At 34.1% G+C, this 72,089-nt stretch overlaps 1 protein-coding gene and 1 long non-coding RNA gene across 13 annotated transcripts; one reads left to right on the forward strand and one right to left on the reverse strand.

Moving 5' to 3' along the window:
- Positions 1–6,438: 6,438 nt before the first annotated feature.
- On the reverse strand, positions 6,439–11,370 carry LOC127844623 (uncharacterized). 2 transcript variants are annotated; one of them, XR_008032845.1, is made up of 3 exons: positions 11,269–11,370; positions 10,862–10,917; positions 6,439–7,090 (listed from the first exon to the last, which is right to left on the reverse strand). It is a non-coding gene; the product is annotated as an uncharacterized LOC127844623 (long non-coding RNA). The 2 variants fall into 2 exon arrangements; XR_008032846.1 differs by lacking the exon at positions 11,269–11,370 and adding an exon at positions 11,055–11,130.
- On the forward strand, positions 6,951–37,015 carry LOC127844621 (uncharacterized). Of its 11 annotated transcripts, none has more exons than XM_052375021.1 (11): positions 6,951–7,092; positions 12,451–12,528; positions 20,075–20,180; positions 22,800–22,945; positions 23,973–25,412; positions 27,023–27,130; positions 27,422–27,493; positions 28,591–28,665; positions 29,041–29,209; positions 33,714–33,766; positions 36,244–37,015. In XM_052375021.1, the coding sequence occupies exons 2-11, from the start codon at positions 12,487–12,489 to the stop codon at positions 36,292–36,294; spliced, it is 2,262 nt and encodes a 753-aa protein (XP_052230981.1). In that variant the 5' UTR covers positions 6,951–7,092; positions 12,451–12,486; the 3' UTR covers positions 36,295–37,015. The 11 variants fall into 11 exon arrangements, 9 of the variants coding, with proteins under 9 accessions (XP_052230981.1, XP_052230982.1, XP_052230980.1 ...); XR_008032843.1 differs by lacking the exons at positions 6,951–7,092; positions 12,451–12,528 and adding exons at positions 16,372–16,468; positions 29,772–29,831; XM_052375022.1 differs by lacking the exons at positions 6,951–7,092; positions 12,451–12,528; positions 33,714–33,766 and adding exons at positions 16,372–16,468; positions 29,772–29,831.
- Positions 37,016–72,089: the final 35,074 nt, after the last annotated feature.

Consider the following 72,089-nt stretch of genomic DNA (forward strand, 5'->3'; position numbering starts at 1 on the left):
TTTTGCACAATAGTTTGTATACTGTCTAAGTTACACGACATTTGTGCGTACGTATTTGTTCCAGGGCCACAATTCCGGGTTAAAATACAGAGCCATGCTTAACCTGTAGTTTTTATTTTGGACGTTTTGCAACAAAATTGCATCGTTTTGTGTCTGTCAACCAAATAATTTGCGTCAACGTTACAATCGATATCAAATCAATTAATTGAAACCACATGCTAAAATAGTCATATTTTAATCCCAAAGATGTATTTTAATTAAATATGCAATGAAAAACAAAATCATATTAATATTCCAAAGCGATTAGAACAAATAAGCACATTTTCTGTAATTAATTTTTAATTTACGTTAGTACAGAAATTGTTATTTGTTGCTCTCTTACTGTAACGGTATTCTTCAGGGATATTATTCTGCTTCCCTAAAAGAGATTGTTTTATATCTGTTAAAAAGTGTCGGGATATCGGGAACGGAAGTGTCATTGTCATTATTTCAATAATGGTTTAAGATAGGTTTAAGAAGTTTCCAAGTAAATGTGGCATCCGACTCTTATTACATTTGAATTTTCTCAAAAACGTTAATAAACTTCAAATTTAACATGTAACATTAATATAGATATTGATCTTTTACATCTAATAGTTAATTAGTTCTTTATTAATTTCTAAGTGTTTTATTGCATAAACTGATAATCCAGTACATGCTGATTTTCGATTACATTTTCTCGAGTGTTTTTCAATGAAATCTAGCGTTCTTCCGCGAATATATCATATATTTTTTCGCAGTACGAAGAGCTTTATCATTTACCCATGCCATTTATCGGTCAAACAAAGTTCCGCGTCAGAAAACCCAATGAACAGAGCATAAATGCAAAAATGGCAAGTAAAGAAGTCAACTCTCGTGCGTGCTTTGTTTTATCTGCACGTGCTATCCGTACATATCTAAATATCCAAATAACCGGCGTTTTTAATTTCAACCAATCTCTTGCACGACGGTTACATTCCACTGTGAGAGCAAGGAACCACAACTCTGCATGGGGATCGTCAATCAACTTTTTGCAATATACATACGGCAATTAAATTGCATATACCAATCACACAAAGACAGGTGTGGGTCGCCAAGTATCAAAATATGCAAATATCATTTAATGACAGTAAAAAAGAATTCAATTAGTTTTCACTAAGATGCAATATACACACCTCTATTAATTGTGTTGAGGTTTGTGACAAAAAGTGTCTTATGGACACTTGTCTAGGACAAAATTATTTTAATATACGGTAAATAGCAATACAATTACGTCAACTTACAAATAGAAAAATGATTTATTTAATTTCCTTGAGTTATGACGCGATATTTTCTAGCCTTTTAGCACTTAAAACAAATCGAATAATTCGCAGAACATGACTTAACTTTGTTGGACCAGTGTTGCCATCCATCTAAACTCTGTACACTTAGGTATGCGTTTCAGATAAAAGCGTTCTCAACTTCCGAAGGCTATAGACGACCGAAAATCATAATTTGTTTCTAAATGTCAGAACGTTCAAAGAAACCATAAATCTAATCAACAAGCTCTTTAGCTGATAGATGTAACCTCCATTGAATTTGAAATGATTGCATTTTTCCTCGGGATACGCATGGTAATTAGTTATAAGAATCATGCGCGGAAACAAGACGCCTCTTCGTGCTTGTCGTGAATTGAACATTCGTGATAGCGGATATTCAATTCCAATTGTGGAACGCCGCAGGTGTTCTTTTGTGAGGTGAACACGGCTTTTGATAATGGTTGGAATTTTCAGAATGAATTATTATATAAAGGACAGTCGAGTAATTAAGATTCGCAAAAATATGCACCAAAATGCCACACGTTTCATGACATTTCAAGATTTGTGTATTTATTCACAATATCAGAATAGTCAAAGTATGCTTTGCAACGAAAAAAAAAAATGTACGACTATGATTATTGAACATACACACCCTATACCTTTGGAGATACTTGAAAACTTACATAAAAGAAATTTGTTGATAAGGTAGATAATTATGTTCAATTAATGTGATATCTGAGCAATTAATACTTTATATTATGCTTGCTTTGATTTAAAACAAACCATCAAAGCTTTGAAATCGATAATTTTCTACAGCTACTGTTTCATGATTCCCGAATAAATACTGTTAATGACACGGGTTGATAATATTAATATCACTTAAAATGTAAATAAAATACAGTCCACTCTCGTTATCTCGAAGTCGGCGGGAACAAGAAAAAATATCGAGATAACGAGAGTTCGAGATATCCGATTCGGCGTTTTCAAAGAAAAAATGAGACGAAAATTTACCTTGTTTTTAGCATCTAAATACCTGCTAAGTGGTCTAACTAAAGCCGTCACCGTGTGGCATAATACTCTCTACCTGATATATACGCGTTTTTACGAGGTAAGATTACTTTTGCTATTTAATTGCTTAAAATGACGTTTTAAGTATTACAAAATTGCATGAACACATGCGGTTATAATTTTTCTAAACTGTCGAGTAAACATCCGGTAATGTTGCTATTTAAAGTAATGATGCAATTGACGTCCAATCAAGACGAGGGTTTTCCATCTGAACATGCGTAAATCACGTTCCGGAATACTGAACTGTACATGTACATTTTGTAGTTTGAAATATTCTTTCAAGTTAGCCATGATAATGAGTTTTGGAGAACAACATTCTGTAAATTTGCAACGGTTTATATACGCAAAAATATAACTCAATGCATTTTGGAATGTTGTTTGTAAATAAAATACATGTATTGCAAAGTCGCATGGACGCGAAAGAAATTCGTCCCGACGCAAATATACACGAAATAATGAAAACACACGTTTTCACACGCTAACAAACGTATTTACGCACTAATTAGAAACAAAGCGTACTGTAAGTTCCAAAATAAAAAGCAAACTTATGTAAAATAAACGCAAACTAGCGCGAAATGCAGATGCAACAACCCATATGGAAACGCGTAATGACGCGCATTGAAAAGTGTAATAATGCTTCAATAAAGACAATGCGATTTGGTGTATCTTTTAGGCGGTTTAATTTCTCTTAATTTGTTTATTTGTATTACGGATTTTCCTTATACCTTTTCATAATTTCCTCGACAAATTGCCCAAACTATAATAAATCGGATTTGATTGATTCTATCTTTATATGATACTGAACTAAACTGTAATACAACTCCGTGATTTGTAAAGATATCTAGGCATGTAAGTAATGCATACTTTAAAGGGGCCATTTAACAGATTTTGGCATGTATTGAAGCTTGTCATTAAATGCTTTATATTGATAAATTTAACATTTGACCTAAAAATCTCCAGTAAAAAAAAAAGAATACAATTTTAAAAAAGGAAAAAGTTAACCCTCAACAGGGCTCGAACCACTGACCCCTGGAGTCCTGGAGTAAAAAGTCTCCCGCCCACACCACTCGACCATCCGTGCTCATGCTAAGAGCGGATGTATTTTTTACCTACATAAGCAATCTTCGTAGTTTCCCAAAATATAAGGACAACAACAGAACTTTCCACATTATTCAATCGTTTCGCGTCGCACAACGCGTTATAATTTTCATGTTTTCAAATTGTCAAAATATGCATATAATGGATATTTAAGAGCATGGTAAATGGTCAGTATTACTATTTCCTAAAAAATATCATAACTAAAACGAAAATTTGCGAATCTGAAACAACTTTTTTTAATTTTGTCAATTTACCAAAACGTCAAACAGCCCCTTTAATAAATATGTTTATTATCATCCTGAAGATGCAGTTGAGCACTTTCGTGCATGGTAAAAGTTGGCGTTAATTATGTTGACCAAGTTTGGTAGAATATTGTATTTATATCGCGAAAGAGAATGCGTCTGTGTATAATAGTAGGAACAGAGTGTTTCAAAATGTTTTCATTCCTTTGATTGTTCAGTCCTGGTCTATTCATGTATTCCAGCCACGCTTATTACCCAATCAAAGACAGCAATATCATACTACAATTATCGATCGAGGATAATTAAATTGACCTGCTTCATACCACAGATGTTTTGCAAGTCACGTTCCACTATAATCAACCGATTATCACGCGATCGAAAATGTGGCATCGCTTATCATGTACTTGTAGCCTCATTGCTACATTGTTTGCATACAAACAGGCAACAGGTCATGGTCGCAGTGGTAATTACGCTCTCTTCTCGACGAGAAAGCGGGGTTACAGCTCCGGGTCCCGGCGCATGTGCGGTTGATTAGCGATCACTACATCTGCCAGGTGGGAAGTTCTTCTTGAATGCTCTGAGCTTTTATGAGTACATACGTACAGCTTAGCGTTATTCATGATTAGACTAAACTCAATGTCAAACTAGCCAGGTGGGCGGCTGAGGGTGGCCTTGTAAATTATCACCTAGACGACCAGAGGCAGAGGTGTAAGGCCCGATGCTTCAAGTGTGTGTGCGTTCAAAAAGCAGCCTACATTCCGGACATGTGCGCAGTTGAGCAGCTAGTACTGTGACTGGCTCATAAGCTTATCGCCTTCACGTCTGGTTTTCAGACCCAAGTTCCGGTGCATTATTTTACATTGTTTAGCCGCGCTCTGGGCAAAGCGGGCTTCATGCAAGTTCGTAAAAATCGTACGCAAAGTCTAATCCGGGATGACGCTTTCCGCTTTTAATTTATTTACCGTTAAATTGTAACGAAAATTAAGTCTAGGCGGAAAATATCATCCCTGATTAGCCTGTGCGGTCTGCATAGGCTCATATTGGATGACACTGTACGCACATGCATAAAGCCTCGTTTTAAGAGATCTAGGCTCAAATGAATATTTACAAACATCAGTTGCACTGGATGACACTTGATGTGTATTCATGTATATTATAATCGAGAACATCATCTTCAGATATAATATAACGTCACCAAAACACATAAACAACATTAATAAAAAGAACACCACTAACAAACGTTTAAGGCACTCATTCGATATAGGTGCAAGAAAAAACATCAATGCGTCTAATAATAGACGCAATGGAAGGTTCGTCCTTTCTCCCGGGAGCAATATCGGATTCTTATCTCAATTGACGCTGTAAGTAAGTACTTCATATTGCAACGCAAAAAGAACAATAATGATGCGCGTAAAACCTTTGCGATGACGATGTTATTTTGATTCGGAATGCGTATTGCTATGTTTAAAGACATGTTACCTGCAGATGGAGCTGCACTGTCTGCATAACAGACGTTGTTCGAGTGTTTTTACATAATATTAACTCAGCAGCCACCGGATTTTACAATTTTCTTATTATCAGTTACTCTGCATGCTATAGAAATGATGTATTTGTTTCTGTCACCGTTTGCAGGGTGCCATACGTATGTTAGCACTTTTAAAACGTATGAGAAACGATAACATATCTTTGTACTATGATCAAGTATCTTGACTTTCATGTCCGTAACAAAACGGTATTTTATATCCCAAACATATTTGGCTTTATTTAAAGACTATCGGAGAGTCTTTTGTTACATCTTGACTCTTCTGTTTTTCAAAACTGTCTTTCGGCAAACTCGTTTATTCGATATACACCAATTGAAATTTGTTGTTCGCTTCATTTTGCCCCCACCCACGGTTTTTGTAATATTGCTGCGAACTTAAAGGGGCCTTTTCACAGATTTTGGCATGTATCGAAGTTTGTCAGTAAATGCTTTATATTGATAAATTTAAACATTTGACATAAAAAGCTCTAGAAAAAAATCAAGAATAAAATTTCAAAAAAAAGAAAAGAAAGTAACCATAAAAAGGGCTCGAACCACTGACCCCTGAAATCCTGCAGTAAAAGTCTACAACTTAGGCCACTCGACCGTCAGTGCTCATACAATGACCGATGTATTTTTTTACTTTATATAAGCAACTCTCGTAGTTTCCCAAAATATAACGCCAACAACAGAACGCTTCTTCAATCGTTTCGCGTTGCAACGCTTTAAATCCGGTTTTTAAATCGTCAAAAGATGCATATAATTGCTAGTTTAGAGCATGGGAAATTTTCAGTATTACTGTTTCCTCAAAAATATCATAACTTAAACGAAAATTTGCGAATCTGAAACAACTTTTTTTAGTTTGTCAATTTACCAAAACGTGAAAAGACCCCTTTAATAACCATACAAAGACTGCATAGTGATTAAAACTTTGATTAATGTGTTTCCCTCTCTATCGTTATGTCACTTACATATACTTATGATCTTTTAAAGAGTTAGCAACTCACATTCAAATTTACGATTTACGTTACGGAATATTTTTAACTATCTGCGGAGCACAAAATCGTGGCGATACACTAATTAATTTCAGTTTATTCACTTCAATTATTATTTTCGATTTTTTTCAGACTTTTATTACTTTTGCAGATTATATTCATGTCAGAAATAATATGAATGTCTATAAAAAAAATAATTGTAAGTACAAACCATCGTTTATTTCTGAAAATAGTACACATATCACTTCACCGGGTTTTATGTGCTTAACAATGCCTACAAAATTAGGCTGGTCTCATGGCGTTGTAATTCATAACCACATATCTGCGGTCGTGTACATGACGTTATGACGTCCCAGATCTCGATGTAAAGCAGTCGTAGATTACTTTACCTGTATTCCACACAGCAATTTGTTGTGTTCAGGTAACGTTCGCGAAATCGCGAAAAGCAAACTCCGCGTTTCTCTTGCCAAATACCCATTTTAGGCACATGGTTTCGGAGTATCCGAAAGGTCGAGTCTACTTCAACTTACGGGTAACACAGGGAAGGTCAAAGTAGTCTAAATTTTCCAAAACGAAGTTTCTCTTGTTCGGATTCGCTGGTCTTCATTTTCGATTGCACTACTCGCATGTCTTATTATTAATGGTAAAGATATTCAACATTCAGCAGTTTAGGTCGATTTTCCTACTGACTCTAGGCTGTGATTGATCTCCCGCGGGATAATAAACGTACCCGTTTTGCAACTCTCGAAATCTCGGAGCTTAGAAGCGAGAGTTGAGAGGAAGTGCTTATCGTCTGCTGTGATTTTCTCCATGCTGGATTAGTGTCTGAACTTTTCGCATTTTCGATTCCTGTAAGTATTATTATTTCTTCTTAATACTCATATTTAATGCATTTTATTTACATGATTGTCAGTGAATATTTTATTTTTTGGTTTTAGGAATTAAATGTTAATTGCCATTATTCTTTGAAACATTTACATCAATTGAGGCTGTAAAACTATTGCCATTGAATTGCTAAATCATCTTTGCAAATTTTGAAACATTGAATCATTAGGTGGAAATTCGATCAAACTCAGGTTGCACACTGAAAAAAATCTATTGCCATTTTAATTGAAAAATCGAACGCATAAAAAGAATTTAATTTCGTTAAAGTGTTCACTATGTTTAAAGCGTATATTTATAATAATCACAGTGTTTTAAGCGAACATTATTATTATCTTAATTTGGTTTTAAGATAATCAACGAAATTTGAAGATATGTGTACTATGTTTGTAATGATCAAAACATTTATACGAATTTCACACTACAAAAGTGTGGATATGCGTACGTATCTTTCATATACAATATTATTCCTCTGTCATGTATTTCTATTGTCTGTTTGAATGTATTGCAGTAATTGTTAATGATCAAATGCTTTGAAAACAACAATCAATATATGTTAAGTGGAGTTATATTCAATTCTTTTCCGTCAAAGCAAGGAAACCATCGAATGCATATACTTATGACGCAAACAGTAATATAAAGCATTAGATGGAGCTGAAAACTGCAACGTCATTTTGCGTGGACGCAATGATTATAATAACAACAATTGGCAAAATTGACTCAGAAGGGGGACGGGCGGAATTATTAAATATATTGAATATTCATCTTTGCAGCAGGTGAAAACTTGTTTATGTTTGACATATGAAAGAATTGTGGTAAAATGTAGATTATATAAAAATTCACGCAGTACATAATGTTTACTCCGACTGGTGCAAATAAGCTACTTTCTCCGCTAGACACATATATATATGCCAAACTTTTTAGTAATTACTTTAAATTTATTGAAACATGAATTACATGCGTCAATATTTGAAAGAGACAAACATGTCATCATAACCGTGCATGGCACTTAATATCTTTCTTACGACAAAAGTAACTGTTCTATGTTGACAATCCATAACATAAATATTTCTCCTGTGGTAGAAAACTTATCTTATTATGGAACATTTCCACCTGAAGACATAACCAGGGTGCGGGATCACATTTCTTTGTGGGGTTCCCCCTCTTAACTTAAATGGATGTAAATACGACAATTAATGGTGCTTTATTTCAAATAACTTTTTAAAGCATTTTTTTCTTAAGAATTTCAACTAGTGCATTAAAGACAGATTTGAGGCTGCCTGGGCAATGTGATATACATCAAAATGACTGTATTAAATATGCATGTGTCGTGTGCTCTTGTTCAAAATTACTGTTTTTGCAAATGTATTTCAATAAATTGAGATATTTGCAAAAATGAAGTACCTAACGGTGTGATTACATTCTGTCTAGCCCGTGTGTAAACCCCTGAAAATCCCGTTGATTCGGCACCCTGATTACGGTCATTGGTATGTGATAGGACTAGACAGAATGTCATTAGTTTATCTGGTTGGAAAGTACATAACGGTCGTTCGAATGGTGTAGGGAAGGACATAATGGTTATTTGTGCGAATTAGGAAAACAATATATTGCCCCCCCCCCCTTGGTGCAAAAAGTACCATGTGACATTGAAATTAGAAGCACATGGCACCTATTTGCACCAATGGGGCGAATTATGTTATTGGAAGAGGCAATCAAAATATCACGGTCATTGTACGGGTATAGGAAAAGGCATAACGTTATGGTGACTTCTAAAGACAACACGGTCATTGGTGGGGGTAGGAAAGTGACATAACCGTCGAAAGTAGGACAAAACGGTAATCTTTTTGTTTGGTAGAATTAGACATAACGGTCATTGTAAGGGGCTTGAAAAGACACAATCGTTATAAGTAAAAGAAAGGAAAAGACAACGTGGCCATTGGTTGGAGGTATTAAGATATGGTTGGCAAGTAGTAAATTACGTAACAGTTATTGGAATGGGTATAAAAAGATACGATTCCATTGACGAACATTGGTTGAGTATATAAAAAGGCAAAACTATTATCGGTATGGGGTAGGAAAAGATACTACCGTCATTGTTATGAAAAATATGCAATGTCATGAAACAAACAAGGTTATTATTGGGAGTTAGAAGAAAATATCAAGCCATTAACGAAAAATGGTTCGGGGTAGGAAAACATTACGGTCGTAAATTGGTAGGGGTGGGGATGGAAAAGAGATTACGCTATAATAGAACATTGGTAGTTTAGAAGTTTTAAGGAAAATACTTAACTGTCATAGGTAAGGGATAGGCAAATACATAACGTTCCTTTTTTCGGGGGGGGGGGGGAATACCTATACATAGACATTTTAAGACATAACTGTTTTTAAAATTAGTAGGAGAGAAGACAGAACTTGGAGGTTTTTAGTAAGCAGATATACAGGTGCTAGTTAAGAACTTTATATGCATCGATTTGTTGAGATGTTCCGCTATATTGACAACTGTGGATTAAACTATAAATTGCGAAATCGAGCTTAACCGAAACATTGTATACATCACTATGCATGAACTGATGGAGATATACCGTTACACTGAGAACTCTAGACATCACTATGCATTGACTGATGGTGTATGACGGAGATATACCGTTACAATGAGAAATGTAGACGTCACTATGCATTGACTGATGGAGATATACCGTTACACTGAGAACTGTAGACATCACTATGAATTGACAGGTGGAGATTTACCGTTACACTGAGAACTGTAAACATCACTATGTATTGACTGATGGATTTACCGTTACACTGAGAACTGTCAACATCACTTTGTATTGACTGATGGATATTTACCGTTACACTGAGAACTGAAGACACCACTATGCATTGACTGATGGAGATACACCGTTACACTGAGAACTGAAGACATCACTATGCATTGACTGATGGAGATATACCATTACACTGAGAACTGTCAACATCACTTTGCATTGGCTGATGGAGATATACCGTTACACTGACAACTAGCCATCACTATGCATTGACTGATGGTGATATACCGTAACACTGAGAACTGTCAACATCACTATGCATTGGCTGATGGAGATATACCGTTACACTGACAACTAGCCATCACTATGCATTGACTGATGGTGTATGACGGAGATATACCGTTACAATGAGAAATGTAGACGTCACTATGCATTGACTGATGGAGATATACCGTTACACTGAGAACTGTTGACATCACTATGAATTGACAGGTGGAGATTTACCGTTACACTGAGAACTGTAAACATCAATTTGTATTGACTGATGGATTTACCGTTACACTGAGAACTGTCAACATCACTTTGTATTGACTGATGGATATTTACCGTTACACTGAGAACTGAAGACACCACTATGCATTGACTGATGGAGATACACCGTTACACTGAGAACTGAAGACATCACTATGCATTGACTGATGGAGATATACCGTTACTATGAGAACTGTAGACATATCTACACATTTACTGATGAAGATATACCGTTACACTGAGACCTGTAGACATCACTGTGCATGGACTGATGGAGATATACCGTCACACTGAGAACTGTAGACATTACTATGTGTTGACTGATGGAGATATACCGTCACACTGAGAACTGTAGACATTACTATGTGTTGACTGATGGAGATATACCGTCACACTGAGAACTGTAGACATAACTATGTGTTGACTGATGGAGATATACCGTAACACTGAGAACTGTAGACATCAAACGAACGAGATTTGCCGCCACACGTCTTACTAAAATGAAAGACACAACTTTAAATTGACTGATAGAGACATACGGGTGTTTTGATTCAACACACGTTACTACACTCAAACGTATATGTGCATAAAGATATCTTCATATGCATGATTATATATAAACTGATACATACTGGAATATCGATAGCTTCACATAGTTTTATACATATCCATTGACTTATGTACACACACTGGCATATCGATAGCGACAATAAACATACCGGTGTATCTATAGCCGATTACTTAAACACCCATTGACTAATATATACATACCGATTTATCGATAGTTACAAGATACGTTTATTGAAAGCTAAAAACATAAATACTCCTTGACTGATATATACCCACCGCTTCATATTTAGCTGTAGACATAATTATAAATGACTGATAAATACAAACAAGTACATTGTTATCTTCTAACATAAATATCCAAGTGATGACTAATAACTGCGTACCAGTGCATTGATTGGTACATCTTAATATCAATCGACTTATATACTTATAGTGGTATATTTATAGCAAGCTTATCTATATACATCGATGTATATACATACCAGCGCAGCGATGACTGGATGTTGATATATTTTGACTTATAATGCGTGCAATTACAGTGATAAATAAAGACATAAAAAGCAATATATCGATACATATGTACAGGTAAATTGATGCAGTCATAAAGTACACAGTAGAAGTTCATTGTACACCCAAGTGCACACTTCACACTGCGAGGCGACGCTATTAATTTGACGGAATAGAAAAACATAATTAAGTAATGCCGTAACTGCAAACTGCTGATTGAAAACTTTAGACATATGAAATAGTCATATATGTGCAACCCTGATAATACTACATGGTAATAATACAAAACAAGAAGTGAAATCAAAATATATGACGAAGAATAGTGTGGAATGGAGACCATTGCTATAATCTTCATAAGTATTTTACATTACTTAACTTAGTTAAATAAAGTATCTTATTAGAAATAATATGTGCCTGAATATACAGCCTTGATGAACACCGGCCTCTGGTGAGGCCCAGTTTGAAACTGCGTCAGGAGTTATTATCCGCTGAAATATTCCATAAAGATATGTCATAAACCAAGTTTGTGACTTTCAACAGATAAAACTACCATTCAATTTATTAAAAGACTCACGCACCAAGCCTTATCAAATGATTTTATTATATCAAAAAGACCGCTAACCATAATCTATTGTCAGTTGTTGTGCAAAACGAATCATATATAACTACAGGCAAGTTGGTTTGTGGTAGTCAATTGGCAATAAGCCAGACTGAAATTTGGTCAGAATTGTGTTACCAATCAGGCAGGTTTTAATAAAAATTCAAGCGACAGGTGGAGGTGATATTACTTTATTGTGGGCGATTACGTAATGCAATAATGCATTTAGAAGAATAAAGTGAAATCACCGCCAGACCCAAATTTAGCCCGATAACCGCAAGCTGAAACGTTAATATATATTTCATCAATTCCAATCGATTGTATTACGATATGACTGTTATAAACCCTTTCAGACTTGCGAACTTACTACAGACACTCCAATAGCAACCATGGTGTACTACTACCACCCTCACACCGGTAGATTTGAACAGGTAACGGGTGCACGTAGATTGCCTCGCTGACACGTGCATTGCCTAATGGAAACGTGCGATGTTCGTGTTACGCGTATTTTGAGTGTCCAAATGCTAATGTGATATTGAGCACGAGTTTAAAATGAATGCTTGTAATAGTGATGTTTGTGAAGTATCGTTGATATGAGACATCTTGTTGTTGCTATTTAGAGTCTTTTATCTGTAGTAGCGGGTATCCTTTTTAGTAACTGTATGCCGCTTGTTGTCAATATTGCTCTGTGCTGCGTTGGATGCCCATGTGTTTTGTCATTAAAATGTTGCTTGTTAATGAAACGCAAAAACACAAAACTGAGCGCCTTGCAGCATGTAATGAATTTTATAATACTATCACAAATTATCTCTTGTTAAACTTTTTTTCTTTCAACAACCATACTAATGAAAAGACAATTGTACTAATCATAATTACAATAAAAGTGATATTAATATAGTAAGAAATATTATAATCATAGTAAAAATAATTATAAAAACATAATAAAAATCCTCAAATAAAGATGATAATAACATTAATAGTTACAATTATAAACAAACAATCATGTATCCGTCTTGGATGTATCATTGCCCCTCCCATCCCCATGGGTTTACTTGCGCAACTAAGGTAGATATTATAAGACATTATCGGGGCGGCAATCGCGACAAAACTCATCATGCGATATCAGTGATATAATATACAACCCTGTGCCAAAATACGTATCTGCTGGTAGAACCCTTCTGGTAACATTATGTTGATAACATTAACTGGTGATAACATCAACTGGTGATAACATCAAATGGTGATAACATCAAACAGTGATGATGTACAGCACCCGTTTGAAAATAGTTATGCAAGCTGGGTGATGTTGTGTCGATAAAAGAGCATGCGTCTTATATAATCTGACTATCAGTATGATTTTATGGTATATAACCTATATGTGCATAGTGATAACCAGATAAACGAATTCAACAAGTGATTTTGAGATTTAAAAGCGTATCGTTGTTTCTGACAGAAATAATAACGAATAATACTTATGTATCGTTGCAAAACCAACGTCTATTGCAAAAGGGTCGCACTAATATATTGACTAAGGTTCTATTTAAACGTTGCATGATTAAATCTAATAGCTTAGCCATCAATGAACTCAGCCATGTTACCTGACTACATGATACTCATTCGTGTTTGACCATGTTACCTGATCACATGATACTCACATGATACTTATTTCTTGAGTGACCATGTTACCTGACCACATGATACTCATTCGTGATTGACCATGTAACCTGACCACATGATACTCATTCGTGATTGACCATGTAACCTGACCACATAATACTCATTCGTGATTTACCATGCTACCTGACATATCCGTGTGAATGTTTTATGGAGGTCGGTTATCACACTCATGCTTTTCCTGGGCAATCTGATTTACCAGTAATCATGCCAATTGTTAACAACTGCCCAACTTGAATCAGACTTATCGGGAGAATGGCCGTATAATATGTATTCAAATAAAAATGACCCGAAAGCGGGATGTATCGCTTTGAACAGCCATACCTTCATCAGTTGTGCAGCGACTTTCACGAACTCGGTCTTATTAAACGCAGAAATAAATTTCCTGTCTTGAAATGTATATATCTTGCAAGATTTCTACAAGTGCTGGGTCAAATTTTAAGAAATAACACGAAACACAACTCGCGTGACCTGCTCGTTGTCGATAAGACCCGATCTAAGACTGAAATCTTCACGGAGTAAAGGGCATTTTCCCTGCAAATTTCACGGACCTCGATACCATAATTCAAAAACACGTATGAAAAAACATTCTTACCGTTCTTGCCGTTACATTATGCATCAAAACTAACTGTCCAGCGCCGTGTGAAACCCTTGTTTACATACATTTCAACTGGCCGACATTTTAAACACACGAGTGATTTCATTGGTCCAATGCGAAGGTGTGTCTTTACACCTGAAGAAGATTTCATTCATAAATCGGGTCTGATCGTTGTCAAGTAGGTCACACGAGTTGTGTATCGTGTTATTTCTTAAAATTTGACCCAGCATTTGCAGAAATATACAAGATATGTATATTTTTAGAAAGAAAATTCATTTCTGCGTTGAATAAGACCGAGTTCATAGAAATCGCTGCACAATTGATGAAGTTATGGCTGTTTAAACCAATGCACCCTGTTTTGGGGTGATCTTGAGTTGGATACCTTGTTATATATATATATATTTGATAGTGAACTTTTTTTTTCAGAAAAGTTGATTTTTCGTTATATTTTGATTATTTATCATTCAAAATTAAGTTTTCACTAATTAATATAATAACCACCTGTGGCTGGTCTTACCTTCCAGAATAACTGTTTCAATCTTTAAAACCATTTGAATATAGTTCGCTTGTTCGAGACAACTTTGTTAATTAGAAAAACGCATCTTGATTACATGTTCGGTATGCAGGCGAACCATATACCGGAATTATTTCTTATGTATAGATTTTAGTAAGAATGAGTAAAATGGTTGTGAAAATACTCACAATTATAATAGCCAAGGCCTTCAACTGTGACTCTAATAATAGTCTGTAATTTACGTCCATGAAAGTGCTTTGCGTTTCGGGTAAGTTACTTTATGCTTATATGCTGATACTTTAATCATTTGAACCTTGTTCTGAGAAAACTGGGCTTAATGCATGTACGTAAAGTGTCATCCCAGATTAGCCTGTGCAGTCCGCACAGGCTAATCAGGGACGACACTTCCCGCCGAAAGTTGATTTTCGGTAAGGAGTCACTTCATTGAAACTTAAAATACCATAAAAGCGGAAAGTGTCGTCCCTGATTAGCCTGTGCGGACTGCACAGGCTAATCTGGGACGACACTTTACGCACATGCATTTAGCACAGTTTTCTCAAAACGCGGCTCATTTAGTGAATTGAATGCACGTTCATGTCAATTGTATCAGACAGAAACTTCCATGACCGTGTGCAGTATAAGTTACTGCAAGATTGTTCATAAACAAAAATATATATGACAAATCTGTGTGAGGATATTTAAAATATGACACTTCATTTATCATTGAAACTCTTAGATTGGAAAAAATGAACACTTCCGATATGAAAGGAATTGACGAGTCTTTAATCTGTGAAATTTGAGATATATGAAAACGCGTAGGTGTACAGGTGTGTTTTGCGGAGCAGTGTACAAGCTATTTCGGTACCGCCCGGGAACTCGATGCCAGTCTATATGTATATGTGAAATACCTGTTGAGTACACGGAATCATACCGCGTTACCATGGAAATGCACGTAACATAGGCAAATATTTTTGTGAGTCATGCTTCAAGACTGTTGTTGTGGAACATCATAGAAAATCGCGAGCTTTCAGTTCTATCTTTGTATACTACATTTGATTAGTTGGTTATTTTCTCGTCGAAGGTGGGAATATAAATATCGATATTTATATGTTTATGGATTGAATGCCGTAAATCACAGTAAAAACGATGCTACGGCTTATTATGCTAATAATGCTAATAATGCTGATTAGAAGGATGATACGGGCGAGACTATGATTCTGATACAACGATAATCATGAACACTTTGATGCTGATGTAGAAGATGATGATAATCATATGGGGAAGATGATTTGGGGTTTTAAAATGAACCTATATTGGCGGGGTTGATATGACTGATTGTGGTGGTGGTGATGATCACAACGATCATGACAACGACGACGACGATGGTCACTATGATGATGTTCATAATTGCCGTTAAATTGATCAACACAAAGTACGCGTGATATATAATAAAACATTTCTCCATACAGGAATTTTAGTGCGCAACCCGCTCACAATGGCGAAAAAGAAGTGCCGGTTTATGCCCCATTTAGTCCGCTCACGGTTTTTAAACCCGTACTCTGGGGGAAAAATTCTGGCCCGACCGGTGAGTTCATCAACTTGTCCACCCAAAATACGATGTGAGATTTATACCCACTCTTCCAGTTGTGTCCCTTTAATCCCTTATATCCAAAATGATGCCGCCGCACAAAATTGTGCTATATCCTCGTTTTGTGTGATAAACATTATTCAGTCAATAATTATTCTTTCGCTGTTTTGTTATTAGCCATTTCTACGCGTTCAAGTTGATTTGATGTGTTACTCGATACCCCCGAATCCCCATTCCTGGCGCATTGATTCCCACTCAGAATTTCAACTGTTGACATTATCTTTTTTGATGACCATTATCCAATTTTATTCCCTTTCAAGCAGTTTACCAGAAATGCAAACAACGTTTGAGACGAATGCATCACTACTTATTTCCGTGCTTGCTGTATTGGCGTGTTTTGCTGCCACAGTTGGTTTCGAGTAAAAAATAATATTACAAATATTTACATTGTTTTCAAATGTAAGCGCTCTGGAAGGTCGCGTCATATTCAGCATCATAATTTAACGTGATAAAATATCATAGTATTTGGAATTTTTCAGTTTAGGAATTATTAAAACTATTGAGATTTAAACCACAAATTTCAGTCGTAACTAATCTTTGCAAAACACTATCCTTGTTTTTTCTTCTTTTTAATGCAATGTTTGCATTGTGACAAAATTGTATTTTTGTGGATGCATGTCATATTGGTGCGCGCATGATGTATGCATGTTTATGTGTTTGTTTCATTAAATTGCATCACCTGTAATCTAAAGTAAAACCTCTTTAAAATATAGGCAAATTTAATACAGTTTTTTTTTCGCTTCGAAATGCACTTTAAGTAACTTCAAAGGACTGAAGATTTGTGATGGATGTGTATTTTAAACTGAACTTGTAAAATGATATGCAATATTATATGAATGTAATGTTTATTATACCACACAATATCATAGTCTGGACAGCGCAACATTTATTGTTGAGAATCGACAAGCGTTGATCGTGAATCAAGTTAAAGTTGGATTTATGAAAAGAAATATCGTGACTTCGCCTCACGATTTCTTTGAAACTCTTACAATCGCAAGCACTAAATATCAAATTAGTCATATATAGATACCATTTCCGTATGTATTTCTTATTTCTGTTTTTTTTTTTATATTGTTTTATGCACTCGGTCATGCACTTTACTTATTCTGTTTAAATTATTTCACTTAAAACACCTTCAATTTAAATTAACTATCAATTACTTACCCTTGTATCCCACTAAGGCATTCATCTTGTGTAGAAATACATGTTAATCAGTTTGCCAGCATTGCACATTTTCTCGAGGGGCCCAATATGATAATTTGGTTTGGCACTTACACGTTCCTTGGCAACGGCCCAAATAACACGTCTTTAACAAATAACATCATCCGACAGGTGCTGGGTTTATTAGAACATCTAAGGCAACTCAAGCTGAGAAGAAATAATGTAATTTTGTTGTATTGTTCACTCGGATTGTCAAGCAATACTAAATCAACATCAGCGTTATTTAGCTTGAACGTACTCAAAGAGTTCAGCCGTAGGGCGAGGTGGTATAACCTTTCAGTTAATAGTGTCATACTAATCGGATATTAAGACATTTTTTAAAATATATTTTCCAGTAAAAAACAGTTTATTAAAACAGTTAAAGGTTTATTTAATGTACCCAAAATTGCAATTAACCTTTGAAACATTTAACCCGTAGACGTGGAAAACGTATAACTGGCATGAACATGTCTGTTTTCTTGAAAACATAGGCATGCAATTCCGATCAAAGCAGCAAATACTGGTTCTACTTGGGGAAGGCTTTCGAGATGGTCACAATGAGCCTTTAGTTTCCAACTATATGCAGCATTTGGGAAATTTCGGAGATTTAGTTTAACATCAATGATTTAAGCTTTAGCATAGTTTTATGGACATAAAGGTACAGTTCGAATAGTTGGACCAAATATATGTTCTAGCAACAAAAAATAAGATAACAACCTATCATTAGTAAAATGTGTTGTCTATGCTAATGCAGGTCTTTACCGATATTAATCAATTAGGGTCTTTACCCGTTCACTATGGACATCAAGTGCACACTAACTAGTTGGTTTTACTTTTGTCGTAATAGCCTGCAAGTGGGAAAATGCATTATTTATTCTTGTTCACCTGTAGTTACTTCATTGAGAGCCAAAACGACGCTGGTATCCAATCGTGTTTTTTTTTCTTCTTAACAATAATACTGGATACATGTTTGGTCAGTTTAAGTAAATATAACATGATGAAATTGACCTGATTTTTTTTTAATGAAACAAATCAAATAAAATTGTGTTTGGCACAACTTCAGTCTTTTGAAAGACGAAGGATTAGAGTAACAAAAAATCAAACCTAGAAGCATTTCTTACATCCAATTTGATAACAATATTTGATCAAAGATGATGCAGTATGTTGGTCATAAATGACTAATAAATAAATTCATTTAAAAAAACAACAACAACATTTTCTGATGTTATAATTATTCATGAAAATTATATGGGTTCAAACATGTTAAAAGTCTTGTAAGTGCAAATATATTTGTATATACTGAAAACCCTAGTTTTTTGCCTGGCAATAATAACTTAAGAATACCACCTACTTATATTAAAAAAAACATCAACATATCAACACCATTTCTATCCTCAAATGGAATTAATACAAAATATTTTTTAAATTTAAATGTCATCATCTGTTTTTCTTTCCAGTTATCATTTTCGATGAATATAATTCATAATTATAATAGCAAGAAATGTAAGAGTCACAGCTGTGTTGATGAATATTGTTGCCGGATATGACAAGAGATTGTGTTACATATTTGAATTAGTTCCAGTGCAGATAGGAACACAAGCTAAAAATTGACGTTAAGTTTTCAAAAGCGGACTTTGTGTATCTTGACATTATACAGAGCTTCCCTTGCTGACATGATTTAACTACAATAACAATATCTTTATAGATAATGGTTGAATTTTATTCGCTCATTTGTTTTTAAGAAGAGCATTAATTAATATAGGCAACTTTTTGTCGCATGTTAACATTTGCTTTTGGTACTAATGGTTTGATATATATTTTGAAATTGCGACGCCCATTTGTGTGCTTTTTGGGGTAAATGTTGTTTGATTGATACTTCTAATATGTTAAAAAGATCATATGATTCGCAAGAACTTTTCTGTATTATTTTTTATTAAAGCTGCCAGTTTCATTTAGATAAACATCACATAGTTAAATGATAAGCAAAATTAAGATATAGTTAGAATAGTTCCTGTTGACAAACGCAACAGCGAAACCAATAACCAACACAACAACATCAAGAACAACAATACTAACAATAATACTAATAATACAAGTTATATCGTTAATAAAAAATGTAATAACAATAGTAGTAATAATAATTACATTTATAATAACTTTATTATTATAATAATTATTTTATAATTATATTATAATTGATAATTAAAAAATACATGTAATAATGATAATGATAATTATGATGATAATAATAATAATAGTAATAATAATAATAATAAATAACTATACTAATAAAAAAAATCTGATTTCATCACGTCATGAGTTCGTCATTTTCGCCAATTTTAGAGCACAAGGTCCTCAGTCCGCGCTTCGACGGTGGGGCCAGTGTCACGATCGTACGCTGACGATTATCTGTACGTCCCACGTACGACCTACCACCATCACCCGTACGGTAAGTCGTTTAACCAAAATCCCTACGGTAAGTCGTCTAACCATCATTCGAACGGTGCAACATAAAACCATCATCTGTACAGTAAGTCGTTCAACTATCGTCCGTACGGTAAGTTGTAAAATCATCATCCGTACAGTAAGTCGTAAAACCATAATCCGTACGATAAGTCGTTAAATAATCATCCGTACGGTAAGTCGTAAAACCATCACCCGTACGGTGAGTCGAAACGGGCCACACAATCAAAGTTCTGAGTGATCAACTTTTTAGATATATTTAGAAGAATGAGATTATAATTTAAATAATACAGTTTCGAGTTAAATTGTCCCTGAATCTATTCCATCTGGAAGTACTGTAAATATTCGCATTTTTTTTATGACCAAGCCTACATTCACGCAAAATAAGCCTACATTCACACGACATCGCTTATCCATACAGTCACAGGGTTCCCTCTGGGCTTTAAAAAGTTGTCACCACTTACTTTCGCCAAATTTAAAAAGTTGTCGCCACACTGGGGCTACATTTGGGCAATGAAGATCATATTATTATAATACAAACAAAAACTGAGCATTTTACAGTGTGTTGAAGGAATTGATTTAATAACAGTATTATTTATAATAACAACACATTTAACATTGTTCATTAAATAAAGGCACGTTCAATCAGTTGTAAGTCGTGTTGATTGACACCTTCTTCGCAGCCTGAATATGTTGCCACAGTTTGGGTGCTTCAGCAGCTTTCTGGTAATCTGAAAATACAAAAAGGGAAATATAAAATTAATATAATACTAATACTTATCAATTAATGTGTAGTATATAAAGGTTACTGGAGGTTTCGACGAAACACCAGTTCGGCGAATTGATTATAAATAGTAGGTGTTAAACCGGTTCGGCGAAATGATTTATGGTTGATCACGCCTTTACATAACTACTTAATAGGTGTGAATAGATCGATGTACAGCATTACTATCACATTCAAATTGTCGGCGAAGTGTTAGCAAACACTATTGTGTTGCCCATCAGCAGATCAATTACTATTGTAGTTGATTGCTCAAATCAGCGCACGAGGAGCAATTAAACAGTATGCATGAGTATTTAATCGTGTGAATAAAACAAAGGAAAAACAGTGTGCAGTGTAATATTTTTTTGAAATACCTTTTAACGATTGTTCAACATGTTCATATTCACACATTTACTTGCAAGTGATTATACATAACAAATAGTCATAATTACCTTATTTACTTATGCAATTCACCATTATATATGCAACGACATGACAACACATGAAACACTTGGAATACACAATATTTATATGCATTTACACATACACATGTACTAAGGCAATCAATTTGCAAATGATACAACACAGACAATTCAATATACATGAGAGCATAGCTTTTAACAATCTTCGTCGTGGATGGCATCAGTTGTTCTGATATTAGATTTTTTATATGCCCCTGGATCTGCGGGATGTGTATGTTCATTTAGACTGGCTGTTAACATGTCGCCAATTGACGAACCTCACTGTCCAAATTACAATCCACACAAGACCACTCCATGGTCAGTTGTCCACTTGACATCAAGCGGTACTGCTCAGATGTAATACCGGTGTCGCATTGACGATGTTACCACCGACCACAACCGTCACAACTTACGGCGTGCATACGCCGAGTCACATTTTTCATGCATTTTATACAAGGATATTCATTCGCCATGATAGCTAGAACAAACATAAGTGACCATGTCGACCATTTATAGAAGTCAGCATAATATGACATTCATCATTAGATACCAAACTGTGAGCTGTTTTCAGGTGTTGAAATTTGACAGCCTCACTTGAGCCAAGCGTTCTTTATAATAAGTGTGAAACAATATCGCTAATTAAAATATACAATTGGATGTGATAGCAATGCCGTACATCGATCTATTCACACCTATTAAGTAGTTATGTAAAGGCGTGATCAACTATAAATCATTTTTGTTCCGAGAAGAATGGGTCAAATTACGGAAATATAAAGAACATATGATAAGGAAAAAAATAGGGAGTACTTTTTCCACAGGGATAGCTTCATTATTATTTAAACATTTACAAACATTTATATTTAAGAATCACACTATTGTGTCCTTTTAATTTACTTTAAGCCGTTTTTGCTGGTGCAAGCAATGTAACAATAACGTTAACCTGAAACGAAACATTAGATCATGTTCGACCGTTTTTATTTTACAATATATTCTTAACAAACTTGCACTTGGAAAAGAAGTGGTAGTGCAATTCCTTCAGCATATAGTGTTGAGATTTATTAATTTGGGCCCTCTGGCGGAAAAAGTCTTCAGTAATTCATTGACTATTGAGAAAGGTGAATACCTGGCTTAGATATCTGACATGGGTTAGACAGTTGCGCTCTTTAGAAAGGTGGTCAAAGCCTGGGTAAGACAGCTTATATGGATTAGACAGTTGTGTTATATAGAAAGATCGAAACCTGGGTTAGACAGCTGACCTTTGTTAGACAGCTGTACTATTTAGAAAGGTGAAACCCTGTCTTAGACAGCTGCGCTTATACAGCTCTGCTTAGGCAGTTGCACCAAAACAACATGTTTGCTGATAACGATTGTCTATACGCAGATACAACTGGCAATGAGTATTCAACCCACTCCGAGATCAATCGAGAGCTCATCCTCTCCACCGCTGCCATGGACGACAATTATGACATCACAGCGCGATCACGTGCACGTGATAGGGACGTAATAGCCGCAGCGAACAGGGCTGTTGTGAGTACTGTTTGACTTGTTGCCATGATGCAATGGTGCTGTTGATTTGTTACGTTTCCGAACAGGTATAGGCGTAGTGGTAAACCTTGTGGAATACCAATATCACGACTCACATACGACAGCAATTCTGTTATTACTTGCCAGACACGCTTTCAATAGGTTAATGCAATGTTAATATTTGTGTAGGTTTTGTTTTACTTTTATGACGGCATTTATAGATAAAATGGACATGTTATGTCCTTTTGTTTACACTTAACGATGAAGATTATAATAATTCAATAAATCGGCATTTACTAGCTATAACGTTTACGACAACAACGTACATGCAGACATCATTAATACAATCATATCCATTTATCCAGCTCTAGATAAATAACTACAAACAAATATAAATAATAATTTTGCTTCATCTCTGACCATGTGATACAATACATGAGTGACTTACCTTCTGAGAAAATGTTCACGTACGAAATTAACGAAATAGCGAAAGTGTTTGTTTGCAGGAAATAATACGATATGTGTACAATTCGACTTTTTAAAGTATTCGAGACCAATACAACACAATTTTAATGTACACATGGTTCAGGTCTATGCTGTACAGTTTAGAAAACGTGTATGCATATTCATATTTTCATATTATTTTTTCTTTCTTTTTATACCATGGCCTTTTGTCTTTTCATGTTAAATAGTGATTTCATATCTTATTAAGTTTTGAAATTTGTTTTTTTAACTCTAGTTTGAAGATATGATTTACTTGTATTTCCCATACTTTGTTTTTCGTAGTGTTCCTACATGATCCCGACCCAAGCTCTATAACGTCCTCTTTTCCCGTCGTTTGATCTGTCATCGACCGCCACGATCCTCCTCTAACCCCATATCAGTCGTAATCCTTTCTAAAGAAACGTAAGCATTGTTTTCGTCTGCCAAGAATACGGTAGTTAGCGTATGTTTGATTTCCTCTACAAAATGATAATGAATTTCAAAATGAACAAGAGCTGTAAGTTTTGTTTTGGCATTACTGGTATAGACTCCCAGTGGAATCGTATCAGCACACGTCCCCTACTCACGAGATACCAGCCAAGGAGCCAGCAGACGCTCAGCCCTCCGGACCTCCCGGAAAGCCCCTCGCTCGCAGAGTGTCCCTGCCCCGCTCACATCTCCCTCGACCACATCCGCAAATCTCATACCATACGGACTTACAGCATCGCCTCCACCGAAACCTTCACCTTACTTAAATTACGCTAAATCATTACAGACAAACCGAGAACTACGTAACCACACATACGAACCATTGTATTCATCTAGAGTTAGAACCACTATTTTACCCCTTAGAGCTTTGTCACCATATAGATCAGAATCACCTTACAGATCAGATTCGCCTATTGAGTCGGATTCCGTGTATAGGTCATCACCATCACGCTTTGAATCAAAATCGCGACTTAGTAAGCGCCGCAAACCACCAAGGGTGTTAGCATCAAAGAAAAGGGTAGGAAATTATTACAACAGATTGTTGTCAAAGAGAGCTTCTAGCGGCAAAGAGGGTAAATACTGGCCGTACATTGATGTGGAAGACATAGATACGGAAAGCATTGGTGACCTTGTAGATGACGATGGTAACACGGGCCAAGTGTCCGAGTATAACTACGCTTCCCCCGTCCACACACCCTACAGTTACGTCATTGAAGGTGAGGACGGACGGACGCGGACGTACACATACGAACCTCTCCCCCTTTCGGACTATGACATTGACATTCCAGACGAATACGTGCCTTTCAAACCAAAACCCCGGGAAGTGTCCCCAGAAACCGACTATTCACAAATGTCTGTGGTGCCGTATCTTCCCAAACGGGACCCTGCCAAAAATACTTCCCAGGATTTTATAAATTTTAATGCGGTCGTGACTCAGTCCGCCTTGAGGGCAAGAAAGGCTTTAGAGAATGTAAATTGGGACAAGTATGACAGTGCCGGTCTGGTCCTTAGTGTTGAAGGCGAATATATTCCTCCCGAACAAAATGCGGCATTAGGTTTCCGTTACGTGAGCCGTCCAATCATGTTGAAAGTCCCGGCGGCACAACGCGTTAGAGCATCCGACTCTGACAATGCTTTCACAAAGTACATGACTGATTTACGAAAGTTCAGGGACGAGGTCAGAAACCGGTTGGAAGAAGGTTATAGCACACTTAACAGGCATTCCGCCGTGAAATACGAGGTGCCCCAAATGTCATCCTCATATACACCCTCATACACATCTACATATAGACGACCATATTTGTCGTCCTCGAGACAAGTTGATGCAACTAAGGACGTCAGTCCCTTTGAACACAGACTTGAACTGTACCCACTGTCGAGTACCAGATCAAGTTCACACTCACGAACGAGGGACGCAGACACGAGCGTTCTGAAATTGTATGACGCAAAACACGACAAAGACTCAAAGTTGGGCACTCTGGCGAGGGTTGAAATTAAGGTAACCGCTCTTCGCTGACCCCATTTTTACTCCTACTTGAGATGGTGGCCGCCCGTTCTAACTTGCACTCAACAAAATATGTATATATTTATGCAACAGCCAAATGCACGATGTAATCAGTGTATAATAGCCAATGGTGTTAGTGCTGAGAGTTAGGCTTTTAAAGAGCTGATATGTAGGTTTGTCGTTTCTATGTGATGTTGAATGTTTAAAAACATATATATTGTATTCAGTATAACCAGTACCCATGAGAATAAAACATGGCGACAGTTGCGGGTGAGGGTCGGTATGGGCACTACGAACTCAAAATGGGAAAAATCACAAACAAGTTGGAGCTAATCCATTACACCTAGTGTCACTTATTGCCATTTTGCTACAATATTAGGCAGGCTCAGAGGGTCACTCGTCTGCAAGAGCGGCTGTTGCCCATATGAGAACAATGAGAGGTCGTTCGGTGCCACCGGGACCTCCAAAGGTCACCAGGACTGAGGTACTCGTTGCACACGCACGTGCAATCCCTAACACGCTAAGGTACTTTGTACCACCAGCCTCTTCGGCTCCGCAACGCCGCCATCGGTACCGTCCTAGAGTGTTTGTTAAGCCGCGGTATAGAATGCACGTCCCTGTTCGTCATACAAGAGTACTAACTAAGGCCGGGGACTCCACGTCGGAAATCGAATTCGAAGGCCATAGACGCGCTCCGCTTTCAATACTTTCATACCTCCGCAACCTCGAGATGGTTTTTAAAAGTAAACGCTTAAGGCCGCGTACCCATGTGGCGTATAGGCCAGCTTATTCTAAGGTGAATCCATGTGCACACTAGTGATGTCTTTGTTGAAACAAATGTCCATTTAACGCGGCTGTTTAGCTTGTTTTCGTGCATATCGTTCGTTTCCGCTTTCTGGCAGCTATTGTGCTTAGATCTCGTGTTTCACTGTTAACCTAAGCGCCGTATGATATCCAGATACACGACAAGGTCTTCGGCACAATGTTGTATGTTTTCTTCTCATGGGGCTTGGATTGTTAGCAGGTTTTGCGTCAAAATGTGTTGCATGTTTGCCTGCAAAACTGGCAACTAACATAAAGTTAGACAGTTAACCTTTGGCGGCCATCATGTCAATTCGCATGTACGAGCATGTTCGTAGTTATATTTTTATAATTAAAGTGCCGACTATGTATAATGATGATAGAGGAGCATTTTGGAAAATTTCATTTTTGGAAAATACATAAGGCTTTTTGGAATATAAACAACCATATTTGTGTTACTTATTTATAAGTATGAACACAACCATTTGGTTGGCATAAAAAAAAAATTAATGTAGCTGTAAATTATAATTTTCCTTTAACATAAATTATTTTTGAGATAATAGTAAAATAATTAAGCAATATGTGTTTTTTTTATATAATTCTATTTAATGCACCTGTTCAAAGTTTGTAAATGAATCTTTTAATTTGATCATATAAATGTATATAACTAATAGGGAAACACTTATCCTTGACATATACTTCAATAATGCACACTTCTATTGCGGTCATTCTTAATCCTTGAGTACATACATATTTGAAACCATTACAACGGCATGTTCAATGCGCCCCCATGTTGTGTACAGGCAGCTCTTCTAGCCAGCAAGGTCGAGTCGCTCATGCCAGAGCGAAAACGCCGCCCGAAATCCGTCTACGCCCAAGCTAGACTGCGAGCTCTCGAACGTGAGAGGAGGGTAGGTGTTGCTCTGAATTGTTCATTTTATTTCTTGGGTTGTTTCCATCTCATGGTAATTAACAATAAAAGCAAATCGATTGAAATGAATATTCACAACATTCTTGACTAAGTCCAAGAAATCACTCATCGTGAAACCATGCAGATATTCGCAAATAATATTGTCAATTGCAATTAATGAATTGCATAGTTTGCTTGATTTAGTACATCATAAATTTTTGCGAAAGCTTGCAAAGCGCTGTGATTTGAGAAGGCTACGTTCTAAGGGTTTTCAATTTTGATGAACGTTTAGGGGAGCGGAGAGAAGGAAGTTGTTGCAGGATTTATTGAGGACACGTCCAACTTGCACGCCCATCGACCCGTTGTAAGTATAGCCATACATTTGCAGTTTTATGTCCAGTTTTTTTTTGACAGATGTATGCAAAATGTTAGGTGATTTGACATTGGTATATTTACACGCGCTTTTCTAATTTTTCTCCTCTTACTTAGGTGTATGTTTCGTACTTGATCAGAAATACCATGAAATGCAATAATCGTGTGTGTCTTACAGATGTTCTTAAGGCAAATACATTAATTAATAGAAAACATATTTTGATGTTAAAGAAACAGTGTGCGTCAAAGGTTACTTATTAAAGGGGAATGGTCTTTTAATGAACGGATCAAATGCCGCGACTTATGCGTACTGACGCTTTACATTACAAAACATGATAATCAAAACGGTTGACGCCAGAATGTTTTTGCCTTTCAACAGACGTGACATACATGAAATTGTTTGAACTTATTAATATAAATCTAATTAGTACATTAATGCTATTCTTGCAGGAACGTAAATATACTTCGTTATAACGTTATTGTATGCCTTATTAGGTATAGTGATACATGGTTGTTTATGTGTGTTTCATATTTGTGTGTTTGCATGTTTTTAAGATACGGTTATCCAATTGTTTGATTAAGTCCCACATTGCACACAATACATGTTTACAGTTGTTCAAATGCTTAATCACTGTGCACAAAATAAACGCGAAATGAAAACGGAGCGCGCTCGAAACGAATATAACCACGCGGTCGTTTGCCTTCACACAACCGAAAATGTTTCCTTTCTAACAACCAAACAGGCTGGTGGTATTAAAGTGCTTTTGCATGGTGTAGCGTGTCTTCGTGTTTCTTACTTTGTTTAGAACAAAGTAAAATAAAAACACGATCACTTGTTGAAACATATTTAACTTTTTGCCGATGCATTTAAGTGTTGTTTATTTTTTGTGTAAATAGCTGTTAGCCAGACGGCATGCTTTTATATGTTGCACTATATGCAGAGGTAGCGGAGGTTTCGCGAAATATTGATGAATCGGAATTTGTTTAGTTAATACTATCTGAATAATTGGATGAATAAACTTAAGACTTCAAACTATATACCGATGTATGACAACGAAATCATGTCTTCGTAAACCAAACTACTTTCAGCGAGGTTCAACGTATTATAAGGCCCACTGGGATGCTGACGGCAACGTCAAAAAACCAAACATAATGTCCATGGAGGTAATGTTGCTTTTGTAATTAGTTGATACAATACATAATAAGCATATTTAGTAATGCAACGTTATGTATTTACCGAAAATTTTATTTTCTAAGTTATTTAAATTACGACTTTCATTTGCCTGAAGTGATGTCCACAAAACGCTTTCCCAGAGACGCTTTTGTGACGACAAATCTGGACCTAATGCGTCAAAATTCAATACAAATGTTAGGTGTTGTTATTAAATTAAACAATAAATAATTAATGCAACAACGATCTTAAATCACTCTCGATTCCAGTCGTCAAGAAGTTCCATCCGAAAATGTTCTCAAATCGTCAGGGATCTTTCGATCCTTTTTTAACATCGTGTTTCTTGTTGCCCCCATGTTGTCCTACAGAGAAGGCTTGATGCCCTTATTTCACCTGACGACCTGCTCATTCTTCCGCGTTCTCTGGGAGGTGTGAAGGCGCAATTGCGTGACGTTAAAGACAGAATGGACCGCCACCGTCAACTCATGGATAGATACCTCGTCACCGACAAAGGTCTTTCCTCCGATGATATGAAGGGTAATTTTACAAACACTTTTCAACTATGAAGTGTTTGCTCACACCGACAAAAAATAAGTAAATGCGTGTTTTTCAAAATCATTATGACGTCGTTAAATCGACATTGAAATGACAAGCATCGGTAAGTGGTTCCCTCTGCGCGTGGAAGTTTCGGAATTTAATCGTTATTTTACCTTGCATGCTTGCGAGGATTGTGCAAGCCGACCCATTGTGAAAATTGCATTTCTTGCAAATGTGCGCTTCTTATGTCAATGTTGTAAGGGTTTGATTCCATGTGTCACTTGTTGCTTTGAGAAGTTCCTGTGTTTAATCTAATTCATTGCCAATACGCATAAAGGTTGTGTGAAGGGCTGGTTGCAAACAATCAGCGCAATTCGCAGCGAGTATTTTGAAATCACATGATTTAAAACTTTCGAAAATGCGAAAGAAACAAACACACTTCCAAATATACACTGACAAATCGGGGCGTCTGCAAACACTTGTCTATGGTCATATTGTGTTTGGACTGAAAGGTAACAATTTGTAAAAGTACATTCATATGTGTATACATTTTTCTTCAAAGCGATTGCCACTTCGAAGGCGTATCTTGGACGGAGAATTTAGCTACAGGATCTACTAACCGGTACGATCAAACAGTCAAGGAAGTGCGCATGCGCGTTCTGAATGGCCTGTTATGGATTTGTTGTTTGTCACTTAATTGTCGTCGGCCAGTTTCAGTAATGTGGCAATCTTGATTTAACAGTCATGTTATAATATTTAGCAAGTTAAAAATATCATCGGTGCTTTTTAGCTTTCTGTTTCCCGAAAGATTCCTACGAAGCTTCATTTATTTTACTCACACTTGAAAACTCGAAGTGCCATTCAACTGAAAGCCTATACATTAATTCATTAATTCATGCATTTTTTTCTTTAACAAATATTTATGCAAAGGTTTGTAGAAAAAACGTCATTTTACACCTATTTTGGTGTGCCTTAAAGAGACCTTTCCATAGATTATGGCATGTATTAAAGTGTGTCATTAAACGCTTAAAATGATAAATTTAAACTTTTTAAAGGCTGCAGTAAAAAACAAGTATAAAAGTAAAGAAACAAAAATAGTTATCATCAACTGGGCTCGAGACACTGACCCCTGGAGTACACGTCTAACGCTTATACCACTCGGCCATACGTACTCAAATATAATTTACATGTTTTTAAATCGTAAAAAGATGCATATAATGTATATTAAAAAGCATGGTAAATGTTCAGTTTTACTGTTTTCTGACAAATATCATAACTACAATTAAAATTTGCGAATCCGAAACCATTTTTTTTTTATTTTGGCAATTTAAATGTGTTTTTTTATATTTAAAATTTCTATGATTTACAATCGCATTCAAAAACGAAGCTTTCACCAGTTTGATATGTAGAAGATACATTCGAAGACCACTTATTACACTTAACTAAGGCAATGTAATTATTTTAACAATAGCATTCCATATGTGCGAACAAAAACGTCTTATACATTTTTAAATTTCCTAAAAGAGAATATGTACTAAACAGAGAGCCCTATATATTCTTATGAATGGTTCATTTTGTTTTATTAAGACTGAAGTACAGGCTATAGCATTTATAAAATATAATATCAAAGACGTCACGTAAGCAATATTTTGAGATTCCACACGTTCGTTACTCAATTGTTTTGTTACATGCTGGTAACGGTAGTTCTTTTTAAGAGGTTAATTCACAAGTGTCGTTTTAAGCAACTCCTATCAGTGTTATAAAATCACACTTTGCAGCCATGGTTTTTTAAATGTACTTGTTTATTTATTCGATCATTGTACATTCAAAACTTAAATTATACAGCAGGCACATAATCCACATTTCATTGATAACTTAGAGACATCGTTTTGTACATCAATGAGAATAGCAAGTCTGTAGAGCTTCCTTCGATATTTACCAAACTATGTTACACATCATTTAAGATTCATGAAATGCCCAGTTATTTACAGCATGAAAATTTTTATATCTCACTTGAGCACATACTGTATAACTGGAGCTTTTAGGATACCATTTCGTTCATCGTACGTGGATAAACTCTTTTCTCTAATCATCGCAGCTAAAATAATATTTTAAAAATGAAAACTCCAACATCTTTTCTGAAACCAAAAGGGTCTTGGCTTTACTAATTGGCATGTTACATCGTATTTTTTTCATTTACTGAGCTTCTTCAAACTAGGGTAAAAACTTTCCACAACCAAATGGCACTTCAAAATGCTTACTTATATTATAAATCATTTTAGACATATTTTAACATGGAACCGCCATGATCAGTGGTTTAATATTTGGTGTGTACCATCGTATGCTAGTTCTCTACAAAGTGTGTTTAAATAATTCCACTAGGGTCAAAATTGACCGCCTACCGGGGTTACTATTTACCTTTATGACTATAGTAATAACTCAAACAAAAAAATATATCTATGAAACCGCAATGCCGCAAGATTTTGTTTTTGTCATGTATCATATACGTTGGTCCTCTAAATTGTTTGTTTCAAGCATTCATCTGGCGTCAAAATTTGCCCCATCCTTATGGTTACTTGTTTTTCTTATATATTTACAGTGCAAACTTTCAAGTAAAAATATTCTCTGAACCCGCAGTGCCTTGAGGTTTGTTATTTGTTCTGTTACGTCGTATAGTAGTCCTCTGCTTAGTTCCTTAAAATCATCCACCTTGGGTCAAAACTTGCCACCCCCAGACCTCAAAATATTTATGAAGACTTGTATCGGAAATATCGACACATATTCTGCTTTGAAACCGCTAGGGTTAAGGATTTGATATTTAGTGTGTAACATATATCTGGGTCATGTATGTCTGAAAACCAGATAACCAAGACAAATCTTATAAAACTTTGTTGTAATGCTAGCCGCCACGTTAATGACTAAATGTTGATGAATCTTTGTCAGAATGTTTGTCGTGTTGATAGTAAGGTCCAATTCAAAGTAAGTCACGTGCTTCATATGCTTAAATCCTAGAAACACCATGCTATCACTGTAGATTTCACATGTGTTACTCAATCTTTATGAAACATGGTCATAATGTTGATAATGACAATATAGAGGCCAAGTTTGAAAATGGTTCACTTGCTTAAAAAGAAGGTTGTACGGTCAAATTTGAGAATATAATTGTGATTACTTTAGAGGCAAAATTTATTATTCAATCTCGATGAAAATTGGTATGAATTGCTATCTTTACAATATTTAGGCCGATATGAAATCTTGGTCACGTTCGTCCCAAAACTAATTGACCAGGTAGAATCTTATAAAATCTATGTTACTTCTCACATTTGTGACTCAATCTTGATGAAACTTGGTCATAAAGTTCATCTTTACACTAACTCGTCGAGATTGCATTCGAGCATTTGGTCACCCGGTCAAATTGAGGAAAGATTTTTAAACCAATCGAAAAGCCAAATGTTTGAATCAATCTCAATGTAACTTGGTCGGAAAGTTTATCTTATAAATATCTAAGTCGTCTGTGATTCTTTGTCACATGCGTTCAAAAATCAGGTCTGAAGTTTAAAACTTAGAAAAACATTGTAAACGCTCTAAAGTAACATGTATAACTCAGTCTTGTCGAAATTTCGCCAGAATGTTAATCCTTACAATATCTAGGTCGAGTTCAAATTTGGTCAAACACAGGGTCACTAATAATTCAGAGGTCCCACTTATCTATCTATCTTGATGAAACTAAACAGATCAGTATATTATTTTTGATAATATCTACAGCAGGTCTCGTGTGATCAAAAAGTGAAGTTTCGACTTTTGGGTAACCCCAACCTCAGGTGGGCGTTTCAGGTTTACAATGGCCCTCTGCGCTTCAGGTTTACCATGGCCCTCTTAGGTTTTTTAATGTTCGCTTAAGGAACGAATCGAAAAGTTGTTGTGCACATTAAAACTGAAAAAAACTTTTTTTGAAGTAAAAGAAAACAACATTCCGCATACTAGTTAAAAAACACAGTGCAGCAACGAATAAAACACTCGATATTATCATGCGTCGTTAATGGGCAATGGATTGATGTGAAGAATAACTGGATGTTTGAAAATGGTGTAAGTGTACAATGCGTTCGTCGTTTGTTATAAGGTTTGATAAAACTTTAAGTGCTTTTGCATTTGAACATCTAACATATGCGTTTGTGCAGAGTGGGAATATTGAAAATGGTTTTGTTCGTGTTTGACATGACTATTGCCTAACATTGTTAAATTCACGTTGTTCGTAGTTGAACTCTTTTTCTGTATTCGACCAAAAATCGTTTACCATAAATTTGTTATAACCTAATAACTTTTTCGAAATAATCCGAATAGTATGCAAGAATAAATTATCACCTTCAAATGCAACAAGACCATTATTGGTTTTAAACCGATTTTTACACACTAAGACGTCTTGATATGGTTGCGCTAGCTACGGACGTTCACTGATGTGATTGCTGCGGCTTTGCTGTTGCTTTATTGCTATTGTTTCTTGCAGTTCTTATGAGCATCAAGGCGGCCCTAGCCGCACGACAGAGCGAGCCTGCTTCGGTATGTCAGGCAGAATCATACACTTACCAGACCTTCTGTACATAAAGTTTGTGCTGGTTAGCTATATGTTAAACATATCCACTGAATGCTTACTGAATGTGGTTTTGCTATTTAATTTTAATTGCTTTGCACATCAATATAAAGGGTGTTTGTTTAAAAAAAAAATACAACAAAAAAGATTTCTAAAATACGTTCTCTAGCAATGTAAAATGAACGACACTAAATTTACGTTTTATAGCGAACAGCCAATTTTAACATTAAATCTACATTGAGCATTGTGGATATTGTTGCATTGATTGTAGCTTTTTTCTAGCAAATATGCACGCTTAACATTTGGGCCGGGTTTCCGTTGCTTGGCAGGGCCTTGTCGAATTATGTTTTACTGTATTTATTTTAGGTGCAGCTTTGTAGCTAACAGACATCGGTATCTTAGAAAGACGAACACAAGACACATAAACATATGTGAAGATGATATTGAACATTTTTTGTACGTTATCACATGCCATTCTAAAATATTTCCTGTATGCACGTACACATACAAAGAATTTAAAAGAAAATGTTCTTTCTTAATACACTGCAATGGCATTCAGGTTACAAACATCAATAACATGGTTTCGGTTGTTTCAAGCGTATGTTGTTTGTTTTTTTTTTTTGTAAATAAGAGCTATATCAGAATAATTATTTATTAGTTATGTTTCTTGTGTTAATATTCTTTAAGTACGTTTGTTTACGCTTGTTGATATGCTATCGTTCAATGACGAATATTGCTTTAGTGGCATCACCCGTCGCATTTCAATATAAAATATGTTTGCTTTATGGTAAGTTTAGTTAATATCAAAAATCATTTTATATGACCTAACAGGTCGTGTTACACATTTCTTAGAAAACATTTTTTTTAACATCGTGTTATTAATTTGTTTCATTTGGTTGGCTTTATAGTAGGACATAATCCATGTCCATTTCCATGAACAGAAACGACAATATTCTATTGCCATATCCGTCAAAACGATTAAATAGTACTGTTTATAGTATGGCCTCGACTTGTTTCTTAATATTAGTAAGAAGGAAATTAAAATGTAAGCGTCATTTACTTTAACGAAATATTTAAAGTAATGTAGTTGGTAATGTATTATATATGGAATAGTCTGAACTTATTTTAAAAGTGAGCAAAGCTATCGTAACACCTGTTTAAAGAAGCAAGTCGGAAGTCATACATATGGGCATGTGTCTGGTTCGAATTATCGTGTGGCGCTACTGCTGTTGCTGACAAGCACATGTTCACAGTAACGATGTTTATACATAGCCCTCGGTAACCATGGTTACGCCTGATACTTATAAAGGACCCATGTCACAAGCCCGACGACGAGCCCGACGGGTCCTTGCAATGACAAGGAACGACCCCCACTATTACAAGCCCGACCCTCAATAAAGGGCACGGTATTTGAGAGTACGGATGAGGTAATATGGAGTTCACCATCCGTCTCCAGCGTAAACCAGAACAATGTAGATGTAGCCCTATACCCGATACTTAATCCAAACGCCCATGTATTCCCTATTTTATTATTATTCATAATCTCCCTTTCACATATAACGACCCATGCAGTCATTATTACCAAAAGACCTATTAACTATGCATATAAAACATAAAGTCAATAAATTGCCAAACAAAGAGTGCCTTCTGCCTTGGAATGTAGTTCTGCATGCACTTAGCTTTACAACCTATTAGTACATGGGCCAAGAGAGTAAGTATGCCTTTATTAAGTACATTTATCTTTTTACACAAAATAAACACTGCATTGGAATGCAGCCTACAATTTATCTTATCTTAAACTTTATCATAATCCCCACGCTTTTCAAAAAGCGTGGGGATTATGTGGTTATCTCCGCCGTCTGTCCGTTCGTCCCACTATCTCCTCCTACACTATTAGCACTAGAACCTTGAAACTTACACACATGGTATCTATGGGTATATGTGCGACAGTGCACTATTTGGAATTTTGATCTGACTCCTGGGTCAAAAGTTGTGGGGTAAAGGGTGGGACCTGGTCAGAGATTTTCACTCATTTTACTAACAACATGCGGCGTGGGGATACGCATCGGCCTCTGCCGCGCCATTTCTAGTTCCTATATATTTTTGATTAACAACATGATTTTGTTTTAATATAGAATTTTAAATAACACTTATGTTTTTAAATATTTATATTAGGGAGAGAAAAAATCGCGATGTAATAATATTAACTTTTATATCGTATTAATGACATTTAATGTACCTTTGATTAAAAAAGGTAACCAGTACCAATGTGCGATCATTACAATGTTGCCATGACATCATACAAAATAATAAGACGAACAGTCCTTTAAGTCCATCTTAAGAGAATTTCCAGTAAATAAGGGATTTATGTTAGGTCAAAATTCACTTCCCAGTAAATGCTGTTGTCTGTCTCTCTTTGTTATCTTATAACTGTGTGCAATTTCAGCAAAATGAAGCCAAGCAATCATCGACGACGGTCAAGAAATCGAGGCAATAGTTACCGAAACGCGCAATTGGGGCATTAAATGTTGACATCGCAAATGCTAAATCTGTGTTTGTGTGCGTATGTGTGGTTATGCTGAACACTTTTGTTAAAATACTGGGACGGTGGATTTAATGTCGTAGAAGCCTTAATAATCTATTTTAACATTGTGTAGGGTGTATGTTTAGTTTAATGTCACTTACTTGTAAATTACGATCAAGATTATCATATTGATCACAAATAAAGGCACTACGACGATTTCGTGATATGTATTTTAAGACTTGTGTAGTTATAAAGATAATGATGACGTATTTTGTAAATAATTGAACAGTTCTTATAACGTCTTAATATAAATTAATCAGTGTTTTGTTTCTATTTATTATAATGATTCCCTTATAATGACTTGTGTTGTACATATTTTGAATCAGATAATGTGTTAAGACTTACCTTTGAATACTTTTGATTTGTAGGATTTCCACACTTCTTTATTACATATTTCTGACTTAAGCGCAATAAATATTTATTAACATTTATAAACATGTAGCCGCATTTCGTTTTTCCTGCCAAATGTATTACAACGTATAAATTTTTCAGTTATATCATCATTTAACTTTCGAATTGTTTATTTTCTATATCAAAAATACTGATTTTATTGTTAGCTTCGTCCAGCGGTTTGTTGCTAGTTGTGGTTTCGTGTCGATTTATACAAACTCAATAAAATACGAAATCACCGAAATGCGTTATTCTGGAATATTGCTACATGGTCTTACGTTTAATGATCGAACTGGGTCGTTGTGTGATATATTTCGTCATGGGCATGGCTCGGCCATATTAAGCTGTCGCTTACCTTTCTGCTTAAAACTATTTTTTTATGAAAATGAAAAATATTTTAATAATATATAAATATTTATCATATCCGAACTTCATTCAAATTAATCGACAAAATACTTTACATACTTTTATCGTTATTCTTTTATACATTTAACGAAATAAAGCCATATAAATATTTCCGAGCAATACCCATACTCGATATTGTCCAAGGTCGAACTTTGACTGCTTTATATTTCTAGGTAAATATTGTCTAAATTTAATAACTACAAAATACAAACAATTTTAAGCATACGTCTCAAAACGATCGAGACCTACACTAAACGCGAGATTGGTAAAACATATGACGGTGCCAATGACCTAACGACGGTCAAACGTTGTTTAAGTTTAAAATATAAATCAATAATATCTAGATGAAGTTTGAGTTTTGTATTCATGACTTTTGTATCCAGACAATTAAGTACGTATTTAAGGAAACGTAAATATTGTTAATTTCTTGTTCGCTTCAGAATCATCTTTTAAATGGTAGACACTATATATTATAGCCGCATAACAGCAAGAGCTACACAGAAGAAGAAAAAAAACCCACAGAACAACAGCAACAAAACAAACACTTTAAACAAATCATCTGTAATTGCGGAGAGCGAGACGGCGTGACCTGAATGCTGGATGAGCCTATTACCTAAATCGCTTAAAAAACATGATCTTAAACTCTAGCAACAATTTAGATAACCAGCAAAAGACACAACACACAGTATATTGCGAACGTGTGTCCCCTGACACAACACACAGTATATAGCGAACGTGTGTCCCCTGGTTTTTTAAAAAGTATTTGAGCTATTTCTAAAAGTGTTGTTAAACGTTTTGACACCGTGGAGGGGCTTGTATGGCAGACTTTATAATCATACCAAACGTTAAAGATAAACAATATATTCTGATTGAAATATAAATACTGGAAAAGGTTAATAATGTTATTGCATTTGCAACTAATATGGATTTAAACATTACTTAAGAAAATATTAATATTGTTTAACCAGGACTGGAATGAATAAAATAATAATAATACTCAAAACGTTAGATACAATGAAATCGTTATGCAATCCAACAGCTTTTGAGTTGAAACATATAACGTGTTATTAAAGTTTGACGTTGTTAAAGTCGAACTATCAATAATCAAACTATAATTTAGTGACTCAAAAGTAGGAACTGCGAATTTGAAATTACATGTTTTAATTAACTTCGCCAAAACATGTCGACGTATGGCACTAGAATACATACGTCTTCCTGCGCATGCGCTTTACATATAAATCATTTAACGGAGAGTAAATGTATTAGGCGAGCGCATTTTTATATCGCTTTGCATCCGTAAAGTTACGAGACAAATGAAAATGAAATATGTCACATCTTTAACAATAAGGATGCCACTTTATACAAGATCTGTATTTAAATAATTGTATGTCATGTATTTGATTGATATTTTAAACATGTTATTACCATTTTCTTTGTGGGTAACTTTAAATGAACGTTATCCGAAATGTGGAAAACATTAACCAGACATTGCAAAATATCACTAAATCTCACAAATGGATGGGGTTACTTCCCTATAGATAAAATCCTCTAAAAATCTCAAAATATATCAACAATACTTATTCGAATGTTACTTCGTATATTATTAGCTGAATATATAAGCTAAGAGGATACAATTGATCGGTATTTCGAATGACCAGTAACACAGTTCCGGCTATATCGTGTCCGAGTGTAAAAACTTTGGATAAGCAACACGAAAAACTCCAACTCTTGCTTGAAGTAATTACTGCGATTAATTGTGATAACGTGTCTTTAAAACATATAACTGCACAAACAACATTAAGTGACACTGACGTTTAAAGGGTTTTAGTACACGCAATATTATAACGAAAAACACACACACTTAGGGCATATTACGATAATGCAAACTGGTTTGTATGTACTCTTTACAGATAATATTTGTATATACTTTACATGTTAGAGTCATTTATTTAATGTACCTAATATTTGTCATATAAGTTATATAACTTATCAATAGATTCAATGAACACTATTAGCGCGTTTTACGGCCTATCGAAATACACTCATAATTTACAAGACTGTTGTGAAAATATATTCGCAATGTCACAAACAGTCAACTTTGGTCAAACGGTATCAATGGAACAGACAGCTAAGACTGCGGTACATTTGAACGTCGGCGTTATATAGCTATTTAACTAGTGGAAAGAAACCCCAGTGAGCAAAAACATGTGAAAAGAGCAGCAGATGCAGGTAAGACAACTCATTCAACCGATATATCAAGAATTATTAATAGCAGTGTCAGAACAAGCGGTCTGAACTTAACCAGAAATATGACTTTTATTCAAAATATATGGACTAAACGTGAGCATAAAATACAGGCTGACGAAATAAATTATTTAATGGGTTCAAACGATAATTTATCCTTCTGCGACATATTCTGTAAATATTCTGGGAACTTCTTACAGTTTTAAAACATGAAAAATATAATTTAGAGAAAAACATTTATATAGTTATATTTTTATCATGGATGGTTTGAAAAATGATATTGATTTTTTAGCTCACCTAAGCACGACGTGCTCATAGTGAGCTTTTGTGATCGCCTTTGGTCCGTCGTCCGTCGTGCGTTGTCCGTCGTACGTTGTGCGACGTCAACAGTTGCCTTGTTCACTCTCTAGAGGCCACATTTATTGTCCAATCTTCATGAAATTTGGCCAGAAGATTGGTTTCAATGATATCTTGGATGAGTTCGAAAATTGTTACGTTTGCTTGAAAAACATGGCTGCCAAGGGGCGGGGCATTTTTCCTTATATTGCTATAGTAAAATCTTGTTAAGACTTTAGAGACCACATTTATGCCCAATCTTCATGAAACTTGGTCCGAAGATTAATCCCAAAAATATCTTGGACAAGTTCGAAAATGATGCCGGTGGGTTGAAAACATGGCCGCCAGGGGGCGGGGCATTTTTCCTTATATGGCTATAGTAAAACCTTGTTAACACTCTAGAGGCCACATTTATTGTCCAATCTTCATGAAACTTGCTTAGATGATTTGTCCCAATGATATCTTGGATCATTTCAAAAATGGTAGCCTTTGCTTGAAAAACATGGCTGCCAAGGGACGGGGCATTTTTCCTTATATGGCTATATATGGCTATAGTAAAATCTTGTTAACACTCTAGAGGCCACATTTATTGTTCGATCTTCATGAAACTTGGTCAGAACATTCATCCCAATGATATCTTGGACGAGTTCATAAATGATGCCGATTGGTTGAAAAAAACATGGCCGCTAGGGGCGGGTCATTTTTTCATATATGACTATAGTAAAACCTTGTTAACACTCTAGTTATGTTATAAAGTGCGGCTCTAATGTATTCTTACAATGAAGACAATGTTAAGTTAATATCCTACCTATTTTGCATATTAAACTTGCAATAATTTATAGATTCTTAAAATTAAATAACACCATTAATTCATAACCTCTTTAAAATTATTTATTTAATTCAGTTGCCCAATCTTCATGAAATTTGGTCAGAACATTTGTTTCCTGTGTAGTAAAGTTTGCTTTTATTATGTCATTATTATATTATGTACTATTAACTGTATTATTTATTTTTTCATAACAAAGAATTGGCATAACTGTTGTAGTCGTTATTACTTATGGTAAGCATATCAACTAAGAGATAGCTGAAAGAAAGACAACATGTACACACTTTTGTAGTATCTATCTCCCTTGTTTAATCTGCTGAGTCATGTTTCCCAATCTATTTTTCGGCGTAAGCTGAATTAAGCCAGCTTTTCACCCTGACTTGACCTTTGTAAGTGTCCAATAATATTCAAATAAAATTTCCCGCGGCTAGGTACGAATGAATACACTTCATTTATTGCATTGGCTGATTTGAGTATAACACCAGAACATTGGTAACATATCCGCGTCTTTGTAACACTGTTTTACTGCATGAAACAACTTTAATCTCTGATGAAAAGGCTCAATAGATAGAACAGTTTTACAATCAATTTTCGACATAAATACTGTTTGTGCGTTCACCTTTTATTTTCAGAGAATTACCAGCGCAAAAGCGTTTATACTAAAGGCTATAATATTCTCATATTTAGTACTTACTTGCATTGCATTTTAACCCGCGAGGTTTCGGGTCAATTCGCGGCCAGTGTGTGAAAGTCAGAGTTTATATACAGTTCATCACCGGAGTTCGCAGAAGGGGTTGCGATCTTTTCATTGAAGGAAAAAATTGGAATCTATGCTATTTTTGTCTGATGGAGTAAATAGTTCGTTTAGTCGCTTTGTCGATATATCAATATTTTAGGCACAGCTGTTGCCTTGGTCGTGTACAGTTGGCGTAAACAAGCCGTCGTTTCAGCAGCAGAATTGTTACCTAACTTTAATGCATCGCATTCCAATCCGCAAGATATCAAGGTCAGTTTGCGGTCAGTTGCAGAAATCTTTATATAAACGCCGTCTCGTAAACTTTGTGCACTTGAAGTCTGTTTTGATCAGAAAGATACTAAATAAAGATATTCGGCGATATTATTGTGGTATGTCAATCATCGATTTTTAATACGTTTTTAACATTTGCATGATAAGGACCAATTTTGATATAATTAATTAGAAATATTTATCCATTTAGACCAGTTTATTAAGCATGAGCACAATAATTCACTATACTATAATTATGCAATTAAATAAGATTCGAGTATTGCCGGCTGACCTATATGCACTCGTTTATTTTCATGTTTCTTGTGTTTTTCTATTCTGTAAATATAGATATCTGAGTAATAATATCACATAAAGCAAAATAAGCCACGAAATCTGGCGCAACACCCCGTAATTGATTTGCTTGTGATGTAGCTAAGAACTGCGCAGAAAAAAGGCATCCGCTACTTTTTATCTCATAGAGATAACTTTTGATCGTTCATAAACATCGACCACAATCAACGCCGTATATCTTTTTTAAAGATATTTCTTGTTAGTTCTGCTCTAGAATTTGTTAACACTTAAAGGGTAAATACTTCAAAATGCATATTTTTCTAGTATAATGATATTTTGGCTAATTTGTAATTTCTTGTGTAAATCTGTTCTTATTGTTCTGTCACATTTGTTATCAGTTTGTAGCAAATTAATCTATAATGGGAACTATTACTGATAAGCCATATTTGAGAAATTCCCTGCAGATATTAGTCATTGCAGTGTGTAACTTTTTACCACTCAGCTTTCTTAGCCAGGTAGTGTCTGATACAGTTAGAAAACCAGCATGAGTTGCCCTGAGCAAATTGATAATGACCACAGACTGACAGAATCATGATTCCTAGGTACTTAATTACCCTCTCACTGTGCTCTATGCCAGATAAGTGGTCAGTAATAAAAGCTAGTTGAACTGTTTGATATAATTTTTTTTCACAGTAGGAGTATTAAATGCATGTTTTTAACAACAAAAATATGTAATTTAAATGGGAACTTCATATCAAAACAAGATTCCATAATAATTTACTTTATATAATCATATTTAAAATATGTTAACACATATCAAATGGATACTCAATGAAAACAATAAAGGAATAATTCAATTATAAGTTTATGGAGATAGAAATCAGAATCAGAATAACCTTCAAAATCAAGATTTACCTTTCTTATTTGCAGAGTTCATTTATCAAGATTTAATCATTTTCAGGCTTTCTTTCGATGTAAGAAAATTGAAAATAAAACGGTAATGAATGATACACAAAATTAATGAAATGAAATATAAAATCGATGCATTTTCATATTTCTAAATTGTTTAGTGTAAAACAGCCTACTGTTGAATAATATGTTTATGTAATATGTAATATGTATTATGTTTATTATATTCAAGTAAACGGCAATTCCTTTAGTTAATTGAATTACAACCAGTCAGCGGTGTCATCCTGACCGGAAATAAGCGTTCGTCGAATAAATATTTCCGCATTACATAAGTGCTCACAAAGTAACATAACTCGTAACCATCCCTTGACCGGTTCACTTGCGTAAGCAAACGAGACCGCACTACCACACCTGGATACGACAGTTGAGTTCGAAAATGGTTTGGATCGGTAAAAAAACATGGCCGCCAGGGGGGGGGTTCTTTTTCCTTTATATTTATATAGTATAAAAGCTTATGAACACTCTAGAAGTCACATTTTTTGCCTAATCATCATGAAATTTTGTCAAAACATTAGCTATGTGGATGTCTCGGACGAGTTTGAAAATTGTCGTGATAAGTGGAAAAACATGGGATCCAGGTGGTGGTGCAGTTTTCTTTATATGTACATAGTGAAAACATGTCAAGTCAAGAAGACACATTATCTTCGTGAAATTTGGACATATCTTGGAGGAGTTCAAAAATGGTTCAGGTCTGTTAAAAAAAACATGGCCGCCAGGGGGCCATTTTCGGTTCATTCTTCATGAAACGTGGTTAGAACATTTGTTTCATTGATATCTTGGGCTGCAAAGAACAGGTCATTTCTTTTTATGTCAGGTGAGCGACTTTGGGCCTTTCAGGCCCCCTTGTTTTAAATATTGATGACTGTATAATATTGATTAAACTTTAAATTAAACTCAAGTACTATTCATTGAAAACAAAGAATGCACCTTTATTGACAGCGTTATTAAACGAAGCATAGTGTCCTTTAAAGCATTCATGTGGATGCACATCGGATATTGATGCGCAGATGTTAAATACAGTCATTTGTAAATTAGGTTCTTTGACAATATTTGAACAAGATCTGCAATTATATCGATCTGTGAATACTTCGATACAATTTAAGTAAGTTAAGTTACTTAAATTATTAATAGGAAATATAAGAAGGAATAAATAATAAGTGGTACGAACATCTAGAGGCACAAAAAGCTTATTTTCAAACAATGTTATGCATACTGATTTAGTTTCGTTTCAGAAAAAAATATACAAACGATAAAACTAAATACCTATAGGAGCGTTGCTTCAATTCCTTTCAAAACGTTCAAATCTTGACAAACGTAACTTACAATTCGCTCAGTATTTATTTGTTGTTGTTGTTGTTGTTGTTATTGTTGTGGTTTTTGTTGAATGGGAGCTGGTATTCCGTACATTTATACTTGGCTATAAATAAATCGTTTCGCGTTGCAACGCTTTCTAATTTTCGGGATTTTTAATCGTCAAAAGATGCATATAATTGATATTTTGAACATGTTAAATGTTTAGTATTACTGTTTCTTCGCAAAGAGCATAACTACAACGAAAGTTTGCGAATCTGAAACATTTTTGTACAATTTTGTCAATTTACCAAAACGTGAAAAGGCCCCTTTTAAGTAAACACAATAAAGCACAATGCAGATGATAGACATGGTGGTGGTGCTAAAGGTAGTAGTTCTGCTGCTGATGATGATAACTATGCTGATGATAACTTGATTTGAAAATAATAATTTATTAAATTATTGACCTGCAAACATAGGCAGTCTGGGTTGATGAATGTTTAAATGGCTCTTTCTGTCTCTGAGGCTCTGAGATTTTGGCCAAATGAAGTAAACTGGAGACAAGCGTTTATTTTGGTGCATCATCAATATTTCTTGTATTTGGATATTTAATATAATTATATTAAGTTGGTGGTAATGCAAATGAACTCAAATATTGCTAGTTCTCTATTCCGTAACTTGATATATTTTCTGACGTCGCGACACATACGTCTAGTCAGTACTACTATAAAACATATTTGCTGAAGTTTATTAAGCTTTATTGCGATACATCTCTTACAGTCTGCTTCATCAGCATGATGTATGTTTTGGTTTTAAAATCTTGTCAATTGACAGTTGGATATAAAATCACACGCTGGGACCAACCCTAACTCATTATTTTAATGACATATATATAGAACACATTACCCATTTGTGGCAGGTACATTATGATAAAAGCTGATGTTACGCTTGCGTTTAAGTTAATTATTTTCAGGAAAAAACAACAACAACATAATATGATCAAAAATGGAAACAACATACGCAAATGGAGGCTTATAATGAAAAATCAATGCTCTTAAACAACGTCATCGGAGCACTTTTATGATATCATATACCGTACTATGGGGTTAACGATAAGACACGCACTTTGCCATTTTGTACTCCTCTAGAGATGTATTTGTCTTGACGACGAACGTTTTAGACTTTTAATTGCTGTTTCCTGTTTCAAACTTAATTTAGAATAAAATGTTATCGTCGTAACATATAACATCTTGTTCTGAAATAACTAAAAGTACATAATTTCTATGAAACTTAATACATCACTTTTGATGCAGAAACTGTTCTTTAAACAGTCGGAAACTGTGTTTCCATATGGTGAACACATCAAGCATTATTTTATTTACGTCTAAATGCTATGTTTCATTATAAACTTGTATGCATTTATTGTTTCATAATTAAACCTTTTTTTTTCAAAGTCGTTTGGTCACACTTATTAAGTGCTTTGGTTTTCGTTTCCGCTCTACACCGTTTAAACGTTGGCACGAAAACACATATCTTGTGTAGCCATTTCGTTTGATTATCGCAATTAATAACAATATGTATGTTTCAATTTGAAAGTAGGGTAAATATTTGTTTTATTTAACCTTGTCTACGATTCGTGAGTTATTTGCCATTTTGATTAAAATGTCAGTAAAATGGATGGAATTCAGCAAAAACCTAAACCTAAACCTGGAATGCAAAAGAAAGTTTACGGTCAACCCTATACAAATAATTACTGTTCGGGCAATTGGAAACAATTGTTTACACCATTATATCTTATAATAAATAATTAGTTATATCGCAATGAGTTTGTGAAGAAACTGTAGCAAAGACTATGAATAATTTTTGCTCACTCGTATCGGGTATAGTTCTATTAAAATGCCCTGTAAGTCAGACCGACAGTTTACAAAATGGTTTATTACATATTTTTTATTCATATTTTATCGCTTAGGCATTCTGTAAGGTGTGTCGTGAAAAAAAAATTTTCGAAGCATATCACATAGCACTAATGACTTATTATAACAAGCACTTGTTAACAGTTTACAGTTACCTCTAATATAACCTTTTTAAAGTAAAGATAAACTAAAAATGACTCTACATATAATATAGTAATTTTAAAATCTTATTTTTATACCCAAATAGATGTTGATGAAAAAAGGAAACATGCAAATATTAATATAAAAAATGACCAACAGGCTATATTTCAAGATGGAACCTCAGCTGAAACAGCAGGAGAAAAAACTATGCTATTATTTATTTATGGAGCCGATTGCGTAAAAAGAGGCACAAGACACCATGTGTTAGACAAGACACCACTCAAATATGAATTATATGAGGGTTATCGCCGTGGAACGGTGAAAAGTTGTGTTGAGCTCACAACCTCACACTTAGCATAGAGCTATTTTTAACACATTTAAACAATAAACAACACGACACACATACATGTACAACAATTACATAAGTACTATCACTCAATCTGTTGTTTCCGCCTTACAACGGGAAATGCAAAAACACGTTGCGGGCTTTGATCAGTTAAAATGAGCTACAAAAATGAATGTTTTCACAGAACTATTAAGAAATAATTTAAGTGTAAATTAATAGATAAGATCATTATATCATGATTCAAATTAAATACAAATTTAAGAAAATACATTAAGGATCAATTACCATTAAACTACCAAATGTAGGTTTTCAATTCATATTTTTGTTATAAAAGTATGTGATATGTTTGTATAAAATAAAGTAAAGACAGACGGGAAACTTTGAAATCGTTGATTTCAATTGTATGTTTTGCTTTCAATTTTTTAATGATTTATAAAGATTTTTTTGTATAGATCGAACCAATTTAACGTTGCTGTTCTCGTACACCTTATTTCACTTCTTAGGTATATAATATCTTTAAGCACTCGGACCAAAAGTCAGAATAATCGATTACTGTTTTGGTTACTCAGACCTATAAATATGAGGTCGATATACATCGACCTCATATCGTTTAACGTCATTTTGCAATATCGTTCCGACATGAAGTCATGTCGGAAGCTTTAAAGGCTGCAAATTCATATAACAGCACAGAATAATCATACAAGAATTACTATACATTAAATATATAAATTATTTTTACTAATTGCATTAGAAGAATGTTAATAAAAACTTACAAGTAATGCTATTTCAAGCCTGAAAACACTATCACTGTTTAAATTCCATTTGTTGCCATAAAGCACTGTGTAAATTGAAAGTTGCAAAGTGTTACGCCATTGGTCAGTTATGAATACCTTGTTTCTCTATACATAGTATTCGATTTAGACGAAACTAATAATTTGGTAGTATACGGAATTTACGGGAATGTCATATTAATTTTCCATGAAAACTTTGATCAAGCCGTGTGTGTTTATTGACGTTATTATTATGTTATACTTATTTTGTATTTCATTAAAATTATAATGTGCAGCCCTGTTTGCTAACTGATTTAAGAAAAAGATTAGCGCCATAAGACACGAACAGTTGTGAAAGTGACACATTCATTAAAAGACGAAACTAATAATTTGGTAATATACGGAATTTACATGAATGTCATATTAATTTTCCATGAAAACTTTGATCCAGCCGTGTGTGTTAATTGACGTTATTAATTATGTTATACTTATTTTGTATTTCATTAAGAATTATAATGTGCAGCCCTTTTTGCTAACTGATTTTAGAAAAAGATTAGCGCCATAAGACACGGACAGTTGTTAAAGTGACACATTCATCAAAAGGTTTAATGTAAACAATATTTTATGAAATCTGTTTTGGTGTTAATAAATTTAAGTTACATGTTCAATGCGATATTTGTATAAGTGTTTAGTCTTTACAACATGTGGTCAAAAAAGTTATAGGCGCCTGTCACGGATATTTTCAATATCAATAACTGTTAACATGCTCAATATTGTATAATAAATTGAATTGTTTTCACCCATTGATTTTGAATTAGGGTGATTCCATTCTTCAAATAGAGCGAAATGAGTAATAAAAATGCATACCTTAAAATAATTGCTGATTTACTTCTGTTGACGCTGCACACTTGTATTGATTCAATAGAACTGTAAACTATCATCATAAATGTCAATAAACTTATGTTTCGTAATATCTTTAATCCTTGAAACTGTCCATGATATAAACTTAAAAAAAAGAATTACTTAATCACTTTGTCTAATTTTAAAGAAACCAGCTACATAATTGATTTGTTCTAATTTATTAATGAACGTTTACATTTTATAAAGTTTTTATACTTTTTATCCGTTGCATTCAAATCCAAAAATTCGAATTAAAAGAATTGAAACTTGAGATCATACTGTCATTTTAACCAGCAATAAATCGTACACAAAATCGAAAGGTTAAAGTTTAATATTGATTGAACGGATAAAGCACGAGATCAATGACCAAATGATTAAAAAACGAAACACTCGTAGGCATACAGCCACAAATGCAAAGATACACACAAACGCAAGCACGCACACACCCACAGTCACACACAAGCACGATTTGTGTTCATTCCAATGGTTAGTGACAATCCAGGATTAACATTAATTATTTTGCTTCTTTTATTTTTGGTGGAAAATCAAATGAGAGCATTAAGAGATTGGAATTTTCAGGCGCAAAAAATGCGCGAATACCAGCGAAGATATGCTGAATGGTATATATGCGAAGCATATACAGAAATCGAGATTGGAAGTATTTAAACAATATCTGTCATTACGTGTTGATTATTAGCGATACTAATTAAAACATTTGTAATAAATATATCATTACAATTTTCATCTGAATATTTCAATTTAAGTTTTGTGTAAGTCAAATTGATTAATTTGTTTACAACGCATCTGTCAACGGTAAGAAATAAAGAGCTGTCGCCACTCGACGCATGACATTTCTAAGACCGGGGCATATCGACAAGCGGCAGTTGCGATCGGGCGTTTGAATTGTAATTTTAGACTGTTGGCGCGATTAAGCTCGTGTACTCATTTCTGTTTGTGAGAACAACATTGCTTCAATGCCGAAAGTAAATCGGAAACTTGCCAACCGATGTGTACTCTTCGTCGTGGAATTGGTGGGCGGTTATTAAGGCAACGGGTCTCTCGTCCGGTACTCCGGCTGCTTCTGTCACATGCTTTTAAGCAGCAACAACCGGCTTTGAAACCCATATATGGAATCTATATATATCACATTGTCCCTGTATAATTGACCGTATTCAGAACTCCGCTAATGCTAATGTATAAACATAGAAAAAATCAGTTTTTATTGAACTCCGCTTAACTACTATAATAAGGCGACAATACTAGTACTTAAAGATCGACCGGCACTCGTTGTAATCAGTACACAGTCTTTTTGTGTATGTATGCGCTTATATTGCTACATCAAGAAAATGTGAACACTTGCGCATTTTTTTTTTTTGCTCAAAAGAAACTATAACTGTATATATTGATTAAAAAAGAGAAATAACAATAATGAATGGGTGTAACGTTTCTTTCAGGTATAGCTGAATGTGTTTCACGTTCGTGTTCGCCTTGCCAGAGTCGGTTTTGAATCCAAACGGGATGGATATGTTCCTCTAAGACTCGCATATCACTCATATTAATTGACGAGGCACATTGTATTTCTGAATAAGGAGAAGAATTCAGATTCGAATATAAGCCATGTGCCAGCTGGATAGCCTCGTTTTGGCTTTAACAGCACCACGCATAATGACTGTGAACAAAATATTTTTGATGTCTTAGACTCCATGATCACAGACATAATATTTAAATCACCAAACCAAGATAATATTTGCATTTATCATAGGAAAAGAGAAAGTAGGGAGAATGAACAATAGTTGAAATGGTTGATAGAACATCTAAACGAAAAGGGCATATTATCTAATGGATTTTAGTATATTATAGGGCAATTGATACAGTGTCAGAGATTTTTGTAACTTTTCATGATTTAAAACAAAAGTTTTGTTCATGTACGTTAATGTATGTTTTGTTTATTTGTGTGTGCGTGCGTGTATGGGAGAGTGTTTGCGTGCGTGCGGGTGTGCGTTCGTGCGTATTTTTGGATTTTTGTTTTCGGTTTGTTTATTTCTTGTAAAAAGATGTTGTCGACATGAACCTCATATGACGTATTGGATCGAAATAATCACCTAACATATATTATTTGAAAAAAAATGTGATATTTATTATTATTTCTTGTTTGCTAACAAACACATATTTTCATAAACGATACCTTTCATAACGTTGTGCAAATAATTATTAATGTACATGTATGCAAATGCTGGTTTAAACACACACATATATGTTTCATTTATTTTAAGACTACATAACGCTAAATTATGATGTGGTTTGTTGAACAGTAACAATTGGTTATGTGTAACCTATGAACAATTAATTTCGTTGTACGTAATTCTTTAACCGACAAATACACTTCGTGTGTTTTTCAAAATCTACAAAAGTGATGTTATTGCACAGTTTTCACACATGTAAAAACGACGTTAACCGTTTAGACGTAATCGGTAGATTACATAGAGGATATTTGTTGGATTCGGTGTATTATCGATTTTATTTCACGAGTGATCATAGAAAATAATATTTTCATGAGTGGTGCAGCCACGAGTGAAAAAATATATTTTCTATGATCACGAGTGAATTAAAATCGAAATTCCACCGCATCGAAGACATTTTCTTTTTATTTTATGTTTTTTTTCAACGTTTATATACATTGTTAAAGAGTTCAACTGAAGAATTTCGCTGGGATAATGACGTCATTTCGTCAAAATAATGACGTCATTTCAAAGTAAACAGTGAAAATTATCGACAATTTTCACTGTTAATTTTCACTGTTTTAAACAGTGAAATGATCAGTTTTTATTTACTGATACTTCTCTATAAACCACCGAAAAGCATAAAATAAGTCTAAATATTTAGACTATGTTATGTTGTTCACGACATTTACTTTGCAGTAAAGCGATTTTTTGAGGGACTATTATGATGTTAAGAAATTGACTATAGCGTTATTCATGTTAGTATAATTAATTTTAGCATTTAATTAGTTATACTAATTAATAGATTCGGAAATTGTGTTATTAATGTCTTCTGTGTACTTGGGATATTATTCAGTTTTCGACTGTTCTCTTAAAATGCTTCGATAAAAGAATAATCGTCGTACTATGATAATAATATTTCCTGCTTTAAACACAGGAACAAAAACGAAGTCAGATAGAAGGTCTTCAAACAAATTCTCATATATAATGTTTAATGAATTTAAATTTACGTGGTAACGCACTATAATTTGTGCTATGAAACTCAACTCTGTTCCCAATCACAAAGCATCTAACATAGATATTTGTACTTATAAATAAGGCTAGTTAACACTTGGTTTACGACAGTAGTTATTTATATTTGCGACCTCATCATAAGTTGCAAGCTTGTGTAAAGCTAATCCTAGCATATTGAACTCGTTTGTTTGAGATTAATTGTTCTTATTAAATCTTAGAATGTTTGCACATTAGATAATATCGCGCATTTAGTTTCAGTTTGTGTAGATCTGTTATTGAACGCCTACCGTTTATATATGTGATGAACATTTTTTAACTTAAATGCAATATGAATATGTGTAATTTGTCTATCATGTGAATCTTTACAAAACCATTCGATAACTTTTGAAGAAAGCAAACGAATGCCATCAAAATATGTCAGAAAAGAAAGTTGTCATAAATAATTTACGCACAACGAGCTGTGTCGGACAGTACCGTGGCCAAAATTCATGATACCTAAATACATATCTGAATAAACCAACTTCACATAAAACTATTCTATTTCATGATCGTGAAGCACTACATGTCCAATAGAACTTCTTATCAAAGAATCAAAGCGACAATAACCTCCGTTTGTGTGTATCCATCGTTGGTGTGATAATAATAGACTTACGTTCATAAAGATTTCTTCATTCTTGGTCAATACACAGGTAATTAACTTGTGCTAAGTAAAAACCCAATCTTGTGAAATATAACATTAATCTAAGCCATAGCTGGTAATTCCCAAAGGATCATACCTAATAAGCTGTACTTGTTCATTTCTACAAATGAATAGTATACATTGATGTCATTGATGGCACATGTCAATTATTCGTTATTTGTGCACCAAATATTGACCTCTACAAACAATCAAAATATACACGATTTCCTTTGAGTATTTTCATTTAACTGCTGCATGCATCATTACATTTAAGCGTAAGTCACTTTCCTAAATGTACCCACTGCTTGTCATTCTGATCTTGCTTAGAAAATGTAACGTTTTCTTAGTAAGAAAATAAAAACGAGTTGTCTAAGTTTACATTTCAAAAATTGTTCGGCTTTTTTCACTACATGTAGTCCTAAAGCTGTAACGTAAAGAATATAATTAATGCTTATATGTTGGACCAACATGTGGTATATGTCGTCATTTTGATAGAAAAGAACAATCGATCTTGGTATATTTAATAATTCGACACTAGTGTCATTTCTTTATTTGAATATCATACCGGTAGTATTAAACGCGTAATAAAACCATTTAAACACTAAATGGGTATTATTTGACACGGGTATTAGTTGATTTGTTATGATACTTATGAAACATGTGTTCAGCGTAAGAGATTTGCCTAATTAGTGTCATCCGCAAAGTTGTTTCGTCCGAAGAGGAAAAATATTGACTTTACAAAACTTAATTAGTTTATATTGTGATATAAAAATATAAATTGAATGAAGTACCGGTAATACTTTTTTATACATTGCATTCGAAATCCGAAATAATTTATCGTCTTGATAATACTATTTTATGATCGATTCCCTGTTGTGATCAATACAAAAATGCATTTAAATATTTGCTAAGTAAGTTAAACATTATAGTGTCATTAAGTATATACTATTGTACGATGTATCAATTCATTGAGTAAATCCCCATGGATGGGCGATAATTCCGTTAAATAATTTCTATCAGTTTCTTTTAAAAACGATATAGCATAATCTCACACTGTAATTGATGCTCTGTAAATTTATCCAATATGCTCGAAATTAGTAATACTACATTTATTTCTCTCTCTTGCATATGATTGAATTTGCGTATTCCACAATAAAGTTCAATCAAAATGTCAATTTTCCGGTTGAGGTAGCTCAAAGTGATAATGTGGGTAATGATCCACGTACTGCTGAATAGTATCAGATATAAAGTAAAGGAAAAAATATATCTTTAGAAACTGAAGGCTGTTTTTATTTGGAATATTTTATTAAGTTTACATTTACTCCCTTAAAGGGGCCTTTTCACAGATTTTGGCATTTTGAAGTTTGTCATTAAATGCTTTATATTGATAAATGTAAACATTAAATTTTTAAAGCTCCTGTAAAAAATAAAAAATAAAATTTAAAAAAGGAAACAAAAAGTAGCCCGCAATAGGGCTCGAACCAGTGACCCCCGGAATCCTGAAGTAAAAACGCATTTGCCAACTGAGCAATCCTGCCAAGCATACATAAGATGCGTATTTTATACGTTATGTAAGCAATCATCGTAGTTTCACCAATTTAAACGACAACAACACATCTCTCCAAATTATTCAATCGTTTCGCGTTGCAACGCTTTATAATTTGTTAGGTTTTTAAATCGTCAAAAGATGCATATAATGGCTATGTTAGACCATGGCAAATGTTCAGTAATACTGTTTCCTTACAAATATCATAACTAAACCGAAAATAACTTTTTTCATTTGTGTCAATTTACCAAACCTTGAAAAGATCCCTTTATTTGTATTAACAAATGATAAATATATCTACACAAAATGTCAATCCTTCTGCATAAAATACAATATAGAACTAAACCTTCACCAGTTTATTAAATAATTGTGCAAGGAGTACAGAACTTATTTGTATTATAATGAAAAGAGTATGCAATAGTAGTATAAGGATATATATTAAAGCTATGCGATCTAGCATTTACTAAAAACTTCAATGAATTTAAATAATAAAGCATAACAGTTAGATAGTAGATACAAACCACGTTGAATTATTTGATATCAACTCCACGATAAAAGGCATGTTTTGTTGCAGTAATATCATTATTCAATAATAATTGAAGGGACTTGATCAAACATTTTCCCAGGTGTGACACATGCCAGTCAAATAATTTACTGACAAAACTGCAGTATATTGAACAGCTGTACATATTAATAACAACCAGAAAACAATGATAAAATAACAGCTCCTCATAGGTTTCGAAGCAGAAGCTAAAACTCTACCACTACGTCAAACATGCTTTTGAAAGAGTTAGTTTTAACCCTATTTTGGCAATACACTTTTTCAGTATATAAAGTATCGATGAAAAACGCTTCAAACGTTTTATTATGTTGCCGATTTCGGTCGATAAATATCAATTAACGAACTTATAGTTTAAACTATTTCTAAAACAGGTGTGTTTGTTTGTTTAAATGTAATGCAAGCATTATTTTCTGAATCTATGGCCATTTTGTCAAGCTTTTAACACGTCCTCTTAATATTACAAGATGGGCGTTTGAAGTTCGAATGGGTTTTAGTAGCCTTTGCAAAATATTAATTATTAAAAATAAGACATGTCAGCGAAAACGTCGCCAACTTTCTAATGCAAACCCGCATTCCGGTTTGCTATAAAGTAGCAAACACGTCATAATATTCTAAACTGAAGAACACATACAAAATATACTGTAATATAATGGACTACAAGTAATCCTAAGCAAAACTAATATTAAGGTTTCATAACATGTATCATTATCTAGGATATGGGCAAAGACCTACTCACCCAATGTTGACAGATTCTGACAGTTCGTTGAATTACATGACATATGCATGTTGAACAGTTTACTGAGGTTTCATGCATATATCATTCTATCTACATCTTATTCCTTATAATCCTTAAATGTTACTCACAACTTTAGTTATTAATCCTCGTTCCTGTGATTGTAATTCCATAAAGAATAGCACTTCCTTGTCACTCATAAACAGTGTCGCATTGGTAGGTATTGCGGCCACACAATATCTAAAATTATTTAAACTTTAGTATTAATAATACAATCAAGAAAGGACTGGGATGTCGGATAAAATGTAACTATATTATATTCTTATACATTTGTTGTTTCATGTTGGTATATTTTGAGAAGTATAAATAAATTAAGTCTCACTGTTTTCATTTCTTTATTCTTGAAGACATCTATTCACAGACTAATAATATTTTAATAAACTAATAACTACCTGGTTGATAGAAAGGAAACAGTATTTACCGACGGCACGAAACCGTTACAATACATTTGCCAAATATATTGGCTGGCAAGAAAAAAAGGTTTTATCAAAATACTAATGATTCTAATAACAGTGTTAATAAAACTAATAATAACTCGAAGGTACACCACTGATTCTGTTCAACAGATTTAACCATGTTTATATTTATTGTCGTATGTTTTGTATTTAATAGGTATTGGTCATTTGCCATAAATAAAAGACTAACATTTTTTATTAGAAAGTATGTCCAGATAATTATTTTGGAGTTTCATTGTATCTATATATTGATATTCAGTGCTGATATTGGGTTATACAATTTTTTGTCCGGGTATCAAACAAATGAAAAAATGATGAGAGGGGAAGATTAAAAAATTGTTGGGGCATGTCTTGTTCACATATAAAATATGTTTTACTCTTAAAACATCTTTAAAGCCGAGCTGTCGATGTTATTTCAAATGTTACAGAAGAAAACACAATTAGCTGGATTTCAAGGCACAATTGCTCACAAGAGACTGATAATTATTGATGCTATCATGAAACAATGGGTGGTGCCAATACTGATCTGAAATATTTGACAAATATTATTTCAAAAAATGTTTTATTAATTACGGTGCTAGACAATAAGAATGACATAGGCCTACAACCGCGCGGTGACGTATTTTCCCTTTACCAGAATAGAACAGATCTTAATTGTGTTTCACATGTCACATTATACATTATTCATACAATTATGACAACAGTAGAGCATAAAGTTCACAAATAATAATGTTTGAACAGTATCCATGCGGATAATTTTTTGTTGAATTTGTGTTGAATCTCTGTATATATTAAGAGTTGCGTCCTTTATCCTATGTTACTTTTTCAGATATATATATATATATATATACTCATACTGGGTAAAATATTGGGTCGCTAACGTAGTTCCAGATTGTTGGGTACTTCTCTTTCCCATGCTAGTATCCAACTAAAAAATAGCGTGTTTACTGCGAATATTACCTTTAATAACCTATGTATACTTCAAACTTGATATATCTAGTTATTTCTACAGACAAATAATGTTTGTATTTTTTTACCTTAAACCTCATATCCGGGTCCCCATGACCCAATTATTTTTGTATATATGTATACTCTATGATCATTGATACCGACATACCGTGTCACTGAGATAGTGTCACTTGAAATACGAAACATTGTTTGCTAAAAAATGAGTTGGCCTTGAGCATTTTTATATCTTGCGACACTCGCATTAGAATTGTGGTTAAGACCTGCTCGACCGCAAACGTGATTATTAAAATCCACACGATCAGATTTGTTTTTATTTGTGTGGCCTATGCATGAATCGCTCTGCCTGGTTGCCTTGAATAATACATTTTATTACATTTTGAGTAAAATTCATTTTACAGAGGGATTAACACAAGGGTGAACTAAATATGTGTTTAATGTTCTTTTAATATTTTTGAATTTTTTGCATTATTTGACTACGTATCGTGTCATTTTCTCCTGTTGCGTGATTTTGTAGTAGCCGGAACTTTTAAAAGCACGGAGTCCTTGGTAAAACAATTGAGATAACGTAGGATAGAATCATCCTTATAAAAAAATCATTGACTTTTACAGTGGTGTCCGTGTGATGCAAGCAGCTTTAATGAAACAGTTGTCGCTACATGAGTTTCATTGCAAAGATACGCAAACGTAAAGCAGTTGCGGATCGTTAATGGTAAATAGATATGACAACCAAAAACGATACATTAATAGGATAAATAAATTAAAATAAAAAATAGAAGTCAAACGAATATTCAAGCTTTATTACAATATATATTTACTTGTTGTATTTCAAACTAACGTGATGAAACCCTGGCGTGACACGAGTATAAGTTTGTATTTTATGATAGCTTCGAAAAGGATTTCAAAGATAATGACTAAAACACGCAGAGATATTTTGTATGTCACTAACAGCCAAAGGTATATCATAATAAAATGTAAATAAACACATAGTCAAATAGGTTACCTGTATCATTTTTTTCTAAGTCATGTAATCGTATAATAAGAAATATCAGTTATCACCAAGATAAAAAGAGCTTCATCACAATTAGGGTCAAATGATAAGGAATTGTGGCATATCAAACTGACATCAATGTCCCTGCTAGTGTTACGCATGAAGTCCACGTAACGTTATGGCATGTTAAAACTGGTAATTAAAACATGATGATGTTTAGTAAAAAATTTAAAATGCACATTTTTATTGTCTGCTATACACAATATTGTGCTTAAAACTGACTATTCCGGTGTATTAAAATATTCACAATTCACATCAGGACATATTTGTTTGTTTACACCATTTAATAAATTTAAAATGAATTGCTTTCCGTAAAATGTTAAAACAACATCAACAAAAAAACACATCAAATAATAATAAACTTCTATTCTGTGCAATGTAATAATGAAATAAAATAACATTATTATTGAAATCCTGTGCAGCTATATCTCCTTCAGCTGAGGGCAAAGATTATGATAGAAATGTTAAGGTCGACCAGTATATAGTGTATTAGTAGCAATATGACGAGCAATACCACATGGGGAGGGAATTAAAGTTTCTTAAACAATGCATAAGATAGCAAGACCTGAGATGATATTTGCGATAAGTGTTGTTAAAATTCCTGGTGTGATTATTGTATTGTTTTCTTTTTAGACAATATCAATGTCCAGACTTTTATACATTTTTGTAAGATACGTATAATCTTCCGTTTGAATAAGCTATATGTCTATATTAGTTTGGCAATTACGGCATATATAACAATGGTCCAATAACACTATACTATTAATTGATCCTCAATGGACTACATTGGATGATTATACTTGTATTTTCGATTTCAGACCAGGCTGTGCCTCATTAAATATTTCCTCACCATCTGGTACGTTGCCGCGTTAAACAACCAATTTTATTTTTAACCTAACATTGCTTAAGCAACGGCATCTGAGATAATTTTCTGTATATTTTTGTCTATGATAGACGGAACACCTGTGAACTTTTCAATCGACCAGATAATGACGGTAGAAGGATACTATTATTGAAGAAAAAATATTTTCAGACATCATCATTTATAGGAGCGCAAATCTTATAACATATTTGAATCGAAACTTAATCTTTGTAGTCGTTTGTCATATTGATATATTTTGCGATTCTAATATTCATTGTTTATGCTTAACTGCTGAACAGAGTCGATTTCATTGCCAGGATATTCTCAGCGCATACAACACGTTCTGTCTCGGGAGACTTGAACGTAAGTATCTGTGATAGCTAGGAGAATTAGCATACAAATCTTGCAAATATGTAAGCAAGCATGAAATTTTGCATGAACTCTCAGTTTGAAATGCAGTATTGATAGAAATCGTTAGCCACTAAAAAATTCAAAATGGCGGCCATTTCTAAGACGGCCGCCATTTCCGATTCAATCTATACAGCCATGTTGGGTATATCTTAAGCAAGTGTGCGTAAAAAGTTTGCAAATCTTCAATTTAGCATGACATTTGGTATAAACACTTAGTTTGATACGCACTTTTGATAAAATCCTTGAGTTAGTCATAAATTCAAGAATGGCGTCCAGTTACAAGATGGCCACCTTTTTTGGTCTCAATTTATGAGAAAAAGTTGGGTAGCTTACATAATTATGCAAAATAATTTAGGAAATCAGTAAGGAAACATGCATTTTGGTATAAAAAGTCAGTTTGATGGGTGTTGTTAATAAAACCTTTGATTTTTTTCAAGATGGCAGCCGTTTCCGGTCTCAGTTTTGATGTCCAATTTGGGTTTATCTTAAACTAGTAGTTATTTGAGAATTTTAGACATGAGTATTAGTATATGTGTCAATTAACGCTTGTAGAGCTTATATATATATATAACAACTCAGCATTCATTATAGCAAAACCCAAAATTTAAACGCTAGATGTGGTCTAGTAAAATAGAATTAACGAGATATAAAAAAAAATCTCGTTTTCATTTATTGTGTGACAATATATTCCATGTGAATTTCCGGGGACAATTAATGAGCGAACGCAAGATTGTCTTCGGACAGCTCATGAGAACCTGTTTTGAATTGATTTTTCATGCGTTTGGTGTTTTTTTTTTCGAAATATTTTATGTTTGTTTTTGAGTATTTATGTGGTTTTAAACGAAGTAAAATACACCTGAAATATTAAAAAACGTGTTTAATACAATTTTCCGTTATTGCATTGCACTATCACTGTAAACACACATCAGTTGTTTGAATACTATTATGTTTGGGTAAATCTTTGTGAACTGCAAGCACGAAATGGCGATGCTTACTAATACAATACACCACGAACATATTTTAGATAATAACTGCATATGTATAAATCTTATGAGAACACGCAGACCTAACAAGTCTTAGACTAAGTAAAAAATAAAGATCAGTCTTTTAATTGGAATATTAGGGAATTGCTTGAATGTTGAGTCGAACATGTCATTAACCAACACTCACAATCTACTTCTGTATTAGGTATGTTTATTGCGGTCATAAGCACCATTTGGTGCATTTTTTGTTTGGTTCTAAGTCTATTTTGTATTACTAAGTCTAAGAACGTGATAGCAGATTTATGTATTCAAGTTATCCCCAAAGCTGAACGTTGACGGTTGACTATTCAAAGCATTATCCTGTCACACAAGCATGCTAACAGAATTTAACGCAGGTTTACATGTCATGTATAGAAAAAACAGTGTCTTAGTTGCATTAAAGTAATAGTTATGTGAATGTGTAGCTACAACATTTTATTCAGAAGTTTTAAATAAATGGTTAAATTGTATTCATCATGAAATATTTGTTTTGTAAATGAATGCTCTTAGGATCAAATTTAAAATCAGTTTTGAAGTAAAAATATCAAATAATACATAACTTAACTGAATTGCAACTAAATCAATATATTTGAAAACACACACCCGGGCATTTTAATACAATCTTACCGAACCTTTTTCTTAACAATATACTGGTTTTTGCTATTTATAATTGTGCTTTTTGTCCACTCTTGTGCACTCTTAAAATATAAATACATAGTAGTAGAACAAAGCTGTATAGGAAGATCGATTATTTGGTGTTTTATTTCTAGTTCTTGTTTTTCTATAAAAGCGTATTTCTTATCCATAAGCAATAAGCAGTTCATTGCATACATATAAACATGAACTGACGATAATTTTGTTTACTAAAATCTTTTTTATCTACTGACTGTCAACGGTTGAAGTGTGCATACATTTATACATTTTGCAATATTTACGACATATACCGAGAACAGAAATTAACATTTTGTTAGCAGCGCTAACCACGTTTGTTTGTTTTCAATTTGAACTCCCAGTGGGGTAACTACTAGTATATCAATTTCAAAATCGTGAGGACGGTTATTTTTGGTAAGTTCATTTAATAAGTCTAATTTAAACATTCAACTAATTAATAGTAGTTTTGCAAGTGCAAGTATGTTATTTGCTTCAACTAAATGAACTTATTAAACATACCACTTGCATATCTGAAGACTTTTTAGTTAAACTACGACTACAGTAGATATAAATAAACGTTTAATGCCTAAGTATATTGAATGGGTAGCACTGTTCAATTTCGACTAAAATATTTTCCAATCTCCAAAAGACTGATTTATGATCCAACACAAAAAATAAAATTCTACATTTCAAATACAACAAAATGTCGTCAATAACCAGTTGATTGCAGTATCTGAACACTACCGATAGTGCGTTTGAAAGGTTATAACTCAAGCAATAACTTAACTGAAAGATTATTTCTGGTGCGGACGAATCTGAATTCGATGCAAAGGGCATCCATCTGGAAAAAAAACCTCATTACTCGTCAGTGCAGAAATGTAACATTGATTCCTCAAACAGTGCTATATAAATCACTACCATCTGAGACAGACTATCATAGTAACCGTTAAGCATGTTGCAGCAGCGTCACTAGATGGATTATTTTCATGAAGCGAACGTCATGCGAAGGTACGTAAGCGCTTAAACGCTTTAAATAGATACGCTCTAAAGATGAATTCGAAATGGATGGCATAGTCGATATTATATTTTGCAAAGACATCAGACAGGACATACTATTATGTATTTGAATGATGAGAGTTACATGAGGCAAAATCAAGTAAAATAACATATAAACGTTTGTTAGCTTATATCAATTTACAATTATTTCAAGTATACGCATTGCACCATAAAGGTAATTTTTAACCGCGCGAACTAGACTTTTAAATGTTAAAATTATATTTAAGAATTTAATAATATTACAAAGTCAATAATGTTCGAATAATAAAGACACATACACAAATATTAATTGGTCTATTTTGTACTTTACGTTATATACATGCCGTGTATTTTCACTGAAACATTCTTTACTTAAAAGCGCTAAAGCTACGGATTTAATGACGAAAATTGTTTTCTCATGAAGCGTCAACAATTATCAATATAAAATAAAAGCTTCTTAAAATTTATGTCAACAATAAGGTATTCATAGGACAACGTCTATGTCAAATATATTTCTAACCGTTCTTGGTTGATAAAATGACCATGTGAAAAATCAACATATAGTTATTAATGTTTTATTTAAATCACTGTGTTATATTATCTATCATAGAATTATATCAATTGTGTACCTTTCTAATCTTTCTCACCGGAGAGGACTACAGGTTATACCCCGGCCCATCCGTGTGTACGTCCGAATCTGGATCCTGTTATAACTCAACCATTACTTAAGCTATGTTGATGAAACGTGGTATGTGGATAGCAGCAATATGGGAGATGTAACCGTTAATTCTTTTTATCTCAGGAAAAACTTGTGATTACTGTGGTAACAGAAAACAATTAAATAATAAAATTTGAATCCTTCGGTGACTTAAAGTACTCTAGCTAGATTGACGGAACTCGCTACTGTTAATTTGAACTTTATTTCAGTTTTGTTTGTCACACACAAAATGTGAATTTGACTGTTGCAGATGCTATGATAACATACATAATCAAAAAACTAATATCTGGATGCTGCGATACATAAACAAGACAGATGGAGACACCGTTTTTGCTCCCAACAACACTAGCCCCTTAGGATACTTCTGTTTTGTCTTCTTTGACCAATCTCTTGTTTAAATACGCTTTGAAACGTATATTGTTTTCACTCAGGCTATCAGTTTAAATAGTTATAACCCTATAATCACATCATATATCATACTATGCTGATATTGATCTAAAACCATTGACGACACTGACTCTTTTGAACTCAGCAATGAAGGTTTTTACCAAATGTGGACTTGTTTAGGATTGGTTAATTGGACGCAAAAGATGTCCTGCTATGCTAGCTAGCACGTTGCAATTTTAAGAAAATTTGTAAATGATTTATTGATGAGGGCGTGAAGTTTAAGATAAAAGAAGAGTACTTCTAGGAGCAAATGAACCTAATAGACTGAACTATTGTGTTTTTTATGTTTTGTTGTTTCGTTAAGACCTTTGTTGGCACAAACTAATATTGTCGTTTATATATCATGCATGATATGAAATCAGTGTACAGAAAAATACAAAATCGAAATAAATGTATTTATGATTTAATTTTGAAGACAGACATGTTAAAATAGTAAACTATGAACATGTCTCGCTGACGTGTTATGCTCACTGTATCTATTTACTTATTTTCAGATCGCTTTCAAGGACTTTATTAATACAGCAAATCCATTCGTGTTGTATTTTGGTGCTAGCTATGCTATTGACAGTGAGTGCTCAAGAATGTTCCAAGCGGTCTGTGCTTTTACGCATCACATACACTGGTTGTGCATCAAAAAGAATACACGCTCTTGCATGCCGCGGCCAGTGCGAATCATACACGCGGCCCTCGGACGACCATCCAGTCGAAATGGAACGCTCTTGTCAATGTTGTGACGTTGCATCCTTTCATACAAGACGCGTGCTACTATTTTGTCCTGACGCGGCGCCAGGCTATGGAATAAATATAAAAATGCCAAAGACTTGTTCGTGTCGACCCTGTTCCGAGGCACCCGAAAACATATTGCCATCCGAGGAGGAAATGCGAGTCTGGCGCCAAGGAGGCAAAAGGGTGAACACGATTAGCAGCAAACAAAACTTTTCTTTAATAAAACTACTAAAGCAATCCGTTGTTCAATTTGTGAACAATCCGCCACATATTGAAGGCAACAAAAATAATATAACGGTTCTAAATACACAACGACCAAAGACAAATTAGCTGAACTAATTTGATCAAAGTTGTAATAATCTTCCTCACGGAGGATTAAGACTAATACTGAATATACCTCAGCTTGCGGATGACATTTTGCATGAATAGAAATAGACAGAAAATGTAATGCGCTTACGAAACAGTTATTAACGTATGTCAAGCAAATATTAACGTATGTCAAGCAAATATTAACGTATGTCAAGCAAATATTAACGTATGTCAAGCAAATATTAACGTATGTCTAGCAAATATTAACGTATGTCAAGCAAATATTAACGTATGTCTAGCAAATATTAACGTATGTCTAGCAAATATTAACGTATGTCTAGCAAATATTAACGTATGTCTAGCAAATATTAACGTATGTCTAGCAAATATTGTGTTCGCACGCTTGTAATTATGAGCAGGATTAGGTATATATTAGTCCAAAAAGGTTTTGTGTGTATTAGCCTAAGAAAGTTATATGTCAGTCCAAGAATGTTATTTGTATACGAGTCCAAGAGTGCTAGGCGAAAGTCTATAAGATGTTATTCCATCTGAAGCGCTCACAAAACATACGATTAATGATGATATTTACATGTTTTGATTTTTTCTTAAACATGCATGCGGAAAAAAATTGACAAAATCTTATATTATTATTATTATTATTATTATGATTATTATTATAATAATAATTATTATATTATTATTTGACGAGAACACAATTGAAAAGCCAATAGACAGGTCAAATGTCAGAATGGCAGCTTTGTATAAGACCGATATTGTCACAATGTTGTTAAATTATCCTTCGGTATATTTATTTATATTCGTTCTTTTTTTTAAATCATTTCTGTTTAATATAGATAACAGTGTCATATCCGCGAGAGAGGGATAACGGTCAACTATTTTAATAACGTTGTGAGATTTTAGTTGTAAACATATTTTCTCGAGGAAATATTCCTCAGAGGTTATTAGCAAAGTTATTTTAAGAGTACGTCCTTTATGCGTTTAGATGCTGTTCTGTCCATTAATTTGTTGCTGTATGACACCGTTATTTTTTATCAATATTATTTTTTTAATCCATCGTGGCAGCCTTTTAAGGCGTTTTGATACAAACCGTTGTATGGCTAATGCTTACTCAAACATGCCTTTGTACTTTGATTTGAATTGTTATAAAAGCATTGTCATTTTCCATGTACATTCAAATATACATGTATGCATGGTTATGTTTTGATTAAAATTTATTTTAAGTATCACGTCTTTGTTATAACAAGGTATAGTAGATTTTTCTCAATTAAAACTGTTAGTTGAATTTAAACATAACAACTAAGTAATTCAACGTTGAACAGTGATGTATTTGCGGCATGGTAGATGAAACGGGTTAAAAAAAATCGTAAAACATATAGTCAATATAAGGAGTACGGTAGTCAATATAAGGAGTACGGAAGATTGTATAAAACTATACCTTTTTATTAATTTGAAATTTAAATATTGTACATCTGTTCTTTAATTAAATATATAAATACATTTTCACAATGAAATACAGAGAGTGGAAATAGTTTGTTAATGACGTAACATTTTTTAAGTTACAAATTAAGTTGTTCATTTGATATAGTTCTTGACAACAGTAATGATTAACTTTATAATTGTACACCCGCACATACAATCCAAACTGTAAAAAAATAACAATGCAATATGTAGCCGCGAGAATAGCTACGAATACCACAACATTAGCTTCAATCGGTTAACTGATATAACAGACATTGGTTGGTACTCTACTCATCTAGGCACAACAAACACAAACTTATTTTGAACAACATTTGAAAGCATATATCTTCGAATAACTAGCGAACATTAGTCCTCTTACAGTAGGCGAGTCCGTTACGTACCCATTACGAAATTACTGCGATAGCTTACACATTCCATTCCGAACGACATTCTACAAAAACAATTTTCTACTGTAAGCAATGTCCAGCTTGAACTCGCTGCCTCATCGTATACAAAACGCTTTATCTGTATTCCAATTTAATAATTTTCTTAAAGCAGACATAGAATCTGTCCAAAACCACTTAAATACTATGGAACGCGCCGACTCTGTCACATCCGAAAAAACTTCACTGTTCTCGCTGCCGAATGTTTTAAACCAAAATATTTAAAACCAGTCTAATTGCATAACTTATGGAGTATTTGAAGACTGCAACCACTTTTTTTATTTCGCTGTCCAAAATGTACAGCGAACAGTGTATTCAGAAAATTAATGATGTGCCACAGATAACCTCAACAACACTTTCAACAACACTTCAAGGCCAATTGAAAGGCGAGCTTTCGCAATTAAACGTATGCTCAACAACACTATAAGACCCACTGTTCGGTGAGCTTTAACTATTCAAGGGACCTTTTCACGTTTTGATGAATTGACAAATTTAAAAAAAAAGTTTCAGTGATGTAACCTTTATTTATATATTTTTTGAGCCGATCAGCCAGATGGCGGACTAGACTACCAGATTGTGTTTGAAATTATGTTTCACATGCTGCAATGGTGAGTTATGTTCTGTTTTATTAAGTCATTATTACTAGTTTTGTATTCACACGGCGCTGAGCCACTCTGTACTATTAACATCTTTTATTTTGGATTTCGTCGCTTGACATTTGTCAATTAAAGGTTTTGCTTGTGTGCATGGTAGGCCTGTCATTGTCGTAAATTGTCTGGGTATATTCGTTAAATATATTCCCCAGTATATTCTCATTGATTTTAATGGGGAATCAATAAAATAAAAGTGTTTCGAAATGTGTACTTGAATCTTTTGAAGATACTTCAGTTTAGAACAAGCAGGTTATTTAATTTAAAAAAATATTTCAAGCAGTTAAGTTCCTGTTTTATTTTTAGTGTGAGCGTTAGCTCACGCTAAAGTAGAGAGGCAGTTTTGCAAATCACTCTGCTTTAGCTACGCTAGGGACGACAACTGCAGCTAGTAAAGATAACCACTGCCTGTTTACACTGTAGCAGACAGCATGTATAAGGTTTAGGAGCTTTTCCAACGATATTGGCCAGTCTAGTGTTTATAACAGCTTGTGCGACGACATTTGCCAGTTTATCATTGAAATCTGTTCAGGGAAAACGGGGCTTAATGCTGCATTAAAAGTCTGTCATGTTGGCAAAATAGTTGCTCAATAATTTAAAGAAAATAGATACAGTATTACATACACATAACGCAAGATGTACATGATTATAGGCTTGTTATTTTAGCAAGGAAACACAATTCTAAAGATGGTTGCTAGTGCAGCAACCAATTGTGAAAAAAGAGACATATTGTTGTTATTTTGTCTAAGTTATCTCTATAACATAAATATGAGGATAAACAGTGCACACACATCTCGACCTTTGCTTTAAGACATACTTTTTATAAATTTGAATGGGTTGTGTTCATTTCAAACTTGCGATATAAAAAACTATAACATAATTTTGAAAACTGAAGTGCGTCTAAGATTATGCAATAGTGAAAACTTCAGTGCCTTCAGCCCTTTGATTTTTCATTGGGCTGTTAGCGTAATTGTAATTTCCACTTGGAAAAACGTATATCTAGGTAAAGGAGACTACTATATCTTTGTCAAATTGAAAAAAATTATTAAGAAAGATATCTAGGATCGTATAATCAAGAAAATTGCATGTGCAATTAGTGGCAGCATTTATGAATAGTTTATATAATGTTGCATTTGGAGGTTTATTTCAAGAAGGAACAATGCCCCATCATTATAAATACGGAACTGGTCAGGTACGATTTAAAACGTTACCTATGACATAATTATATGTTGCATTACAAATAATTAACCAATTTACATTCGTTTGGATGCTAGTAAAGTGATACACAATGATTACATAACGACCATAATGTAGGGACAATAAAGGGCTTTGCATATAATTGTGAACGCACTGTAATTGTGAACGCACTGTAGATGATTTAGAAACTGCGTGTTCCAATATCAGTGATATTTTAGATATACCGTAAACAATTTCACGGAACTCTCTAATCATGCGTCGCTTACATTTAATCTCCGCACAAATAACGCGTGTCAAACACTAAATAGTGATCCGATTGTTTATTTTAAATAGAAACCAGAGAACAAATACGACATAGTACGTTATGTTTCGTGCGATATACAGAGTCTGGAACAAATGCTAGTGTCGCAAATTGATTCAAGCTCTGAATCTTACATTCTAGTGGTAGAATTCTCGAAATATTTACCGGGGGGGGGGCATTTTAAGCGCATTATAAAACCTGAAATAAACAGATTTTTAGATTCTGATAAAAACTAACAAAATGTTTAAACGAAGAGTGTAAAAAAACACTGTATTAAGAACGCTAGTCATGTTTAGTTTAAAATGCTATAAAAAAAAAAGAGAAAATCTCATATATATGTAGTGTAAAATAATAATACATATTTTATAAAGAAATATGGTCAGAATTATGTAATTATTGTAATATTTTTAAACTTTACGCATATCATTGTGTGATCACTATGTATGAACCTCATCCATGTGACATTCTCACGATATATGTTCACGAAATTTGTTTATTTCCTGTTTATTTAAATTGACCGTTTTTCAAAATGTGTTGTGTGTACTTAAACGCATGTTGTAATTTATATGTATGTTAATGACGATGGGCTTCACATACTAAAGTCAGTCAAATAAACAATCTGTTCTGTTCTGATAATAAAGTCACCCTTTAGATTGTTGTTCACAAAGTACCCCATTCATCCTGATTTTCGTTTTTTGTATTCTTGCATACGTTTGGAGAAAAATAAATAATTTCACACATATACAATATCGTATTGGTCAATGCTGGGTTAATGGATACATAGTATTTCATACATATTTACAATTTCCATTAATACCGTGAATTTTGATCTGGTTTTATACCACATACATTGACATACCCTTTTTCAGCGAAGTGTGCTTTGAGAGTTCAATTGTTAATTATTAGGTCCTTTGTTGCAGGTGCAGTTTAATTCACACTTAGATTGTCATTGGATGTACCGAGTTCAGAATGTTCTCAGTACGTTTTCGCGGAGGCACGCGGTATATGGAAACATTTTTACAGATTGCCACATTGAATGTTAGATTGTTTATAGCACCCGAAAGCGCTTACTAATTGTGTTTGATATTCGTGATTAAAGAGGTTGAAAACTTCACTGTTTGTTAATATGTGTATGGTGCCTATCGACGATACTCTCCGCAAGTTAAGACACACATTTAATTAAGACAAAATATATATCAATTTACTTATTTCATTGTCGAACGAACTAAAATCTGTCATCAAAAGTTTTAAGATTCTGGATCGATTACTCACCGAGTATCAAGTCAGTTGTATCATTTCTTTATCAATAACACTTTTTCTACCAAACGGCACGAAAATACGCCAAGCGCTGTATGCAGTGCTGAAACATAATATAATTAATACATTGACATGATTTAAAGAGGCGGTAAATTATAAAGTATAATGAATAATTTGTTTATGGTTTTACTACTTAAAATAGCTATGAAGTTGATTCCACTCATCACAGAACAATAAACTGATATGCATAGGTAGATAGTTCGAACGCTGTAGTGTAGTGGGCGAATGAAAACTGTACAGGTGGTATATTGACTTTTGAATATTTGACAATACATTTCTATGTGAGATGGGTAGTCGAAGTAGATAACGCTGGAATCAAGCGGTGGAAGAATTTAGATCACATCATGCCAACAAATCAAGGGCTATACATAGGTGACTATATTCAAATATTCAATATGCCCTATTTTTAAAAATCCACCTTTGAATGTCATCTGTGAATCTTCAAAATATATATTATGTGCGTAAAGAATGATGGCTAAACTTAAAGATGAAAATAAATTACAAACAATGGGTAGATGATTACAACCTACATCGCCGTGGTCTTCTGTCAACGAATCTAATCCAACTTTCCTCAAAAACTTGGTGTAACTATGCTAAAACTCATGACTAGAGAGACATACCAGTTGAAGCTCTCTTCCTCTTACATTCAGGAATATATGGACTCTGAATGCACAATCGATGTGCTCAGAGAAACTTGAGATCTCATTCGTATCCGTCTTCATAGCCATATTTCCTCAAATTTCCTTAAATATGTCTCAAACATTATTAAAGCATAGTTTTATCAATGCCAGGCCGTTGCGCGTACTGTCGGCATGCGTTCGCTCGTTGTTTGGTGTTGCCAGTTTGTTCACCATTGCCTCTGATGTGTCGTAGTTTTCTGCATGCTATAGGTGCACGTTCTTAGTTGCAGTTCATTTAAGAACCACTGTGTAACCAAAACATTTTCTGGTTTGTATGTCTGTGTAACCAAAACATTTTCTGGTTTGTATGTTTTGTTGGCATTTAAGTGTTATTGCTTAAAACAAATCTGTTGTACTCCTTGTCCCTCCTTGAAGGCTTTCACCTCCGCCTCAAATAATATACCGAATACCCTATTTTAATGTATAAAACTTGATTAGTAGGACCATTCGAAACACCACCTTTTGAACATCTACTAGTAAGCCCCAAATGGATAAATAGCTAGTTCCCAGAAAAACACCGGACCGATACCGTTTTATTCAACAACTAAGCTATACCAAAGGTTTAACGCAGCAGATCCTTTTAAAGATTTTCAAAATGAACCTTACACATAGCTGACGGCTTGTAGTAGCAGTCTGTAATCATCACTTCTATACTTCGTTACTAAACACAGCGCTGACGGTTAAAGGAACCAGCTCTATTCATAACTTCTATACTACTTTACATAACACAGGACTGACGGTTAAAGGCGAAAACTTTATATTAATCATTTCTATACTATCTAACTTTGAAGGTTAAAGGCATCGGCTCTATATAACTACTCTCATTGTCCTATAGTGGTCATTTTTGTTTTAGCAACAGCAATGAAGGAACTCTTCATCAGTTTTAATCTCCGGAATTTTGCAATGCGGTACTCAGTTGATGGTCAATGATATATCGCAGCAGCCCTATTTAATTAAACAATGTAATCTGTGCAGTTAGTATGTTTTAATGTGCAAAATCTGACCTTGTTATTGTTTTTTTAATCTAGTATGTATTATTGTATGTACATCTTGCCAATAAAGTGCATTGCATTTTTTTGTAAATGAACTAATTACATGTTTTGGTATTTTAAATAATTATTCTTAATTAATATCGACCTGATTATTGCTATTCCTTTCTTGCCATACTAGTTTCGTCCTGCTTTCTTTCGCCTCATAATGCGAACAGTACATAAACAATGTTAGAACAAAAAAGTCATCGAACATGTATTGAATTATTAGTTAGATTGTTATTTTCGTAAATAACTTTAGTACACAACTAGCCATTAAACTTGTCTTGAACTGTTAGATTGGTTGTTAGACGTACATTGCTCACAACTGCGCTAGCGGAGTTCATAGCAACCTCATAGAGATCACGCTGTGAAGTAGTTGTAAGTCGTTGATCTTAACATATTCATACAGTTCAAATAATGTCAATGATCTCACTGTGACAGATTTAATGCGCTATAACTAAAGCTTCGGTTAAGGGCGCGTCACCTGTGTTTCTGGAGTCTCATTATTCTTATACAAAGAGAATGCTAGAATAGTGTTGATAAAACTTGAAAATACTCAGTTGGTGGCCATAAATGGAGAACTTTAATCCGGCGAGGATTAAAAGAAGAAAATCGGGCGAGTGTGTTCTAATCGCACTAATTCTGAACATCAGGTGCTTCTAGGGAATACGGTCACCGCTTTATTTGGAGAATGTTTGCAAAAGTAGCAGAATGATACGTTAAGTTAGAGAAATATACCAACTGCGAGTCTTTATTTATAAACAAGAGTACGATTTAAACCAAATTTATACGACCGCATAATATCAATCACATTAGCAGACTATTCGACAAACTCGTTTGGGTCATGTTCATGTAAAAACAAGAGGGCTCACATGTGTTATATTTAATATGTAGTATGACAGATGATATTGTTTAACGTTCTTTCTTAATAAAGTATATTGAACCATGTTCCCACGATTTTAACCAACCTTTTAGATGCATACATCCCGAGGTCATGCTCTGAATATCAATGTTCTGGCCCTTGCGGTGATTGAGAAGACGAATTTTAAAAGTAAGTTGGCTGTAGAGCTATAAGTAAATTGTTAAAAATAATGTTATCCTTGGGTTGTGGACTGTTTAGACCCCAAGGATATTATTGAAACAAACTTTGCACAACACGATTATGTGATAGTAGTGGAACGTGGCGCACGACAAACTAAGCTCACAGGCCCCCAAAAAGCAATATTTTCAATTTAAAGTTATAAAACGACTTATGAAAACTTCCCTATTTAAGAACTCTTTTAACTTTTTGATAGCATGGTTAAGCCAATATTGTAT

This window comes from Dreissena polymorpha, chromosome 9 (genome assembly GCF_020536995.1).
Source record: "Dreissena polymorpha isolate Duluth1 chromosome 9, UMN_Dpol_1.0, whole genome shotgun sequence".
Lineage (NCBI taxonomy): Eukaryota > Metazoa > Mollusca > Bivalvia > Myida > Dreissenidae > Dreissena > Dreissena polymorpha.

What these genes read in the sequence shown, in the direction of transcription:
- LOC127844621 (XM_052375020.1), top strand. Translation starts at nt 16,379, where the DNA reads ATGGCGAAAAAGAAGTGCCGGTTTATGCCCCATTTAGTCCGCTCACGG. An exon ending in CCGCAGCGAACAGGGCTGTT is followed by an intron (nt 22,946 to 23,972) that starts GTGAGTACTGTT and finishes TTACTGGTATAG; the next exon opens with ACTCCCAGTGGAATCGTATC. An exon ending in CTCTCGAACGTGAGAGGAGG is followed by an intron (nt 27,131 to 27,421) that starts GTAGGTGTTGCT and finishes ATGAACGTTTAG; the next exon opens with GGGAGCGGAGAGAAGGAAGT.